This window comes from Procambarus clarkii, chromosome 37, assembly GCF_040958095.1.
Source record: "Procambarus clarkii isolate CNS0578487 chromosome 37, FALCON_Pclarkii_2.0, whole genome shotgun sequence".
Lineage (NCBI taxonomy): Eukaryota > Metazoa > Arthropoda > Malacostraca > Decapoda > Cambaridae > Procambarus > Procambarus clarkii.
The window spans coordinates 8,578,639-8,650,727 of NC_091186.1; the positions used below are offsets into that span (position 1 = coordinate 8,578,639).

The 72,089-nt window shown below is 41.6% G+C and overlaps 1 protein-coding gene and 1 long non-coding RNA gene across 2 annotated transcripts; one reads left to right on the top strand and one right to left on the bottom strand.

Annotated features, from left to right (window-relative positions):
* The first annotated feature begins 27,136 nt into the window (after positions 1 to 27,136).
* On the top strand, positions 27,137 to 44,571 carry LOC123765727 (uncharacterized). Its single transcript, XM_045754434.2, has 6 exons — positions 27,137 to 27,274; positions 27,431 to 27,539; positions 42,092 to 42,279; positions 43,114 to 43,287; positions 43,499 to 43,561; positions 44,286 to 44,571. The coding sequence occupies exons 3-6, from the start codon at positions 42,196 to 42,198 to the stop codon at positions 44,445 to 44,447; spliced, it is 483 nt and encodes a 160-aa protein (XP_045610390.2). The 5' UTR covers positions 27,137 to 27,274; positions 27,431 to 27,539; positions 42,092 to 42,195; the 3' UTR covers positions 44,448 to 44,571.
* Positions 44,572 to 59,360: 14,789 nt separating this feature from the next.
* On the bottom strand, positions 59,361 to 64,945 carry LOC138372013 (uncharacterized). Its single transcript, XR_011230623.1, has 3 exons — positions 64,728 to 64,945; positions 61,419 to 61,621; positions 59,361 to 60,914 (listed from the first exon to the last, which is right to left on the bottom strand). It is a non-coding gene; the product is annotated as an uncharacterized lncRNA (long non-coding RNA).
* Positions 64,946 to 72,089: the final 7,144 nt, after the last annotated feature.

Below are 72,089 nucleotides of genomic sequence, written 5' to 3' on the forward strand. Positions count from 1 at the left end.
CTTGACGGGGGTCAGGTGTGGGTGGTGGTGTTGACGGGGTCAGGTGTTGGTGGTGGTGTTGACGGGGGTCAGGTGTGGGTGGTGGTGTTGACGGGGGGTCAGGTGTGGGTGGTGGTGTTGACGGGGGTCAGGTGTGGGTGGTGGTGTTGACGGGGGTCAGGTGTGGGTGGTGGTGTTGACGGGGGTCAGGTGTGGGTGGTGGTGTTGACGGGGGTCAGGTGTGGGTGGTGGTGTTGACGGGGGTCAGGTGTGGGTGGTGGTGTTGACGGGGGTCAGGTGTGGGTGGTGGTCTTGACGGGGGTCAGGTGTGGGTGGTGGTGTTGACGGGGGTCAGGTGTGGGTGGTGGTGTTGACGGGGGTCAGGTGTGGGTGGTGGTCTTGACGGGGGTCAGGTGTGGGTGGTGGTCTTGACGGGGTCAGGTGTGGGTGGTGGTGTTGACGGGGGTCAGGTGTGGGTGGTGGTGTTGACGGGGGTCAGGTGTGGGTGGTGGTGTTGACGGGGGTCAGGTGTGGGTGGTGGTGTTGACGGGGGGTCAGGTGTAGGTGGTGGTGTTGACGGGGGTCAGGTGTGGGTGGTGGTGTTGACGGGGGGGTCAGGTGTAGGTGGTGGTGTTGACGGGGGTCAGGTGTGGGTGGTGGTGTTGACGGGGGTCAGGTGTGGGTGGTGGTGTTGACGGGGGGTCAGGTGTGGGTGGTGGTGTTGACGGGGGGGTCAGGTGTAGGTGGTGGTCTATACGGTGGTCAGGTGTGGGTGGTGGTGTTGACGGGGGTCAGGTGTGGGTGGTAGTGTTGACGGGGGTCAGGTGTGGGTGGTGGTGTTGACGGGGGGGTCAGGTGTGGGTGGTGGTGTTGACGGGGGGTCAGGTGTGGGTGGTAGTGTTGACTGGGGGTCAGGTGTGGGTGATGTAAGTGAGATACTGTGGTTATGCCCAGTTAATGTAGCATAAAACAATAAAGCCGCGTTTAAACTTCAATGTGAATATGGGGAAACAGGAGTAAAGTAAAAAATGATAAGTTAAAACAAAAGTTAATTTAATTAAACAATAAATTACTTTAACACTCACAATACAACTGTCTTTCTACACATAATGTTTTTTTATTTTATTTTTTTTATATTAAAACTAATTACAACTTCAGAGACCTGACACTGAAAGTAAAGTATGATATGGAAAGAGCTAAAATATATATATTGTACCAACGCCTCAACTCTTACTGAACTGCAGGAACAATTAACAAAGAAAGAGAGGCGTTACTCCAGACAATCGCCAGAGTTGACTGACTTGAGGAAGCTCGCCCAACCTGACACTGACTAGGTTGACTATCTGGAGGGTAGGTGGCGTGATCATAAACTGCTGGCTCGGTTATTATACAGTGAGTCCTCACAAGGGCTAGTGCTGGAATGCCACAAATGAACGAACACACTGTTGTGTTACACAATATGATGCACTTTTATTATACAATATACACATGGGCTATTTACATGAATTCCTGAATGGACGTAGTGTTATTGATGACTGTTTAAGAGAAGCCAGTGCCCGAATATTGAGCGTAATTATGTGACAATATATTGAGTAACACGGTTCTTTATTAAGCAAGGAGTTCCATACGTGGCTTTAATAATGAGTTCTTGAATTTCAGAGTACTTTACTGATGCTGGACAGACGTTCAATACGAGTGTTTTTATCTTCAATAAGGCGCTGGAATCTCTAGACCTGAAAAGGTTAGTGATACTAGATATAGGCATATTTCAAATATATGTAATGCCTCTGTGTGTGTGTGTGTGTGTGTATTCGTTGGACAAAAATGATCGTCTGACGATCATTGATGTGATTACAGCTTGGGGATGATCCTGCAACCCGCAGCCCGTCCTCCAAAGATGGGGAGGTAAATGTACACCGCCTCATAAGTGCAATTATGTACTATGTATGACAGTCAAGAATTGTACTTATTTACACTTAGTACTAAATCGTACTGTCAAATATATTGTGAATATTTGAGTTTACCTAAAAGGCTGAATAGAAACCCACGACCTAACCTCACCATCTTAGTTTGTGAAGATAAGCATTTTATTGCTTCTTAATTACAACTATTACTTAACCTATAGCTATATTGATATTACAGTTTTATAAAACAAATAAATCAAAACTAAAATATTTCGATAAATTGTAAAGTAACTCAGGATATTTTCAAATTTTGTATAAAATCTCTATTGTTTATTAAAAGTGAAAAAGAAATTCTTAATATTTAAAACATGTGTATAGCAATTTAACTTTAAAACTTCACCTTAAAATTTTAAGTGTCCTAACAGAAAACGAGAAGAATTAAATCGGGGGAGGGGGTTGCGTAAATGTAACAGCCCCATAAGTGCAATTATGTACTATGTATAACAGTCAGGAAATGTACTTACATACTTAGTATTAAAACGTACTGTCAAATCAGAGGATGGGTTGGCAACCCGTCCTCGACTCAAGTCCATTAGATCCAGCAGTCGACCCCACAGACTCATTCATAAATTTTTACACGCTGTTCATTGAAAAGAGGAATTTTCTCATATATAATTATTATTATAATATATTAGCATATTATGCATATATAGGCATAGGTTAGGTGTTTAGGGTCTGTTGGCATTTATATGTAGTTGTAGTGCGTGGGAGAAGCATTTATAGCATTATGGTTCGAACAAAATTTGTCAGTGAAGCACTTGTTCTGGAAGTGTTCGAACGAAATCAGGTGTCAGTCGTGTGTAAACCGTCTTTCATTCATAAACAGGGCGTTTGGCAGCTGCATGGAATCACTTTTGGGTCTTTTGAGGACGGGATGGATCCTGGACGGCATAGGTTCGAATCCTGGTTGGGTCATTAGATCTTGTACTGATTAACGGTTCACATATGTAATACAGACTTTGTCATTATATATATATATATATATATATATATATATATATATATATATATATATATATATATATATATATATATATATATATATATATATATATATATATATATATATATATATATATATATATATATATATGATTGAAAAAAAGAATGTAGGTATTCGGCAGTCCTCCCAATGGCTGGTGTCAATGCCAATCACATTTACAAAAAAAAAAAAGTTGGCTGTGTTGCTGTTGCCTCCTGTGGTAAAGTAAGGGAAAAACACGCAAAACAAATCATATAAACAATGAAACTTTAATTAACTTGAAACCAAATATGAACAAAGATAATCCCTTGACTATGTACAGTGCAAATAACAAGATTACAAAGTCAAAAAATAATATAAAATAAAACAGTGGTTACGTTACTCTACAATGAATAAGACAAAAAAATGAATTAAAAGGTGCTGAGAATATTGGCTGGGTGAAAACATACACTATTACACAGAGCGCATATTAGAAAGATGTGTCAGCTTTGAGAGCACAGAATATTCTAAATCCAATGGCTCGTGCACGCTTAGTCATCGGCTATGCAGATGACACTGAAATTGAGTGCAGACGACGATTCACCAATGGGACGCGTGCTGGCTGGAAGTGGTGGTTTGGTGATCGACGAAAGTGGAGTGGCGACAGCGAGGGGGGGGGGGGAGGTGGAGAGCGAGTGTAGGGTACGTATAGGCCTTGTAGAAACGTATTCAACTAAATATGTACTACTTTTGATTGTAGTATCTAGATGTTGTAGATGGACTGAAGTAACATGATGATAGGAAAGAGCAAGCCAAATGTCTCTTGAAGGTGATTATCGTAACAATATATATATATATATATATATATATATATATATATACATATATATATATATATATATATATATATATATATATATATATATATATATATATATATATATATATATATTATTAAATATGACCGAAAAAGTAAGATTAATAATTCTAACACGAATTTTCTCAATCTTTCGTACATTACGCTTCACTGTTGGAGGTAAATCAAAAATCACTTCTCCAAAATTCATTTTTATTTCTAGTCTGACGCGACACGGGCGCGTTTCGTAAAACTTATTACATTTTCAAAGACTTCACAAATACACAACTGATTAGAACGTATCTCTGATTTTATATCTACGTTTGAGTGAGGTGGGAAGGGTGATGTGGCATTAACACAAGACAGAACAGGAGGGGATATTAATAGGGTATTAAAAGTATCAACACAAGACAGAACAGAAACAATGGGTATTGAATAGAAGTGTTTGTAGAAAGCCTATTGGTCCATATTTCTTGATGCTTCTATATTGGAGCGGAGTCTTGAGGTGGGTAGAATATAGTTGTAGAATATATCCCCTCCTGTTCTGTCTTGTGTTAATGCCACATCACCCTTCCCACCTCACTCAAACGTAGATATAAAATCAGAGATACGTTCTAATCAGTTGTGTATTTGTGAAGTCTTTGAAAATGTAATAAGTTTTACGAAACGTGCCCGTGTCGCGTCAGACTAGAAATAAAAATGAATTTTGGAGAAGTGATTTTTGATTTACCTCCAACAGTGAAGCGTAATGTACGAAAGATTGAGAAAATTCGTGTTAGAATTATTAATCTTACTTTTTCGGTCATATTTAATAATATATGTCTACAGGAAAGACTGCTACCAAAATATACTAATATTAAAGTGCACGACCCAGCAGCAAGGAATCAAGCCTTCACGATAAAATATCGCCAGGATCTGATTCGTGATCAGATATACAAGGCAGAGAATGAAATCAAAGACAACAAAACGCAACTACTTCATGCTACAAACGAGTGGAGAAATAGCAACATCGACCATAGTATCCGTACCCGCATTGAACAACACCTCGACATCCTCACAGACCAACATCACCTCAGCACTGAAACAAGGATTATCAAGAAACTAACAACATTATATGGAGGACCTATGGCAATTCCACGACCAAGAGATGGCTTCCTGAACCTTGCAGGAATTAACCTCACTGAGGACCAAGTCACTCTCCTAAATCTGGGCATAAACTGTCATGTTATGTCCAGACCGAGTGAAATGGCCCGGAAAGTAGAGTTGGAAATTCTGTTGGACGACATATTCGACCTCGAGACACAAAAGAAGGTCACTACCAAAGATACCTTACAAGCAGAACTTATTGCAGAAGGAGGAAAGAATCGAGGCAACTACAGAAGCACCATACTGTCCCCCGAGCTTAAAGCGGCAGCTAAAAGCCTTCGTGAGAACAAGGAGATAGTTGTCAGGAGAGGTGACAAGTCGCCAATATATGTCATTCTTAAAAAAGACGAATATCTGGCGAAAATGAACATCATACTCTCTGACCAAACTAAGTTCCAAAGGGTAACGAAGGACACTACAGCCGAATTAAAAGCAAAGGTCAACAAACTGATCGAAACTGTAAACGCCAAGAAATCCGGACTCCACCTGCCAAAGATCATTGGGGAATATAAACCTGGATATGCGTATGGAAATGTCAAGACGCACAAGCCTGGAAACCCACTTCGGCCAATCATTAGCCAGATACCCACACCCACGTACAGACTGGCAAAGCGACTCAACGGCCTGCTGACTCCTTATGTTCCTTGCGCCTTCAGCCTGAAGTCTCCAAAGGAATTTGTGGACTTACTGCGGGGCACACGGGCCACAGGGATAAGAGCCTCGTTGGACGTAGAATCGCTGTTTACCAACGTACCTGTGGACGAGACAATCGGAATGATAGCCGACAGAGTGTATCGTGATCCAGCCTGTACTCCTCTTGACATGCCAGAAAGTATTCTGAGGAAACTACTCCAAGCTTGTACTAAAGAGGCACCCTTCTTGAGCCCGGATGGGCACATGTATAAGCAAGTAGATGGGGTCGCCATGGGTTCTCCCCTAGGTGTCCTGTTTGCAAACTTCTACATGGGTACCATCGAGCAAAAAGTCTTAGTCGACATGAACTTGAAACCGGCCATATACTGCAGGTATGTTGACGACATTTTTACACAGGTACCTGATGTCAGACATCTGCAGAAGCTGAAGGAGGCATTTGAGCAGAGTTCCGTGCTGCGTTTCACTTACGAGACGGAAAAGGATGGGAAGCTGCCTTTTCTAGATGTAAGTCATGGAAAAGGGCGGAGGTTTCCACACTGCAGTCTACACTAACGAAACAAACAGGAATGTGCCTAAATGCCAACAGCGACTGCCCTGACAGGTACAAGAGGAGTGTTGTTAACGCATACGTCGACCGTGCTCTCAGCCACAGCTCAGAATGGAAGCAAGTCGACGAAGAACTCTGTAGGGTAAGGCAGGTCCTAGTCAATAACGGCTTCTCCAATGGTTTCATCGAAGACATCATAAGAAGGAAAGTGAAAAGCCATGCAACCTCTGAAGAGACAACTAACACAACACCTATACCCCCTATTAGACTATTTTACAGGAACTTCTTTTCCACAGCTCATAAAACGGAGGAAAGGGTCCTGAAAGATATTGTTAATAGAAACGTTATCCCTACAGACAAAAATCAGAGGATACAACTGACGATTTACTATAAAACCAGAAAAACGGCCAGCCTACTCATGAGAAACTCTCCAGACACAAAACAGAACGCTTTAAAAGAGACTAATGTCGTCTATGCCTTCAAATGCCCACTTGGGGACTGAAAGCTCCAAAAAACCCAGTATATAGGCAAGACAACAACATCTCTTTCTAGGCGTTTAACGATGCATAAGCAACAGGGCTCCATTAAGGAACATATAATCTCTTCCCATAACCAAACCATCGCCAGAGAAATCCTAGTAAACAACACAGAAATCATCGATAGATACAGCGATAGCAGGCGGCTTGACGTTTGCGAGGCACTACACATCAAGAAGTCAACACCAGCAATCAACAGCCAATTATTGCACAACTATATTCTACCCACCTCAAGACTCCGCTCCAATATAGAAGCATCAAGAAATATGGACCAATAGGCTTTCTACAAACACTTCTATTCAATACCCATTGTTTCTGTTCTGTCTTGTGTTGATACTTTTAATACCCTATTAATATCCCCTCCTGTTCTGTCTTGTGTTAATGCCACATCACCCTTCCCACCTCACTCAAACGTAGATATAAAATCAGAGATACGTTCTAATCAGTTGTGTATTTGTGAAGTCTTTGAAAATGTAATAAGTTTTACGAAACGCGCCCGTGTCGCGTCAGACTAGAAATAAAAATGAATTTTGGAGAAGTGATTTTTGATTTACCTCCAACAGTGAAGCGTAATGTACGAAAGATTGAGAAAATTCGTGTTAGAATTATTAATCTTACTTTTTCGGTCATATTTAATAATATATGTCTACAGGAAAGACTGCTACCAAAATATACTAATATATATATATATATATATATATATATATATATATATATATATATATATATATATATATATATATATATATATATATATATATATATATAAGTCGTACCTAGTAGCCAGAACGCACTTCTCAGCCTACTATGCAAGGCCCGATAAGCCAAGTTTTCATGAATTAATTGTTTTTCGACTACCTAACCTACCTTTTTCGGTTACCTAACCTAACCTAACCTATAAAGATAGGTTAGGTTAGGTTAGGTAAGGTTGGTTAGGTTCGGTCATATATCTACGTTAATTTTAACTCCAATAAAAAAAAGACCTCATACATAATGAAATAGGTAGCTTTATCATTTCATAAGAAAAAAATGTGAGAAAATATATTAAGTCAGGAAAACTTGGCTTATTAGGCAAATCGGGCCTTGCATAGTAGGCCGAGTACGACGTTCTGGCTACATAGTACAACATATATATATATATGTCGTATATGCGGAAAATCCACAGAGAAATATGAAATGAGGTGAACGTTTCGGCTTTGTTAAAGCCTTTGTCAACACCAGACTGACTAAGGAGAAGGGAGAAGGGGGAGGATATATAGGCCGACACCTGACCAACCCATCCCTAGGGTTGGTCAGGTGTAATTAACCAAAAACAGGTATAGCTTAGCTTAGAATGGTCAAAGAGGATTAAGCGGTCAGAGAATAAGGATGAAAGATCTTTCATCCTTATTCTCTGACCGCTGAAAGCTGATGAAAGATCTAGTTGTAGAATATATAATATATATATATATATATAATATATATATATATATATAATATATATATATATTATATATATATGTAGAATAGGATGAAAGATCTTTCATCAGCTTTCAGCGGTCAGAGAATAAGGATGAAAGATCTTTCATCAGCTTTCAGCGGTCAGAGAATAAGGATGAAAGATCTTTCATCCTTATTCTCTGACCGCTGAAAGCTGATGAAAGATCTTTCATCCTTATTCTCTGACCGCTTAATCCTCTTTGACCATTCTAAGCTAAGCTATACCTGTTTTTGGTTAATTACACCTGACCAACCCTAGGGATGGGTTGGTCAGGTGTCGGCCTATATATCCTCCCCTTCTCCCTTCTCCTTAGTCAGTCTGGTGTTGACAAAGGCTTTAACAAAGCCGAAACGTTCACCTCATTTCATATTTCTCTGTGGATTTTCCGCATAAAATGATCAGTGTTTTGTGATCGTCAATTGCATGTCGTATATATATATATATATATATATATATATATATATATATATATATATATATATATATATATATATATATATATATATATATATAATATATAAATATATATATATATATATATATATATATATATATATATATATATATCGATTTATACATATGTCGTACCTAGTAGCCAGAACGCACTTCTCAGCCTATTATGCAAGGCCTGATTTGCCTAATAAGCCAAGTTTTCACGAATTAATTGTTTTTCGACTACCTAAGGGCCTCGTAGCCTGGTGGATAGCGCGCAGGACTCGTAATTCTGTGGCGCGGGTTCGATTCCCGCACGAGGCAGAAACAAATGGGCAAAGTTTCTTTCACCCTGAGTGCCCCTGTTACCTAGCAGTAAATAGGTACCTGGGAGTTAGTCAGCTGTCACGGGCTGCTTCCTGGGGGTGGAGGCCTGGTCGAGGACCGGGCTGCGGGGACACTAAAAGCCCCGAAATCATCTCAAGATATAACCTAACCTACCTAACCTAATCTAACCTAATTTTTTCGGTTACCTAACCTAACCTATAAAGATAGGTTAGGTTAGGTAGGGTTCGTTAGGTTCGGTCATATATCTACGTTAATTTTAACTTCAATAAAAAAATTTACCTCATACATAATGAAATGGGTAGGGTTATCATTTCATAAGAAAAAAATTAGAGAAAATATATTAATGCAGGAAAACTTGGCTTATTAGGCAAATCGGGCCTTGCATAGTAGGCCGAGAAGTGCATTCTGGCTACTAGGTACGACATATGTATAAATCGATATATATATATATATATATATATATATATATATATATATATATATATGGCACAACTCTCCTAAACACGAGAGTTAAGTATACAACTTTAGAACACTTTCCCACCAGGAGACTCGAACCCTAGCCAGCACAGAAGCCTTCCAGCAACTGGCATAACAGGTACGCCTTAACCCTCTGCACCACCGCTCAGACCCTTAAAAGAGATGGTAATTTCGGAGTATTTAAATCCCCCAAAGATCAACACCTCCCAAGAGCACCAGAGCAAGTGAGGGGTCATTTAGACGTTAATTTCATCAAGTCCCTGTTAATATGGGAAGACACAGTGTCTCTGCTTAAGGCACAACTCTCCTAAACACGAGAGTTAAGTATACAACTTTAGAACACTTTCCCACCAGGAGACTCGAACCCTAGCCAGCACAGAAGCCTTCCAGCAACTGGCATAACAGGTACGCCTTAACCCTCTGCACCACCGCTCAGACCCTTAAAAGAGATGGTAATTTCGGAGTATTTAAATCCCCCAAAGATCAACACCTCCCAAGAGCACCAGAGCAAGTGAGGGGTCATTTAGACGTTAATTTCATCAAGTCCCTGTTAATATGGGAAGACACAGTGTCTCTGTTTAAGGCACAACTCTCCTAAACACGAGAGTTAAGTATACAACTTTAGAACACTTTCCCACCAGGAGACTCGAACCCTAGCCAGCACAGAAGCCTTCCAGCAACTGGCATAACAGGTACGCCTTAACCCTCTGCACCACCGCTCAGACCCTTAAAAGAGATGGTAATTTCGGAGTATTTAAATCCCCCAAAGATCAACACCTCCCAAGAGCACCAGAGCAAGTGAGGGGTCATTTAGACGTTAATTTCATCAAGTCCCTGTTAATATGGGAAGACACAGTGTCTCTGTTTAAGGCACAACTCTCCTAAACACGAGAGTTAAGTATACAACTTTAGAACACTTTCCCACCAGGAGACTCGAACCCTAGCCAGCACAGAAGCCTTCCAGCAACTGGCATAACAGGTACGCCTTAACCCTCTGCACCACCGCTCAGACCCTTAAAAGAGATGGTAATTTCGGAGTATTTAAATCCCCCAAAGATCTAAAGTGTTCTAAAGTTGTATACTTAACTCTCGTGTTTAGGAGAGTTGTGCCTTAAGCAGAGACACTGTGTCTTCCCATATTAACAGGGACTTGATGAAATTAACGTCTAAATGACCCCTCACTTGCTCTGGTGCTCTTGGGAGGTGTTGATCTTTGGGGGATTTAAATACTCCGAAATTACCATCTCTTTTAAGGGTCTGAGCGGTGGTGCAGAGGGTTAAGGCGTACCTGTTATGCCAGTTGCTGGAAGGCTTCTGTGCTGGCTAGGGTTCGAGTCTCCTGGTGGGAAAGTGTTCTAAAGTTGTATACTTAACTCTCGTGTTTAGGAGAGTTGTGCCTTAAACAGAGACACTGTGTCTTCCCATATTAACAGGGACTTGATGAAATTAACGTCTAAATGACCCCTCACTTGCTCTGGTGCTCTTGGGAGGTGTTGATCTTTGGGGGATTTAAATACTCCGAAATTACCATCTCTTTTAAGGGTCTGAGCGGTGGTGCAGAGGGTTAAGGCATACCTGTTATGCCAGTTGCTGGAAGGCTTCTGTGCTGGCTAGGGTTCGAGTCTCCTGGTGGGAAAGTGTTCTAAAGTTGTATACTTAACTCTCGTGTTTAGGAGAGTTGTGCCTTAAGCAGAGACACTGTGTCTTCCCATATTAACAGGGACTTGATGAAATTAACGTCTAAATGACCCCTCACTTGCTCTGGTGCTCTTGGGAGGTGTTGATCTTTGGGGGATTTAAATACTCCGAAATTACCATCTCTTTTAAGGGTCTGAGCGGTGGTGCAGAGGGTTAAGGCGTACCTGTTATGCCAGTTGCTGGAAGGCTTCTGTGCTGGCTAGGGTTCGAGTCTCCTGGTGGGAAAGTGTTCTAAAGTTGTATACTTAACTCTCGTGTTTAGGAGAGTTGTGCCTTAAGCAGAGACACTGTGTCTTCCCATATTAACAGGGACTTGATGAAATTAACGTCTAAATGACCCCTCACTTGCTCTGGTGCTCTTGGGAGGTGTTGATCTTTGGGGGATTTAAATACTCCGAAATTACCATCTCTTTTAAGGGTCTGAGCGGTGGTGCAGAGGGTTAAGGCGTACCTGTTATGCCAGTTGCTGGAAGGCTTCTGTGCTGGCTAGGGTTCGAGTCTCCTGGTGGGAAAGTGTTCTAAAGTTGTATACTTAACTCTCGTGTTTAGGAGAGTTGTGCCTTAAGCAGAGACACTGTGTCTTCCCATATTAACAGGGACTTGATGAAATTAACGTCTAAATGACCCCTCACTTGCTCTGGTGCTCTTGGGAGGTGTTGATCTTTGGGGGATTTAAATACTCCGAAATTACCATCTCTTTTAAGGGTCTGAGCGGTGGTGCAGAGGGTTAAGGCGTACCTGTTATGCCAGTTGCTGGAAGGCTTCTGTGCTGGCTAGGGTTCGAGTCTCCTGGTGGGAAAGTGTTCTAAAGTTGTATACTTAACTCTCGTGTTTAGGAGAGTTGTGCCTTAAGCAGAGACACTGTGTCTTCCCATATTAACAGGGACTTGATGAAATTAACGTCTAAATGACCCCTCACTTGCTCTGGTGCTCTTGGGAGGTGTTGATCTTTGGGGGATTTAAATACTCCGAAATTACCATCTCTTTTAAGGGTCTGAGCGGTGGTGCAGAGGGTTAAGGCGTACCTGTTATGCCAGTTGCTGGAAGGCTTCTGTGCTGGCTAGGGTTCGAGTCTCCTGGTGGGAAAGTGTTCTAAAGTTGTATACTTAACTCTCGTGTTTAGGAGAGTTGTGCCTTAAGCAGAGACACTGTGTCTTCCCATATTAACAGGGACTTGATGAAATTAACGTCTAAATGACCCCTCACTTGCTCTGGTGCTCTTGGGAGGTGTTGATCTTTGGGGGATTTAAATACTCCGAAATTACCATCTCTTTTAAGGGTCTGAGCGGTGGTGCAGAGGGTTAAGGCGTACCTGTTATGCCAGTTGCTGGAAGGCTTCTGTGCTGGCTAGGGTTCGAGTCTCCTGGTGGGAAAGTGTTCTAAAGTTGTATACTTAACTCTCGTGTTTAGGAGAGTTGTGCCTTAAGCAGAGACACTGTGTCTTCCCATATTAACAGGGACTTGATGAAATTAACGTCTAAATGACCCCTCACTTGCTCTGGTGCTCTTGGGAGGTGTTGATCTTTGGGGGATTTAAATACTCCGAAATTACCATCTCTTTTAAGGGTCTGAGCGGTGGTGCAGAGGGTTAAGGCGTACCTGTTATGCCAGTTGCTGGAAGGCTTCTGTGCTGGCTAGGGTTCGAGTCTCCTGGTGGGAAAGTGTTCTAAAGTTGTATACTTAACTCTCGTGTTTAGGAGAGTTGTGCCTTAAGCAGAGACACTGTGTCTTCCCATATTAACAGGGACTTGATGAAATTAACGTCTAAATGACCCCTCACTTGCTCTGGTGCTCTTGGGAGGTGTTGATCTTTGGGGGATTTAAATACTCCGAAATTACCATCTCTTTTAAGGGTCTGAGCGGTGGTGCAGAGGGTTAAGGCGTACCTGTTATGCCAGTTGCTGGAAGGCTTCTGTGCTGGCTAGGGTTCGAGTCTCCTGGTGGGAAAGTGTTCTAAAGTTATATATATATATATATATATATATATATATATATATATATATATATATATATATATATATATATATGTCGTACCTAGTAGCCAGAACTCACTTCTCAGCCTACTATGCAAGGCCCAATTTGCCTAATAAGCCAAGTTTTCATGAATTAATGTTTTTTCGTCTACCTAACCTACCTAACCTAACCTAACCTAGCTTTTTTTGGCTACCTAACCTAACCTTACCTATATATATAGGTTAGGTTAGGTTAGGTAGGGTTGGTTAGGTTCGGTCATATATCTACGTTAATTTTAACTCCAATAAAAAAAAATTGACCTCATACATAGTGAAAAGGGTAGCTTTATCATTTCATAAGAAAAAAATTATAGTAAATATATTAATTCAGGAAAACTTGGCTTATTAGGCAAATCGGGCCTTGCATAGTAGGCTGAGAAGTGAGTTCTGGCTACTAGGTACGACATATATATATATATATATATATATATATATATATATATATATATATATATATATATATATATATATATATATATGTCGTACCTAATAGCCAGAACGCACTTCTCAGCCTACTATGCATGACCCGATTTGCCTAATAAGCTAAGTTTTCCTGAATTAATATATTTTCTCTAATTTTTTTATTATGAAATGATAAAGCTACCCATTTCATTATGTTTGAGGTCATTTTTTTTTTATTTGAGTTAAAATTAACGTAGATATATGACCGAACCTAACCAACCCTACCTAACCTAACCTATCTCTGTACGACATTAAATATATATATATATATATATATATATATATATATATATATATATATATATATATATATATATATATATATATATATATATATATATATATATGTCGTACCTAGTAGCCAGAACGCACTTCTGAGCCTACTATGCAAGGCCCGGTTTGCCTAATAAGCCAAGTTTTCATGAATTAATTGTTTTTCGACTACCTAACCTACCTAACCTAACCTAACCTAACTTTTTCGGCTACCTAACCTAACCTAACTTATAAAGATAGGTTAGGTTAGGTTAGGTTAGGTAGGGTTGGTTAGGTTCGGTCATATATCTACGTTAATTTTAACTCCAATAAAAAAAATTACCTCATACATAATAAAATGGGTAGCTTTATCATTTCATAAGAAAAAAGTTAGAGAAAATATATTAATTGAGGAAAACTTGGCTTATTAGGCAAATCGGGCCTTGCATAGTAGGCTGTGAAGTGTGTTCTGGTTACTAGGTACTATATATATATATATATATATATATATATATATATATATATATATATATATATATATATATATATATATATATATATATATATATATTGTGACGGTAACGCGTTGGTGTTCGGCTGTTCAAAGCTAGGGGTATGGCCTCGTCACATAGAATAAAAAAAAATAGAAAATCTGGAACTTCGTCTGTGGTAAGGTAAGGAGAAGACACACAAAACACAAGTAAATTTTAACAATGGAATTTTAATTACGTTAGATAAACAAAACATGAATAAAATGGACATACAAATTCGTATAATAAAATCAATCAATCAAAATAATAAGAATAAGTAAATGACAAAATGAATAGTTACGTTAAGACAAGTGAGCAATAACAAGCTGTGCAATATACAATAAAATGAGAGGTGCAGGAATATTGGCTTTAAGCTATCACCTCTCTTAGTACACGTAAGCCAAAGCTTAGTCTACCAGGAAGAAGTGTTAACCGTATGAAAGCACTGAATATTCTGAGGACTGAGGTCGTGGCGGCCCCAGACATCAAGTAGTATGGTGGGTGGAGTGGAGTTGCAGCCAGACCGGCGGCCAATCAGCGAGGAGCCGGCAACAAGACAGGTAGTTTGGCGGTGTGAGGTGAAGCAGGTGTTCCTGGCTGCATACGTTTTGCTCTCTGGCAAACCTTGGAGATGTTGTTGTCGTTGTTGGACATTTCTTCCATAGTAGTTTTATATAGATGTATCAACGTATTTTTGGAGGGAAGAGCAGGCTCAATCTCTTGAAGGAGATTATCGTCACAACTCTCCCCCGAAGCCTGCGGTTCTGGAAGAAGTACGTCGTTATGTGGTGGAGTAATAGATGGAGTCGCTTCTACTTCATAAACTCTGGAGAGATCATGGGCTAAGATGTTGTCGGAATCTTGGTATAGCGTGTCTCCAGGTTGAATTTCTGCAGTTAGCAAGCCCATAGTAGAAGACGTTGAGATGAGAAGTGGGCGTGCTGCAGGAGGTGTAGGGTGGTGTGGTCCATGTTGATGGTAGACCAAGCACTTTGCAGGTGTGGAGTGAAGTGCTGGAGCTTCAGGATGATGAAGAGTAGTTCCTTGCCAATTGTTCCGTAGTTCCTTGTAGCAGTAGTCGCCGACAGGTGTATTCTCCTCGCCTCGTTGCTGCATCACGACACCACCAACGTCGGTACCACTGGCGTCGACATGGAGGATGAAGGGCTTATCTGACGAGGTGAGAGTGGAATTAGAATATGGCAAAGGAGCACTATTATTATCCTGAAAGTATTTGGGAAGATCATTAAGGATTTCGGAATTAGAAAGCGCTGACTCCTTGTCAGTGCTTTCGGGAGGAGAAGCTGGGAAGGTCTCACTGTGGATGTAGGGTTCTGTGAAGGTGGAATAATTAATTAGGACAGTGGGAGGAGTACCATTATATTGCTTCAGGAGGTTGACGTGGCAATGCTGGGTCTTCCGCCGCCTATCTGGAGTCTCTATGACGTAGTTGTTGTTATTTCTGCACTCTTTGACGCGGTAGGGTCCTGAAAACCTGTTTTGTAAAGGTGAACCTGGGATAGGGAAGTATGCTAGGACGAAGTCTCCTGGCTTAAATTTTCTTACTTTGCTGGTCTGGTCGTAATGAGTCTTCATCCTCTCCTGGGCTTTCAATAGATTATCATGGGCAAAACGGTGGACTCTCTCTAGAATGTGTTGAAGGTTTTGAAGAAACTGGGGCACATTCTGATGCTCACTGAAGGTGGCATCTCTGAGAGAGTCTTTGAAAGCCTTAAGGGGAGTACGGCACTTACGGCCGTAGAGCATCTCATAAGGAGATACTCCTAGGGACTCATTGGGGAGACTTCTGTAAATACACATTATAAGGTCGATTTGCTTATCCCAATCCTTAGAGGTTTCACTACAAAACTTTTACAAGAGTGCTTTGATAGTCTGATGACTACGTTCAAGAGAACCCTGTGAAGCAGGATGATAGGGGCTGGACAATACCTGTTTGATGTTGAACTCCTCCAGTGTCCTTTTGAAGAGATCACTGGTGAAGTTGGTACCACAGTCGCTCTGAATCTCCCTGGGAAATCCGTATTGAGTGAAGATCTTCAATAGATGTTTTACAACCGTAGCAGCCGTGATGTTCTTCACTGGAACTGCTATGGGAAATCTGGTGGTAGGACACAGGATGGTTAAGATATAGGCGTTACCCGAACTGGTCCGAGGTAAAGGACCAACACAGTCTATTATGAGTCTGTGGAAAGGTTCCGCAGGCACCTGTATGGGAATCAGTGGCGCTCTGGGAATGGAGATGTTCGGTTTGCCTGCCATCTGACATGTATGACACTGTTTTACGTACTGTTTGACGCTATTTACCATACCTGGCCAGTAGTAGTCTTGACGAATTCCATGGTAAGTCTTGTTGAAGCCGTAGTGGGAGAGTGCTCCGTGGGCCAGATGTAGAATAGTGGGCCGCAGACTGGTAGGAATCACAAGTTGTTCGATGTTGGCCCAATCGTCCTCCTCCTTCAGTTTACTGGGTCTATATCTGCGGTAGAGCAAGTCGTTCTCTAGGAAGAACCCAGGAATACTGTCGGGTTGAGTCTCAGCCTGGAAAAACAATGGTGTTAAAGTAAGATCTTCCCTCTGCAACTTACGGAACTCCAACTTGGTCAGATGCGGGGGTAGTTTCTGAGGGTCTTGAGGGACAGCGGTAGCAGTAGAGTCAGCTGGCTGTGGACGTGCGGCTTGTGCACGGGTGGTCACGAGAACCGGAGGAGAAACTTCATCACTCTCTTGAACCTCTGCTGGAACATACGCTAGAATAGGGTTACTTGGCACAGAGTTACACACCTGGGGTTTGTCCATGACGATCAGGTTGGTCGGTTGCAGGTCTTCTGCCAAGTCGTTGCCTAGGAGAAGTTGCACTCCAGGCATGGGAAAAGGCTTTTCCCTGACGGCGACTTGGACTTCTCCGTTCACGTAGGGACAATCCAGGTGGACTCTGGCGAGAGGGTATGGAGTGGTAGCAGTGAGGTCAGTGATGAAGACAGTTTCTCCGGTGTAGACGATGTTGGGCACAGCCGACTTCAAGACGATTGATTGAAGAGCCGCTGTGTCCCTCAAGATCTTCAATTTGAAACGTCCCTCCGGATTTGAACCGTTGGCAGAGACAGTTCCAGTATACAGGTGGTTACTGAAAAGAGAAAGATCATTAACATTAACACCAACATTCATCACAGGCTTACCGGACTTAGGAGGAGTTGGTTTGGGTTTCTGTGGGTCAGTGGTTCCCTTGTATTGAGACTTACCACACTTGTCTATGGTATGTCCATAGAGTCTACAATACTTGCAGTACAGTTGCGAACCAGCTTGATCGGGACTCACTTTCTCGTAACTGTACCACGACTTCTTACTGGAGGATGGTTCGGGTGTCAGCCGGTGGATGAGGCTGTAAGTGTCAGCCGACTTAGCACACTTCAGGTAGTCGGTTTCTTCTTTATCTGCTAAGTAGAGACGGACAGGAGGCGGCACACGCCTCAAGAATTCTTCAACTAGCATCAGGTTGACGAGTTCTGTAAAAGTAGAGACATGTGCTGCTTCCAGCCATTTCATGAAATATCTCCGTTTTGTGTTAGCAAACTCGAGGAAGGTAGTGGTACTTGCCTTCAGGTGGTCACGGAATTTCCTTCTATAACTTTCCGTAGAGAGGAGGTAGGCGTCCAACACTGCCTGTTTCAGAGTGTGGTAGTCATTCTCAGACGCCAAAGTACTGAGTGTGACTGCAGCTCTACCTGTAAGATGGACTCTGAGAAGTGTGGCCCATTGGTCGACAGGCCAACTGAGTTGATTAGCAAGGGTTTCAAAGGTGGTAAAAAACACATCAACTTCTGCTTCTACAAAGGATGGCATTAACTTACTTGCATGTGATATATTAAAACTGACGGGAAGATTGGCAGTAGCTTGCTGGCGTTGAGCGAGGTGTGAAGTTTCCAACGTGTATTCTCGTTGACGACACTCTAGAGCCAGAGTCGCTTGTTGCTTGTCATGTTCGCGTTGAATCTCCAACTCGCGTCGTTTGGTTTCAAGCTGTACTCGTTCCCGCTCCTGGAGTAGTGCAACCTCGCGTTCCTGGAGGGCGATTCCACGTTCTTGTTCTTCCCTTCGTATGGCAGCTGCTTCTCTTTGCTGCTCGCGTTCAATCTTGGCCAGCTCTACTTTGAGTTTCAGCGTTGCCAAATCAGTTTTATCTGCAATATAGTAAGTTTCATGAGTTTCAGGGTCTATCTTACCTTGCTCTAAGAAATGATCCAGCAACAGGTTGTGTAGGTCATTTTTGTTGGCTTGGTAGGGAACTTCTAGTTGATACTCATGTGCAAGAGTTTGTAATTCAGTTCTCTTGGCACGACTTAAAGTCCCTATTTCACCTGCTGGATCTGCACGGAAAGCTTGGAGACGAAACATGGTGAAATTAGCAAATAAATGTACACGAATATTCAGTTATAGTGAATGTCAGAAACAGGACAACGTGGCAACTGGTACCTATCCTGTGGGATCTTTAACAATTAAAGTTAAGTACAAGATGTTAAATGATTAATTTAAATCAAGGGCGCAGGAAATCTTGTACCCGGTACTCATGTAAGAGGATAAGGGCAAGAAAGTCCTACTAACAAATGAAACAGAGTTTCGAAAACAAATGAAACAGTTAATTGCCTCAAAAGTAAAATTGGTAGTCCAAGGATGTAGGCATACCTTGCCAAGTCTCTATAGGACATAAAGCAAGTTTTTCCTACTGAATTTAATATGATACTTACAGAATTAGCGAACTTTTGTGCTCTGAAAAAGTAAGCTAATTCCCTACCGTTGTATGTATCATCATCTCTGACTGACGTGTAGGGGTGCGAGGTGTCAACTGGTGACGAGAACTGCTGCTGAGGTCCCAATTCAGCAACTAAAGTTCGAGCTAGAGGAACTATGGCCCTCTTTGTCCTCCTACAGTCAGATTGCAGAAGATTGGGTGCTCTTGACCCGGGGCAGACCACAGTACCAGGGTACCAATATGATGATCTGTCAAAATGAGAAATATCCAAGGGACAAAGATGGTAAACACGAGTAATAACACGGAGGGAGAGATGACCGATGACCAATTAAGAGTATGACTGAGGCCTACAGTCACCACGTAATCCAAAGTTGTCTCACCTTCACCATATGTTACTCTCGTAATGCACAATACACCGCACCATATAAAAAATGAAATTGAATATGAGAAATAGTAAAAGCTACGTTAACAAAGTTAAATACGCTTACCATTAATTACCACTTGGCACCAGTACCTGAGTGAAGCTCCTAGGACAGGCCCCCATATAATATGTGACGGTAACGCGTTGGTGTTCGGCTGTTCAAAGCTAGGGGTATGGCCTCGTCACATAGAATAAAAAAAAAAATAGAAAATCTGGAACTTCGTCTGTGGTAAGGTAAGGAGAAGACACACAAAACACAAGTAAATTTTAACAATGGAATTTTAATTACGTTAGATAAACAAAACATGAATAAAATGGACATACAAATTCGTATAATAAAATCAATCAATCAAAATAATAAGAATAAGTTAATGACAAAATGAAAAGTTACGTTAAGACAAGTGAGCAATAACAAGCTGTGCAATATACAATAAAATGAGAGGTGCAGGAATATTGGCTTTAAGCTATCACCTCTCTTAGTACACGTAAGCCAAAGCTTAGTCTACCAGGAAGAAGTGTTAACCGTATGAAAGCACTGAATATTCTGAGGACTGAGGTCGTGGCGGCCCCAGACATCAAGTAGTATGGTGGGTGGAGTGCAGTTGCAGCCAGACCGGCGGCCAATCAGCGAGGAGCCGGCAACAAGACAGGTAGTTTGGCGGTTTGAGGTGAAGCAGGTGTTCCTGGCTGCATACGTTTTGCTCTCTGGCAAACCTTGGAGATGTTGTTGTCGTTGTTGGACATTTCTTCCATAGTAGTTTTTTATAGATGTATCGACGTATTTTTGGAGGGAAGAGCAGGCTCAATCTCTTGAAGGAGATTATCGTCACAATATATATATATATATATATATATATATATATATATATATATATATATATATATATATATATATATATATGTATATATATATATATATATATATATATATATATATATATATATATATATATATATATATATATGTTGTACATATATTTCTATATACAGAGTTTTCCACACTGCAGTCTACACTAAGGAAACAAACATAGGAATGTGCCTGAATGCCAACTGACTGCCCAGACAGGTACAAGAGGAGTGTTGTTAACGCTTATGTCGACCGTGCTCTCAGCCACAGCTCAGAATGGAAGCAAGTCGACGAAGAACTCTGCAGGGTAAGGCAGGTCCTAGTCAACAACGGCTTCTCCAATGGTTTCGTGGAAGACATCATAAGAAGGAAAGTGAAACACTATGCTACCTCTGAAGAGACAACTAACACAACACCTATACCCCCTATTAGACTATTTTACAGGAACTTCTTTTCCACAGCCCATAAAACGGAGGAAAGGGTCCTGAAAGATATTGTTAGTAGAAACGTTATCCCTACAGACAAAAATCAGAAGATACAACTGGCAATTTACTATAAAACCAAAAAAACGGCCAGCTTACTCATGAGAAACTCTCCAGACACAAAGCAGAACGCTTTAAAAGAGACCAACGTCGTCTATGCCTTCAAATGCCCTCCTGGGGACTGTAAGTCTCAAAAAACTCAGTATATAGGCAAGACAACAACATCTCTTTCCAGGCGTTTAACAATGCATAAGCAACAGGGCTCCATTAAGGAACGTACAGTCTCTTCCCACAAACAAACCATCACCAGAGAAATCTTAGCAAACAACACAGAAATCATCGATAGATACAGCGATAGCAGGCGGCTTGACATCTGCGAGGCACTACACATCAAGATGTCAACACCAGCAATCAACAGCCAATTAATGCACAACTATATTCTACCCACTTTAAGACTCCGTTCCAATATAGAAGCATCAAGAAATATGGGCCAATAAAAATAGGCCTTCTGCAGTTACCTACCTTTTATACCCTTTGTTTCGTGTTCTGTCTTGTGTAAAAAGTTTATTTTCACCTCATCTAAAACTATTGTAACATGTCACCTCACCCAAATGTAGGTATAAAAAACTCGAAGATGTTTAAGCTCTATTCAGTTAAAGTTGTGTGTGTGTGTGTGAACTAAAGTCTTTGAAAATGTAATAAGTTTTACGAAACGCGCTTAAGTGTCGCGTCAGACTAGAAATAAAAATGAATTTTGGAGAATTGATTTTTGAATTACCATCAACAGTGAAAAGAAACGTAAGGAAGATCGAAAAAATTCGTGTTAGAATTATTAACCTTACTTTTTCGGTCATATTTAATAATATATATATATATATATATATATATATATATATATATATATATATATATATATATATATATATATATATATATATATATATATATATATATATATATATATAAATGTTGAATATGACCGAAAGAGTAAGATTATTGATTCTAACACGAATCTTTTCACTTATGCTTTTCTTCGCTGTCGGGGGAAGCTGAAAAATTAACTCTCCAAAGTTCCTTTTCACACTTTTATTTTTGATCTGACATGCCTAGGCATATGTTTTGCAAGGTCACTCCTTACATTCTCAAAGACTAATTTACCATGCTTTTGACCAGACTTATATTCTCTTTGGGTGTGCTGGTACAGAACAAGTGTATGAAACAAGTGGATGAATGGCATAACATAGGGGATATTAATAGGATATTACATGGATCAATATAAGCAGCTTATGTTCTTGTGGCTGCTTATGTTTCTAAGGCAGGCTCACTGGATCTGGCCTGTGCCTTATTTCGTGGTCTTGAAGTCGGTAGGATGTAATTATGTGTTAACTGGTTGTTGATGGCTGGTCTTGACTTTTTGATGAGTAGTGCCTCGCTGATGTCCAGTTTTCTGTTGTTGCTATACCTGTTGATTATGTCAGTGCTGCTTGGTAAGATTGTAATGGGGGGTGGGGGGAAATGGCTCTTTCTTGTCCATTATTCCAACCCCCAGTTAACTAACGAGGCCGGGGGAAACAGCTCTCTCTAGTCCGTTATCCCGTCCTCGGTTAGCTAACTATTCTAGAGCACTTCCAGAGTTCGTACGGCACTTGTAACCTAGGTATTTGACTACCTAGGTGCTACGACTACAAAGCGCCGTAACTTGATCAGTTACCCGAAACTCTAGAGAGAACTCTAGAATACATTTCACTGCCACAAACGTATAAGAGAAACGAAAGGAAAGAGATGAATAATGAGGTAATTAGTGAGGGTTTGGGGTGAGGGAGGTAGAGAGGTGGGAGGAGCGAGGAGGGTCATTAGCTGAAAGGGAGAGTTCGGAGAGGGGTGGAGGGAGAGGAGTAGATAGGTAGAAGTAGAAATGCAGATAGTAGAAGTAGAAGAGTAGATAGTAGAAGTAGAAATAGATAGTAGAAGAAGAAATAGGGAATGCTGCCACCATCCATTCAAGACCATTACATACAAGACAAGGAATGGAACTTGTCTGTATTACAATATTCTGAAAAGATGTTATTACCAAGTATCAACTCCAAACATGTACTCATTAAAATCAAGAACCCAGTAACCACAGAGGCTTTCTCACCTCAACTCAAAACTCTAGGGAACAAAGTTAAAGACCATTTAAATAATAAATTCAATTATATTTCACATGATAAGTATCATAATTTAAGCAATTCAACTTAATGTTCAAGATGCAAAGTGAGTCATCATCCAAGAATTCGAGAACCCTACAACTTGGCTGCCCCTGATCCTCACACAACAGTTGTAAACACGACCAAGTCACCTTAATGTTCAACTCACCAAGTGTCTGCCTATAAGTGGACTGAGAGGGGGGGGGGGGTCTGTAGTTGACAGACACTGTCCCGCCCTGCCGGCTGACAGCCTCCCTGGCTAGGCCGTCTTCTCCTCTGCTTTGCTGGCTCCTCTATGCTCTGCTCTCCGAGCATATATTGGGGAACCTAGTAACTAACTCCGCCCACAAGTAAATAGCCCGAGGCACTCTACCAAGCCACTCCTTAAACGTCGGCATGTTTGAAGGCCAATTATCAGATTAGCAGAAGCAAGGTGGAATTCACATGATCTGACCTCAGGTCACTTGAGGTCATTAACGCTTAGAGGTGTGAGTTTCTGGCCGACAAACTCGCGCCTTCTCAAATCCCTGTCTGTGACTCCTGAATCTCTATGTATTTTAAATACAACTAAACCAAACACCTTTACGGTGTTACAAGATATCTCTGGTGATGGTCTGGTTGTGTGAGGAGATTATATTCTCCTTGGTGGAGCCCTGTTGCTTGTGCATTGTTAATCGCCTAGAGAGAGAGAGAGACGTTGTGGTCATGCCTATACACTGATATCTTTAGGGCTGACAGTCCCCAAGTGGGCATGTGAAGGTATAGACGAGGTTAGTCTCTCTTAATGCATTCTTTTTCGGTATCTGGAGAATTCTTCATAAGTAGGCTGGTGGTCTTCTTGTTTTTGTAATATATTGTTAATTGTATCTTCTGATTGGTGTCTGTGGGAATAACGTTCATATCAATAATATCTTTCAGGACTCTTTCCTCCATTTTTTAACCCGTGGAAAAGTAGTTCCTGTAAAACAGTCTGATAAGGGGGTTACGGGTGTTGTGTTGTTGCTTCTTCAGGGGTTGCATGGCGTGTCATCTTTATTTTAATGATGTCTTCAACGTAACCGTTCGGTAACAGTGACTGCCCCGGGCAGGTACAAGCGGAGTGTTGTCAACGCTTACGTCGACCGAGCTCTCACTCACAGCTTTGTTTGGAAGCAGGTCGACGAGGAACTAGGTAGAGTAAGGCAGATCCTAGTCAATAATGGCTACTCGAATGGTTACGTTGAAGACGTCAGGGGGCGTGCCCCTAGGTACGCCCCCTAGGCGTGCCTAGGGTGACTTCCAGATGCCTTAAGCACAAATTTACTGTCCCCGACAACAGGAATTACATACCTAAGGCTTTAAATATGTCAACACTAAATAGAACAAGGAACAATGCATATAAATTGGATGACTTTAGATTCACGTAAGGCCTGCGTAAATAATGATTTGAAAATGGGGATGGGGATGGTAGATTTTGGAACTAATTACCGGGTAACGTAGTAGACGTTGGATCGCTTGATATGTTTAGACGTAATTTGAAAGTGATGAGTGTGTACCATAGTGGGCCTCCACACCAGGGCCTCCACACCAGGGCCTCCACACCAGGACCTCCACACCAGAGCCTCCACACCAGGACCTCCCTGATCATGAGACGATATTATTAAGGAATTTGTGTAATGAGCTGCTCTAAAGGCACATAAAGTTCTGTACAAATCAAAGCACTAGTATTATTAGCTATGTTCCAAGTTAATTTGATTCAAGCTTGCCCGTGAATGTAAATATATCAAAATTCGTTATAACTAATAAATTATTCTCATTTCTAAAATTGTAAGCATAGCGATGATTTTATTTCGCTGTCAATAGTGGGATGGGATCAAAGTCGGTCCCCCCATACCCCGTTTGAATGGAGTCGGGGTTGAACTCCATGACTCCGAAATCAGTGGAACTGAAATATGATGTGCATAGACCACAGAGTGTTATAATTTCTTCAGTTTATAAAAAAAATCGTGTTTAGTTGATAGATTCGCATTCTGGGTCTCCTAATACCTTAATGGCAAAACATTTTGGGGTCAACCACACATCGGTGTTCAGGGCCATACATTGGGGAAAGGGGGTTCTATAGCCTTGGGTTCTGCACCAAAACCAACGAAATCTTTTTGGGTCACTATTAGTTTTTTCTGTCATTTGGCAGGTGGTCAGGGTTAGCCCCCATTGCCTCCCTTCATGGACCTGATGAAGTCATTCTGGAGAATAAATGCAAAACACCTTTTTGGGATCGACTGGGGCACATCCGGGTACCCCTTCAAGTTCATAAATGACACTTAGACTCCGATCAGAGCATAGATTAAATAACATAAAACGTTAGCAATTATGAACAAACAACATAGCATTGTCCCAATAGCAATTTATAGTCAAAATATATATATATCAAATCCTAATACGTAGTAAACAACTGCGCATATTTCCGAGGTTGATTAAACATGGATCCAAGATGTAGACAGATCATAAATGTGTCTCCAATCCTCGAGGCGCATCACAGTTCTCCTGCGATTGGAGAACTTACGTCTTATGGCATTGGGAGCTGCGGACTGGGACGCGGGCCACACTCTCGCTCCCACAACCATTACATTAACAGGTGGTGACCAAATAAGTGCCAGTCTCAAGCCCTCGTGATGCAGTGTCACGGAGGTGGCACAATAAGTATCAGTTTTCAGCCCTGATAACACATAAAGTGCCAGTTTCCATCCCTGATGACACATAAAGTGTCAATCTCCAACTCTGGCGACTCAAAGTGCCAGTTTACGGCCCTGGTGACACACAAAGTGCCAGTCTCCAGTATCAAGGTCTCTAGCTCTGTTGATCAAGATATATCACGTCCTCCGTGACCTGGGCTGTTGCTCCTCTAGACGTATATAAGCGAGGAGAAGATGCCTTGAGGCAGACACAGGTCCTCCGCCGCGGCGCCAACATCGTCCAGCGTCTGACACCCATCTCCTTGCTGCCTACCTGAGGTGAGACTGAATATACAGTCTGTAATACACGCTTATGTATTAAGACCTTGCAAGCAAAAGGTTGTTAAATATACGGTTGTATTTCTACTTCTTGGCATAACTGAAGCGAGGGCATGTGGTACCCTACGCGTCTGGGTATGTACCCCCTCTGCTTATTCAACCCCATCCCATGATTTACCACTACGTATAAAATCCAACCTCTTCTCCTAACCTGAAATGTGGGAACTCAGGCAACCTTCCTAAGCTATTACTCTACTACATAGAAAACGTAGATACCTGTGGGCTCTTACTTTTCATAGTAGGCTGTATTTGTATCGTTGGTTACCGTAGCGTGCACAAGGACGGGATGAGCCATTGCCACCTAGCGCTTCGTGTTTTTGTCGCTTAGTCATTCGTGTATTTCTCCCCACCAAGTCCTTTATGTATTTGTTACACTGTACTTGCCATCTTGTTCATAATATAGTTGTTATCGTGTCTCCATGTTCTTGTTAGTTTATCCCTCATGCAGTTATCACCTTGTCTCGTATTTGTAGTCTTGTGCCTAACGTATGTTGTCTTCTTCCTCGAGTAATAGCTCTTTGTCGCATAAATTTGCTATCGATTTTGTTCCGTTTTTTTTTGTTAAAATTGTCTACACCGCCGGAAGTGCCACTCAGATTTTAAAATACTTTCTAGTTTCTCGTCAGACATGGCGAGAGAGAGAGAGAGAGAGAGAGAGAGAGAGAGAGAGAGAGAGAGAGAGAGAGAGAGAGAGAGAGAGAGAGAGGGAGAGAGAGAGAGAGAGAGAGAGAGAGAGAGAGAGAGAGAGAGAGAGAGAGAGAGAGAGAGAGAGAGAGAGAGAGAGAGAGAGAGAGAGAGAGAGAGAGAGAGAGAGAGAGAGAGAGAGAGAGAGAGAGAGAGAGAGAGAGAGAGAGAGAGAGAAAGAGAGAGAGAGAGAAAGAGAGAGAGAGATAGATAGATAGAGAGAATTTTGAATAACAAGAAAGCAGGAAGCTTACTGTCTAGCATTTGTGTTTCCTTCTTAATGCAGCAATAGGGAGTGAGAACAATATAGTGGCAGGGGAAAGTATTTACTTGAAGTTCAGAGTGAATTTCCCACCGCAGGTCCGCAGTGCGAGGTCTTCGACGACCCCCACTTCTGGAGTTACGACCGTCACGGGTTCGACTACCACGGAGTCTGCAAATACGCCATCTCCCAGAAAGGGAACAGCCTCAATCCCGATTACGGCATCTTCGCACAGTTCCGGTGAGTTTCTTTGCGAGGCAGTCCTCTCGAGGCATAGTTCAGTATTATATATTTCCTTATACATAGCTACACTAAAACAAAATGCAGAGTGGGTGAAAAATATATGAACGCATTGAAGTGTTGAGAACGATTTACTCAAAGAGTGACCTTCGCCAGGCGCTGCTACAACATGCCCTCTTGCGTCAAAAAGACCACCTTCAAAGACAACCCGGAGCTTCAGATTGAGATAGGAGAATGGGGACTCGCTTCTCCAGGCATTTTCAAGGTGAGTTGACATTTCCAGAGCACGAAACATCTGATTATGTAGAAAGAAGGGCCAGACTCATGGCCGGATATGCAGTGATATGTATGTTTTTATACTAGTGGTTTTACACGTGTGTAAGCAAACATACAAGTAGGACTGTGGATAGATAAATAGATAAATCAATAACAATTAAATCTGTTTTGTAAGTACTAGAAAATAAGAATACAGGAACTTACTGAAGGTCAATAGGCCCATGCGAGGCATCTACTATTAGCATCCATCAACACTTACATATGTCTAACCTACGCTAATAATAATGCAGTGACATCAAGTTCTTTGTCACCTAACAATGTGTTCAGTAATTTAACAACCCTATCTGAAGGCCAGTATTTATCGAGATCTTTTCTAAACGTATCCAGTTTTAATCCATTTTTTACTGTCCTATTTTGTGTTGATATATTTAACCCCGTTTTAATATCTCCCTTGTTATACTCTTTGCTTCATTTACATATTTCTGTCATGTACGTCTTCAATCTTCGCTTATCTGTAGAATGTAAAATTATTTTGTTTATTCTTCCTTGAACTAGAGGCTTTTGTTGCCCGGAATTAACTTTGACATCTTAATCTGTTCGCTTCCTATATAATTAATGTCCATTCTATAGTGCTGTTGGTATAGTATTGATGATAACCTCCCTAACCATGTACCTCTACCTGTACAGGTAGTATTTTGTAAGACAGTTTCAACTACTTTGCTTTAATTTCCGAACATAATATAAAGAGAATTATGTTCTCTTATTATATATAATTATTATGTTCATAATATTATAGACTGTGGGTTGGTTGGTGTTGTCGTCGTCGATCCTTCTCTATGGATAACCCAACCCACAACTCGGCAGAGTGCTTATACTAGGAGATCACCCTTGGCGCTTCTGGCTCTTGGAGAGGGGCTCAACGTCACACGTTCAGGGGATGCGGCTCCAACACTTAGCCTCGTTGTCACGTGCACACACCCACTCGAGCCGCTGTGACTCCCCACTCTCTCCTTATGAGATATGATCTCCTCAATCCCCTATGACTTACTAGTATTACCTCCTACCCTGTCCACAGCAGTGGTTCTTGGTTCTTTCTCTCTCCTTCTTTACTACCTCCTGGGAAGCCTCACTAGGACAAGGGCAAACACCAGCAAATTGTGACACATTTACTTGACAAAGCACATACACGATACATACACACATATAATAATAATGAATCCTATACTCTATAATATCACAATCAGGTTGCACTCCAACACCATCAGAACTCTATTATCAGCTTATCAAGTGGTATCCTATCTCCTGGTTACCACCTGATACTATTAACCTCCTCAAGTTGGTCAAGCCTACATACACTGTTGCACTATCAGCAAGATAATGTATATATACAGAAAATCAGCATTTGAATGCAATAACATATACCAGTATAAATGTTCATTGATACTTCAGTATAAAAAAACTCCTTGACGTAAGAATGCCAACAGTCACTCACCTCTCACTGCGTCTTGCACGCTAATGACAACCAAACACTATCAACTCCCTATAAGTAATCCACCAGAACTTCCCCTTCCACCTCTGGAAGTTCACTACCCTAATATCTTTAGGTTCTGCCGGGCTTCACTACCAGGATCCTCTGCAGCTCCTCCAGGCTGCTATCATGAAGTTTCCTTGAGTAACTACGGTGCTTCACCCTTCTGCTAGGTTCCTCCACAGCTCTCTTGGCTGCTACACCACCTCTACAGAAGCACGTGACACTCCTCTTCACTGCTGCTTCTCCTCACAGCTCGAGGTCCTCTGCTCCACTACCTTGGAGTCTCATCAGCTACATCATCTGCTGGCTTCGAAGTTCTCAGCAACTTCTTCCCCAAAGACAAACCTGCAACCCATCGACGTTCCAATAAAATGTTCCCCTTTAACACATAAACAAAAATAACCACACAATATGCTTGCCTCCAACCTCTATCTGTCCTCTACATACAGTGAGAGTGGACTCCCCCGTTTTGGGCGGGTCCATACTCCACCTCGCCTGGCGGCGGTCCTCACTCGCTGGGAGGGTCTTCCTCCATCCGGAGCCAGGCTCCCTCAGTCGTCCGCCAGCGCTCAGAGAGGACGGACGTCGCTCCGTGTTCCTCCCTCTTCACTCTCCTATTTCAGGCCTTCTGCCTTATTAAAACATGTCTAACTTATAAATAAACATCGCTACTGTCGCTGGGCACACGACCAACTACAATGCAATCACTATGAACTGGCGTATATCGTGCTTACCACAGATTAACTGATCGAGGGCGCTTTTCCTCTGACGGCGTCTGGTCAGGGCGCTCCACACAGCCCACAATAATGCCTCCGGGCGGCTTAATATTCACTAATTATCGTCCACGACTTGAGACCACACGTCCCCAGCTCGATTCCACAGCTGGCACGTCTGCACACTTCTCTTCTCTTAGAGATATATCACTAGGGGTTCCCTTCTGACGGGAGCTCAACGGAGCGCGGCTTCCCCCCGCGATGTCTGGCACTCAAGTGAGGTCAAGGTCCTCCAGAAGCGAGCCTCAAGCCTCCAGCAAAATGTCCACATCTCCTAGCCAGTCCTTTATCTATTTTCTTCTGCATTGCCCATAATCTCAAACTGTTACACATATCCAACCAACTATTTTACATATGGATTATTACCTCAATTTGCTAGACCTTCTAGTTAGGTCAGGCTTGCTGAATAACTCTCAAGAAGGGAGACTCGTTTCTCCTGCAGGCTGAGATCATAACACTCCCCTCCCCTTATTTTTGAGAGTTATTCCAGTGGCAAAGCTCGGGATAATACATCCGCCACCACACTGTCTCGTTCTTCACCCGATATACTCTCTTAGGAGTCTACAATTAGTTCGTTGCTCCTTGCAACATCTGGCTCACCTCTCTCCAGAAACATGATCTTCTCATAAACGATTTGACCTCTGACACCTCTTGGCTAGGCTGTCCTCCTTGGACGCCTGCACTCCATCGGTCCACTCTACTTATTGTTTCCACCTTCCGTTTCCTCGTCTTCCTCTCTTCACGTCCAGAGTCAGACATCTACTGTCTGTACCTCCTCTGTCGTTTTCACACTTCCATCTACTGCCGTTATACTTTCGTCTCCTGTCATCATACTTCACTCCATCGTCTTCACCGACGATTCTCCTTTTCGTCTCCTCATTTATCTGAGACCTCATCCTGTTCGACTCCCACCGAGTCCTCGGCTTTCTTCTACTCCTCCATGCTTGTATCATCATCTTCTTCCTGCACTTCTCACCTCTATACAACTCCATTTCTTCTCCTTCAACTCTTCTTCGTTCCCTAAAAGTTTCTTCAGGCACTGTACTACATCCAACAGCACTCGACCATACATGTCGCTTTGCCTCTCCCAGAGTGCTCGTAAGCATCTCTCCACACATACTGTCTCTTCTTCTTTCATTTTCCCGGCTATTACTCTTCTTCACTATCTTTTCTTCACGTTTCCTGTGGAACATGTCAACTCTTGACATCTCCCACAACTTAACTCTACTACCCAAATGCCTCTGTGCTCGTGGACAACTTGACGCTCTACTCTCGTCCTCTGTATGTCCACATCCTTCCTCATTCCTACTCAGCACAGTTGCATTCACCTTCCGACTCTTAATTTCAGCAGTCTGGGCTTTACTCAGGTCAACTCTCTCCACAGTATTCTTCTTCGGCTGGGCCATCTTCACTTTTGACCTCACCGAGACTTCATTTTCCTGGGCTGGACCTTCATCAAACAGCCATGCTATATCTACGTCGATATCTTCCACCGGTTGAATCGACACTGTCTCACCTTCTCCAGCGTCTTCCTCGTCGGCCACCTCTGCCTTCGTCACTACCGAGACAGGGTTTTCAATGGCTTGGCGGTCTCCTGGCTCATCTTCTCGGATGTCAGTCAGGTTCACACTCTCAGGTGTCCCACACGTGCCGTGGCCTTCTGGGCACTCCTCTGGCACAGTCTCCACTATGACTCTTGGCAACACCTTTGTCCCGCACAAGTCATTCCCCAGGATCACTTGGACTCCTGGAATAGGTATGTCGGGGCACACTCCCAACATCACCTCTGCCGACACATATTCCGACCTTAGCTGGACAGTACAAACGGGCATGTCACTCTCAGACAATAACCCATATACTTTCATCTTCCCACTGCCAGCTAACCGTCGACCATTCCCAATCAGGCTTCTCGCAATCAAGCTCTGATTAGCTCCGGTATCTCTTAAGATACCAACTTCTACCTCAGGTTGGCCTCCTATACTGATCCAACCTTTGCTCATGAACGGTCTATACCTCTCGTTCACTAAGTTCGCTCTCTGTGGTTTGTCTCGGAACACATTAGTATATTTACTTCCGGGGTCACACATGGCCAGGGTCACAACTCTCTTGCCCTGTCTACAATCTCGCATCACGTGACCCAATCCGTTACAATTGTAACATCTCATCTGGGTAAAGTCTCTTCTATATGTACCAGAGTAGCTCTGACTCTGCCCACTCGTATGAGAATTCCTCGGGCCAGGTACACTACTTGCACTCTGTGGGGTTTTACTGGACTCTCGATTTCCAGGATAACGATTAGTTTCTCGTTTAGCTCCTCCATCTTCACTTTCAGACGAAGTGCGCGACCTACTCTTCTGAGTTTTAGGGTACTTACTTTTATCTGCCCATTTATCAAAATTTTTCTCACCCCAGACTCTTCTGGGTCTTTCATAATTTCTTCCTCCCCAGACTCCATTGGGCCTGCCATTGCTGCGTCTCGCCTCGCTTCTCACTCTGTTCTCCCTCAAGCTATTGTATGCTTCAGTAATCATATCCGCCCTATCTGCGGCATCTTTCACCTCCATTATCCCTGCTTCTTGGATCTTGAACTTTGTTTCGGGATGCATCATCTCCAAGAACTTCTCCATGACCATCAGTTGCTTCAGGTCAGCGTAAGATCCAACTCCAGCAGCCTCAATCCACTTCTGGAATCGTCTTTCCAGATCCCTTGCTGTCTCAGCAAACGTACATGCTCCAACTTTGATCATCTCTCTGAAGCGCTTTCTATAAGCTTCTGGGGTTAACTGAAACGAGCGCAATATGCTGCTCTTTACTGTGGCGTAATCCTGGCACTCTTCCAGTGACAATTGGGTGTATGCCTCCCTGGCTGCACCGGTCAATCTTAACTGGACCAGCTGGGCCCATTCCTCCTGTGGCCACTCCTTGATGCTGGCTACTTTTTCAAAGTGCTCGAAAAAGCTCTCTGCCTCTTCGGGAACAAACAAGGGAATGTCCTTCTCCCTAACCCTAACATCTGGTGGGTGTGATACCTGGGTGGTGTTCTCTGGCAACCCATGTTCAATCCTTTGTTCAGCCAAGGTTCTATTCGCTTCTATCTGCATTTGTTTTGTTCTCTCTTTTTCTTTTTCCACCTCTAGCCTTGCTTTCTCTTTTTCTTTCTCCTGTTCCAACTCCAGTTCTCTTACTCTGGTTTTCTCTTTTTCTACTTCCAACCTGGTTTTCTCTTTTTCTACTTCCAGCCTGGTTTTCTCTTTTTCTACTTCCAGCCTGGTTTTCTCTTTTTCCTTCTCGGCTTCATTTTTCATCTGGAGTTCTAATTTCATCTTTTCCAGCTGGAACTGTCTCTCCTTGTCCTCACGCTGCATCTGGAGCTCTAACTGGAATCTCTCCAAGCTCCTATTTCGGCTACTCCTGCTACTGCGGCTACTCTTGCTGCTCCTACTCGATCCCTGGGATCTCACTTCATCCTGCCCATCTTCCTCCTTTCCACTTTCAGCTCCTTTTTGGGCTCCTTGCTCTGCCGCTTCACTTTTGGCTCTTAACTGCCTCAGGATCTCATCCTTCATCCCAGCTACTTTAGATGCTTTCAACCTGATGCCACATTTTCCTGCTATTTGTTTCAATTGATCCCTCGTGCAACCTTCCAAGTCCTCGGGCTTGCCTGACTCCACAAACGTTTGCACCTTATCCATCTTTGTCCTGTGAGTCTTCCCAAGAGAGAGAATATACACCTGCGGTCACACAGTTTATTTCAGCAAGGGTGTACAAATCCACTCTTGGACAGGGTGTGGGTGTGTCAGTTCACTCTCCCGGACACAGGCCCCCAATTTATTATAGACTGTGGGTTGGTTGGTGTTGTCGTCGTCGATCCTTCTCTATGGATAACCCAACCCACAACTCGGCAGAGTGCTTATACTAGGAGATCACCCTTGGCGCTTCTGGCTCTTGGAGAGGGGCTCAACGTCACACGTTCAGGGGATGCGGCTCCAACACTTAGCCTCGTTGTCACGTGCACACACCCACTCGAGCCGCTGTGACTCCCCACTCTCTCCTTATGAGATATGATCTCCTCAATCCCCTATGACTTACTAGTATTACCTCCTACCCTGTCCACAGCAGTGGTTCTTGGTTCTTTCTCTCTCCTTCTTTACTACCTCCTGGGAAGCCTCACTAGGACAAGGGCAAACACCAGCAAATTGTGACACATTTACTTGACAAAGCACATACACGATACATACACACATATAATAATAATGAATCCTATACTCTATAATATCACAATCAGGTTGCACTCCAACACCATCAGAACTCTATTATCAGCTTATCAAGCGGTATCCTATCTCCTGGTTACCACCTGATACTATTAACCTCCTCAAGTTGGTCAAGCCTACATACACTGTTGCACTATCAGCAAGATAATGTATATATACAGAAAATCAGCATTTGAATGCAATAACATATACCAGTATAAATGTTCATTGATACTTCAGTATGAAAAAACTCCTTGACGTAAGAATGCCAACAGTCACTCACCTCTCACTGCGTCTTGCACGCTAATGACAACCAAACACTATCAACTCCCTATAAGTAATCCACCAGAACTTCCCCTTCCACCTCTGGAAGTTCACTACCCTAATATCTTTAGGTTCTGCCGGGCTTCACTACCAGGATCCTCTGCAGCTCCTCCAGGCTGCTATCATGAAGTTTCCTTGAGTAACTACGGTGCTTCACCCTTCTGCTAGGTTCCTCCACAGCTCTCTTGGCTGCTACACCACCTCTACAGAAGCACGTGACACTCCTCTTCACTGCTGCTTCTCCTCACAGCTCGAGGTCCTCTGCTCCACTACCTTGGAGTCTCATCAGCTACATCATCTGCTGGCTTCGAAGTTCTCAGCAACTTCTTCCCCAAAGACAAACCTGCAACCCATCGACGTTCCAATAAAATGTTCCCCTTTAACACATAAACAAAAATAACCACACAATATGCTTGCCTCCAACCTCTATCTGTCCTCTACATACAGTGAGAGTGGACTCCCCCGTTTTGGGCGGGTCCATACTCCACCTCGCCTGGCGGCGGTCCTCACTCGCTGGGAGGGTCTTCCTCCATCCGGAGCCAGGCTCCCTCAGTCGTCCGCCAGCGCTCAGAGAGGACGGACGTCGCTCCGTGTTCCTCCCTCTTCACTCTCCTATTTCAGGCCTTCTGCCTTATTAAAACATGTCTAACTTATAAATAAACATCGCTACTGTCGCTGGGCACACGACCAACTACAATGCAATCACTATGAACTGGCGTATATCGTGCTTACCACAGATTAACTGATCGAGGGCGCTTTTCCTCTGACGGCGTCTGGTCAGGGCGCTCCACACAGCCCACAATAATGCCTCCGGGCGGCTTAATATTCACTAATTATCGTCCACGACTTGAGACCACACGTCCCCAGCTCGATTCCACAGCTGGCACGTCTGCACACTTCTCTTCTCTTAGAGATATATCACTAGGGGTTCCCTTCTGACGGGAGCTCAACGGAGCGCGGCTTCCCCCCGCGATGTCTGGCACTCAAGTGAGGTCAAGGTCCTCCAGAAGCGAGCCTCAAGCCTCCAGCAAAATGTCCACATCTCCTAGCCAGTCCTTTATCTATTTTCTTCTGCATTGCCCATAATCTCAAACTGTTACACATATCCAACCAACTATTTTACATATGGATTATTACCTCAATTTGCTAGACCTTCTAGTTAGGTCAGGCTTGCTGAATAACTCTCAAGAAGGGAGACTCGTTTCTCCTGCAGGCTGAGATCATAACACTCCCCTCCCCTTATTTTTGAGAGTTATTCCAGTGGCAAAGCTCGGGATAATACATCCGCCACCACACTGTCTCGTTCTTCACCCGATATACTCTCTTAGGAGTCTACAATTAGTTCGTTGCTCCTTGCAACATCTGGCTCACCTCTCTCCAGAAACATGATCTTCTCATAAACGATTTGACCTCTGACACCTCTTGGCTAGGCTGTCCTCCTTGGACGCCTGCACTCCATCGGTCCACTCTACTTATTGTTTCCACCTTCCGTTTCCTCGTCTTCCTCTCTTCACGTCCAGAGTCAGACATCTACTGTCTGTACCTCCTCTGTCGTTTTCACACTTCCATCTACTGCCGTTATACTTTCGTCTCCTGTCATCATACTTCACTCCATCGTCTTCACCGACGATTCTCCTTTTCGTCTCCTCATTTATCTGAGACCTCATCCTGTTCGACTCCCACCGAGTCCTCGGCTTTCTTCTACTCCTCCATGCTTGTATCATCATCTTCTTCCTGCACTTCTCACCTCTATACAACTCCATTTCTTCTCCTTCAACTCTTCTTCGTTCCCTAAAAGTTTCTTCAGGCACTGTACTACATCCAACAGCACTCGACCATACATGTCGCTTTGCCTCTCCCAGAGTGCTCGTAAGCATCTCTCCACACATACTGTCTCTTCTTCTTTCATTTTCCCGGCTATTACTCTTCTTCACTATCTTTTCTTCACGTTTCCTGTGGAACATGTCAACTCTTGACATCTCCCACAACTTAACTCTACTACCCAAATGCCTCTGTGCTCGTGGACAACTTGACGCTCTACTCTCGTCCTCTGTATGTCCACATCCTTCTCATTCCTACTCAGCACAGTTGCATTCACCTTCCGACTCTTAATTTCAGCAGTCTGGGCTTTACTCAGGTCAACTCTCTCCACAGTATTCTTCTTCGGCTGGGCCATCTTCACTTTTGACCTCACGAGACTTCATTTTCCTGGGCTGGACCTTCATCAAACAGCCATGCTATATCTACGTCGATATCTTCCACCGGTTGAATCGACACTGTCTCACCTTCTCCAGCGTCTTCCTCGTCGGCCACCTCTGCCTTCGTCACTACCGAGACAGGGTTTTCAATGGCTTGGCGGTCTCCTGGCTCATCTTCTCGGATGTCAGTCAGGTTCACACTCTCAGGTGTCCCACACGTGCCGTGGCCTTCTGGGCACTCCTCTGGCACAGTCTCCACTATGACTCTTGGCAACACCTTTGTCCCGCACAAGTCATTCCCCAGGATCACTTGGACTCCTGGAATAGGTATGTCGGGGCACACTCCCAACATCACCTCTGCCGACACATATTCCGACCTTAGCTGGACAGTACAAACGGGCATGTCACTCTCAGACAATAACCCATATACTTTCATCTTCCCACTGCCAGCTAACCGTCGACCATTCCCAATCAGGCTTCTCGCAATCAAGCTCTGATTAGCTCCGGTATCTCTTAAGATACCAACTTCTACCTCAGGTTGGCCTCCTATACTGATCCAACCTTTGCTCATGAACGGTCTATACCTCTCGTTCACTAAGTTCGCTCTCTGTGGTTTGTCTCGGAACACATTAGTATATTTACTTCCGGGGTCACACATGGCCAGGGTCACAACTCTCTTGCCCTGTCTACAATCTCGCATCACGTGACCCAATCCGTTACAATTGTAACATCTCATCTGGGTAAAGTCTCTTCTATATGTACCAGAGTAGCTCTGACTCTGCCCACTCGTATGAGAATTCCTCGGGCCAGGTACACTACTTGCACTCTGTGGGGTTTTACTGGACTCTCGATTTCCAGGATAACGATTAGTTTCTCGTTTAGCTCCTCCATCTTCACTTTCAGACGAAGTGCGCGACCTACTCTTCTGAGTTTTAGGGTACTTACTTTTATCTGCCCATTTATCAAAATTTTTCTCACCCCAGACTCTTCTGGGTCTTTCATAATTTCTTCCTCCCCAGACTCCATTGGGCCTGCCATTGCTGCGTCTCGCCTCGCTTCTCACTCTGTTCTCCCTCAAGCTATTGTATGCTTCAGTAATCATATCCGCCCTATCTGCGGCATCTTTCACCTCCATTATCCCTGCTTCTTGGATCTTGAACTTTGTTTCGGGATGCATCATCTCCAAGAACTTCTCCATGACCATCAGTTGCTTCAGGTCAGCGTAAGATCCAACTCCAGCAGCCTCAATCCACTTCTGGAATCGTCTTTCCAGATCCCTTGCTGTCTCAGCAAACGTACATGCTCCAACTTTGATCATCTCTCTGAAGCGCTTTCTATAAGCTTCTGGGGTAACTGAAACGAGCGCAATATGCTGCTCTTTACTGTGGCGTAATCCTGGCACTCTTCCAGTGACAATTGGGTGTATGCCTCCCTGGCTGCACCGGTCAATCTTAACTGACCAGCTGGGCCATTCCTCCTGTGGCCACTCCTTGATGCTGGCTACTTTTTCAAAGTGCTCGAAAAAGCTCTCTGCCTCTTCGGAACAAACAATGGGAATGTCCTTCTCCCTAACCCTAACATCTGGTGGGTGTGATACCTGGGTGTGTTCTCTGGCAACCCATGTTCAATCCTTTGTTCAGCCAAGGTTCTATTCGCTTCTATCTGCATTTGTTTTGTTCTCTCTTTTTCTTTTTCCACCTCTAGCCTTGCTTTCTCTTTTTCTTTCTCCTGTTCCAACTCCAGTTCTCTTACTCTGGTTTTCTCTTTTTCTACTTCCAACCTGGTTTTCTCTTTTCTACTTCCAGCCTGGTTTTCTCTTTTTCTACTTCCAGCCTGGTTTTCTCTTTTTCCTTCTCGGCTTCATTTTTCATCTGGAGTTCTAATTTCATCTTTTCCAGCTGGAACTGTCTCTCCTTGTCCTCACGCTGCATCTGGAGCTCTAACTGGAATCTCTCCAAGCTCCTATTTCGGCTACTCCTGCTACTGCGGCTACTCTTGCTGCTCCTACTCGATCCCTGGGATCTCACTTCATCCTGCCCATCTTCCTCCTTTCCACTTTCAGCTCCTTTTTGGGCTCCTTGCTCTGCCGCTTCACTTTTGGCTCTTAACTGCCTCAGGATCTCATCCTTCATCCCAGCTACTTTAGATGCTTTCAACCTGATGCCACATTTTCCTGCTATTTGTTTCAATTGATCCCTCGTGCAACCTTCCAAGTCCTCGGGCTTGCCTGACTCCACAAACGTTTGCACCTTATCCATCTTTGTCCTGTGAGTCTTCCCAAGAGAGAGAATATACACCTGCGGTCACACAGTTTATTTCAGCAAGGGTGTACAAATCCACTCTTGGACAGGGTGTGGGTGTGTCAGTTCACTCTCCCGGACACAGGCCCCCAATTTATTATAGACTGTGGGTTGGTTGGTGTTGTCGTCGTCGATCCTTCTCTATGGATAACCCACCCACAACTCGGCAGAGTGCTTATACTAGGAGATCACCCTTGGCGCTTCTGGCTCTTGGAGAGGGGCTCAACGTCACACGTTCAGGGGATGCGGCTCCAACACTTAGCCTCGTTGTCACGTGCACACACCCACTCGAGCCGCTGTGACTCCCCACTCTCTCCTTATGAGATATGATCTCCTCAATCCCCTATGACTTACTAGTATTACCTCCTACCCTGTCCACAGCAGTGGTTCTTGGTTCTTTCTCTCTCCTTCTTTACTACCTCCTGGAAGCCTCACTAGGACAAGGGCAAACACCAGCAAATTGTGACACATTTACTTGACAAAGCACATACACGATACATACACACATATAATAATAATGAATCCTATACTCTATAATACACAATCAGGTTGCACTCCAACACCATCAGAACTCTATTATCAGCTTATCAAGCGGTATCCTATCTCCTGGTTACCACCTGATACTATTAACCTCCTCAAGTGGTCAAGCCTACATACACTGTTGCACTATCAGCAAGATAATGTATATACAGAAAATCAGCATTTGAATGCAATAACATATACCAGTATAAATGTTCATTGATACTTCAGTATGAAAAACTCCTTGACGTAAGAATGCCAACAGTCACTCACCTCTCACTGCGTCTTGCACGCTAATGACAACCAAACACTATCAACTCCCTATAAGTAATCCACCAGAACTTCCCTTCCACCTCTGGAAGTTCACTACCCTAATATCTTTAGGTTCTGCCGGGCTTCACTACCAGGATCCTCTGCAGCTCCTCCAGGCTGCTATCATGAAGTTTCCTTGAGTAACTACGGTGCTTCACCCTTCTGCTAGGTTCCTCCACAGCTCTCTGGCTGCTACACCACCTCTACAGAAGCACGTGACACTCCTCTTCACTGCTGCTTCTCCTCACAGCTCGAGGTCCTCTGCTCCACTACCTTGAGTCTCATCAGCTACATCAATCTGCTGGCTTCGAAGTTCTCAGCAACTTCTTCCCCAAAGACAAACCTGCAAACCATCGACGTTCCAATAAAATGTCCCTTTAACACATAAACAAAAATAACCACACAATATGCTTGCTCCAACCTCTATCTGTCCTCTACATACAGTGAGAGTGGACTCCCCCGTTTTGGGCGGGTCCCATACTCCACCTCGCCTGGCGGCGGTCCTCACTCGCTGGGAGGGTCTTCCTCCATCCGGAGCCAGGCTCCCTCAGTCGTCCCGCCAGCGCTCAGAGAGGACGGACGTCGCTCCGTGTTCCTCCCTCTTCACTCTCCTATTTCAGGCCTTCTGCCTTATTAAAACATGTCTAACTTATAAATAAACATCGCTACTGTCGCTGGGCACACGACCAACTACAATGCAATCACTATGAACTGGCGTATATCGTGCTTACCACAGATTAACTGATCGAGGGCGCTTTTCCTCTGACGGCGTCTGGTCAGGGCGCTCCACACAGCCCACAATAATGCCTCGGGCGGCTTAATATTCACTAATTATCGTCCACGACTTGAGACCACACGTCCCCAGCTCGATTCCACAGCTGGCACGTCTGCACACTTCTCTTCTCTTAGAGATATATCACTAGGGGTTCCCTTCTGACGGGAGCTCAACGGAGCGCGGCTTCCCCCCGCGATGTCTGGCACTCAAGTGAGGTCAAGGTCCTCCAGAAGCGAGCCTCAAGCCTCCAGCAAAATGTCCACATCTCCTAGCCAGTCCTTATCTATTTTCTTCTGCATTGCCCATAATCTCAAACTGTTACACATATCCAACCAACTATTTTACATATGGATTATTACCTCAATTTGCTAGACCTTCTAGTTAGGTCAGGCTTGCTGAATAACTCTCAAGAAGGGAGACTCGTTTCTCCTGCAGGCTGAGATCATAACAATAAATAGAGAGAATGTACAGATAAACAAATTATCACATGTGCATATGAAATTGTTTTGGTATTTCCAAGAGATCTCTGGACCAATCAAGAGTCTTCTCCACACGGTCATTACATATCACTTCAAATAAAACAAACATATCAATATTAATTCTTTGAAGAAGGTCAACATCAGCTGAAGTTTAAGGGGGTTTCCAAGCCCAATGCGTCTTACATCAATTTCCATTTTTTCCCCATAGAAACTTGTGAGAATTGATTTTTGCTCATAAATCCTTATTAATTACCAGGATTTTACATTACTGCGGTTATTCTTACATAATAAAAAGATAACTCTTGCTATTATACATACAAAAATACTAATTGGAAGAACTTTGGAGATAAGTGGCATCATTGCTTACAAACATATTTATAAAAAGTGTTAAGTACAGAGATGGTCTTCGATTTTTCGATGGTTTACTATATTATATTAACGATTTTGTTCGAAAAATCCCGGAGAAATATTCATGTCTAAATAAAAAAAATAGCTTTCCATGGTGAGTTGTGATTGTATAGTGTCGTAGGGTGGGTGTGAGTTGACCCTCATGCCCTACTTTAGTATAATTGGCTACTATTACGACCACAAACAACTCACATAAAATATGAAATACGGGTTTGATTGTCCGTAGAGTGTTTAACCACATTGTGTTCTGCTGTTGTTGATTTCCTAGATGTATGCCTTCCTAGTCATTTATTGAGGTAGTGTGATTACAAATAGATACAATTATTAGGCCAGGATTATTTTAATATAGTTCAGTCTAAATTGTTTCTGAATGTACCTAATTTTTTTTATTTACTATTTGGCACAATTTTATTTAATTCTCTGAAATTTTTTCCTGTTCTCCCTCCGTAAATAATTTGTGTATTATACAGTGTATTATTATTAGTGTATTATACAGCATACATATTATGTGTAGTAATACGACTTCACTACTAGGAACAACGTGCCGTACAACCCTACGCTCAACGCCCCTGTTGTGTTCGCTGAGTCCTGGAAGGTAATACACAGTGTATTGTGAGCAAATCACGGCTTAGTGTAATATTAGGAGCAGTGAAACAATTTTGTGTTCTGCAGATTCGTGCAAACGGTGAAGAGATTGAGGTGCCAGCGGGTCCCTAAGCCCAGAGGGTGACCGCCGGAGGAGTCAAGCACAATGTCCTTGTCTGGCGCCAGGGAGAATGTCTCAGGATTCTGGGCTCTCAAGGTCTTGTGGAAAGTCTGGCGCCAGGGAGAATGTCTCAGGGGGCTCTCAAGGTCTTTTGGTAAGTCTCGCGCCAGGGAGAATGTCTCAGGGTGCTGGGCTCTCAGAATCGTAATGTGAGCCTGAGGCTAGGCAGAGTGCCTAAAGATGTTGGTGTATGGAGGTTTTATGGTAAGTTTAACGAGAGGGAGAGTGCCTCATGGCGCTGATCTCTGAAGGTCTTGTGGTAAATCCACTTAGGCTGCATTATTTTTAGTTAAATCTAAATTAAAATAATACATTTTTATACAATAATCTTGCTTCTTATCGTACATGTATAGTTTCTTTGTTATTATTTTCTACCCTAGTCAAGGCCACAATTACAACGCTAGCCAGCATATATATGGATTTTCTCTTATCCTCCATGTACAGGGTTAGAGATCTGTTAAACATAGAGTTCAGTGATTTATAGAACAATCAACCCCAGAAGGGTGCTTTTAAAATGCTAATCTAACCTACAAACATAAATTCATAAATACACAGATTTACGTCTGGTCTACATAAACAGTGTTCGCGGTGTCGTCTTCTTATGGCTCCTTCTCATTCTCATGTAATGCTAATGGCCTGGTCGCGTCTTCTGGTTTCAATCTTGACTTGAGTGGTATAATATTTCTTTAAATTGCTGCAAAGTTGTAATATGAAGGTGCTTGCCAAAGATAGCTTTAGACTGTCAGATTGTTATACCAGTCTCCACAACTCTCGCCATGTCTCCATGACTGGTAGATGCACCCGAACCTCTATCTCGATAAGGGTCACATCTATATTTAACAAATGAGAGTAGATTATTACCTAGGGACCCTTTGGGGGATCTTTCCTGCTACCCTTTCACCACCTCTTTTCCCTACTGCCTTTTCAGCTCCAGCACTGCAAGATTCGCTTCGACGTGTGGGCCAACCCTAATATTCATTCTGAGCTTCGCGGCTTGTGTGGTATTCCGGACAAGAACACTGGCAACGACTTCACTACTAGGAACAACGTGCCGTACAACCCTACGCTCAACGCCCCTGTTGTGTTCGCTGAGTCCTGGAAGGTAATACACAGTGTATTGTGAGCAAATCACGGCTTAGTGTAATATTAGGAGCAGTGAGAGGCGGAAAACTGTCCTGCAAAAGTGCCATTTTATACCATAGAGCGCTCCTGAGGGTCGAACCTCACACTGACACATAATAGGGGTGTTGTGTTCAACAGCTGACAGACACTACGGGGGTAGAGCTAAACTAACCGCAATATTATGCCTGCAGACACCGGACCAGACCAACCCCGCCTGCAGAGCCGCCGGGAGACGCAGGAGATCCATCAACACGGTTAGTTAGAATGTTGTCTGCTGAGTGACAACTAAACTGTCGTGGGTTGAATCCTGTTGACCCATCAGTCCTTGTCGTATGGGGATGATGGGTTGGGGGGGGGGAACCTCGATAACCCTATTCGGCTTCTTGTCTCCCAACAATGGTGAGCCATTGTAATGATAACTAGGATTTATATCCTGTCATAAATCAATAGGATAAATGGATATGCTTTAATCCTTAAATTTATTCTTTATAAACTATATACTGCCGATAATTTATACATTTTGGAATTTCTAATCATATGCGGATATTGCAACTAATTAATTTTGAGCATCAAGCATTTATTTGCACTAAAGAAAGATAATAGAAATTAGTTTTCTTCTCTCAGTGTTCCAATAAAGCACTGCAAATGAGAAATTAACCAACACCTTTTATTATATACAAAGTTTTATTGGGAACTATGTTAAAAGAATATTTAATTAGAACTACCGGAATAATAAAATATTTTATTTTTTCTAGTTTGAATACCTTTTGTTGAATATTTATTTAATCCCTTATCATTATATATTCTTCTGTATCCTTAATTAAGCTCAGATTAAACAAAAAATCAGTAATACTATTAAAACTCCACAAACAAATATTACAGGATTGCTGTGGAAGGTCCACTGTCTTTATTATGTTGGAAGTTGCTTCTTTAATAAGTTGTCAAAGAATAACAGGATTTTTTCTATTTTATCTACAGGAGTCTCAAGCAACGTTCAAACAATGCCAGCAGGACAATGTTTCATGGAAGAGAATGTTGGCACTGTGCCAGCAGACTGTTGGTGGGGCAAAATCCAATGGCCAGGGTGCCTCTGGGGAGCTCAGCCAGGTGCTTGTGGGTAAGACTACCACCAGGGAATAGTCAGAGTCCCTCCATGGAGGTCAGCCAGGTGCTTGTGGGTAAGACTATCACCAGGGAATAGTCAGAGTCCCTCCATGGAGGTCAGCCAGGTGCTTGTGGGTAAGACTACCACCAGGGAATAGTCAGAGTCCCTCCATGGAGGTCAGCCAGGTACTTGTGGGCAAAAAATACCATCAGGGGATGACCAGAGTGCCTCCGGGGAGCTCAGCATAACTTGTGGATAAGACTTCCGCAAGGGAAAACAGAATTAAAAGTGAAACATACAAGGGGAATATAGAAACAGAAAGATAAACACAGAAACAGAGTTTAAGGAATAGAAGCTGAAGATGCGATTCGACAGCACTTGATTAAAAATACATTCTCTAGAGAAACAAATAAATACGAATTATATGCCATAAAAATGAATATTCGGTATAGAGACAATATGAGCAGTGACCATAGAGTCCAACACCTCCTTTCTCCTCCCCCTCTCCCGGCAGATTCGTGCGCTTTGACCTGTGCATGATCAGCACAGGCTCTCCAGACCCGGAGAAGGACACTGAGAAGTGGCTGGGTGAGGTGAAGGTCATGGCTCAGGAGCGAGTCTTCATTGAGACTATGGTTGCGGGTGAGTTAAGACACGTGATGGAGCCTTAATACTCAGGGCAAAGTTCATTTGTATAATGAATTATTATTACTTGTTTAAATCATTACTGGAATAGTTTAAATGATAATTATATCGTGCATGATGAATGATAATAATTATACTATTACTAGCACTGATAATAATAATAATGATAATAATTGTATTGCCTTTAGTTCACCGGAACATATATATATAAATCCAAGTGCTTTTTTCGTTAAATATTACTGAGGTAGACACCTGACAACAGAGGTGGACTGATGATGTGTCTTGTGTCAACAAGTATGACCGGGAGAAGGGTCAGTGTGAGGACCTGCCTAAGGAGGTCGTAACGATACCCAACCGTCAGTATAGTGCAACTTATCTTAAGTGTTAATAACATAGCTACTAGGAATATATTTCATTATGTGGTTACTTCTTTATGGATGTTTTATATTGTAGGTTCGTCTTTGCACTTGCTTGAAAAGTCGAGTATGTAATGAATGTGATTTAATTATTCATTCTTACTGGTATCCACTTGTACTTAAATATTTAACTGTTTGGATTATGTATAATATGATATAATAACCAGTCAAACTAACAAACAAATTCAGGTTTCCCTTCCATAACTCTAGGTAAACAACAGATGAATTTAGATTTATCTTATCATAATCAGTGAAACTAACAGGCTAACTCAGGTCTTTCTTGCATAACCAGTCACTTTGGAAGATGAACTCAGATGATACTTAGCATAATCATTCAAAATAGTCCTCTTAGTCGGAATATTATATTAATTAATCAAATTAATATTTTCTTGCAGCCTGTACGAATCCCATCGACTTGATCTTTAATCCGGGATGTTTGGGACTGAAGCCAATTCGGCACTTCCTCCACAATTAAAACCACCACTTCTTCCTGGTGAGGTTCCATGAGTGTCCACGTCTAACTTCGTCATTATTTCACTTTTAAACTGGAAGAATTACCTGTCATGAATTTTTGTTTTCACATTGTCAGCCATATAAGACTTATAAAAACACACCGTCCTTAGTTTTCAATCTCTTAGTGTTGCTTGTAATGTTATTGTTTTCAATTAAAATTACTAACACTATACAAAGGACTAAATTAAGATTGGTTCTTGGAATTCCCAAGATTTGGAATCACTCATTATATTTGCTGACTTTTCATTTACAGTTAAATGCATTGTTAACGTTGCAAAGAGCTTAAATCATACCTGGTTGATGGGGTTCTGGAGTTCTTCTACTCCCCAAGCCCGGCCCGAGGCCAGGCTCGACTTGTGAGAGTTTGGTCCACCAGGCTGTTGCTTGGAGCGGCCCGCAGGCCCACATACCCACCACAGCCCGGTTGGTCCGGCACTCCTTGGAGGAATAAATCTAGTTTCCTCTTGAAGATGTCCACGGTTGTTCCGGCAATATTTCTTATGCTTGCTGGGAGGACGTTGAACAACCGCGGACCTCTGATGTTTATACAGTGTTCTCTGATTGTGCCTATGGCACCTCTGCTCTTCACTGGTTCTATTCTACATTTTCTTCCATGTCGTTCACTCCAGTACGTTGTTATTTTACTGTGTAGATTTGGTACTTGGCCCTCCAGTATCTTCCAGGTGTATATTATTTGATATCTCTCTCGTCTTCTTTCTAGTGAGTACATTTGGAGGGCTTTGAGACGATCCCAATAATTTAGGTGCTTTATTGCGTCTATGCGTGCCGTATATGTTCTCTGTATTCCCTCTATTTCAGCAATCTCTCCTGCTCTGAAGGGGGAAGTGAGTACTGAGCAGTACTCAAGACGGGACAACACAAGTGACTTGAAGAGTACAACCATTGTGATGGGATCCCTGAATTTGAAAGTTCTCGTAATCCATCCTATCATTTTCTGGCTGTCGCAATATTTGCTTGGTTATGCTCCTTAAACGTTAGGTCGTCAGACATTATTATTCCCAAATCCTTTACATGCTGTTTTCCTACTATGGGTACATTTGATTGTGTTTTGCACTCTGTATTATGTTTAAGGTCCTCATTTTTACCGTACCTGAGTACCTGGAATTTATCACTGTTAAACATCATGTTATTTTCTGATGCCCAGTCGAAAACTTTATTAATATCAGCTTGAAGTTTTTCAATGTCCTCAGCCGAGGTAATTTTCATACTGATTTTTGTGTCATCTGCAAAGGATGATACGAAGCTGTGACTTGTATTTTTGTCTATATCTGATATAATAATAAGGAAAAGCAGCGGTGTTCCCGCTCGAAATCCATGTTGGCCTGGGTTGTGAAGGTCATTGGTCTCCATGAAATTGGTGACCTGACTCCTAATCACTCTCTCAAATACTTCTATGATGTGCGATGTTAGTGCAACTGGTCTATAATTTTTTGCCAATGCTTTGCTCCCTCCCTTGTGTAGAGGGGCTATGTCTGCTACTTTAAGTGCATCTGGTATCTCCCCCGTGTCCAAGCTCTTCCTCCACACTATACTGAGTGCCTGTGCTACCGGCACTTTGCATTTCTTTATAAATATTGAATTCCATGAGTCTGGACCTGGGGCCGAGTGCATGGGCATGTTTTGAATTTCTTTTTCAAAATTTAGTGCGCTCGTGTTTATATCAGTTATATTTCAACCCGTTCTCACACAAGACAGCACATATATGACTTAATGCTTAAAGTCAATATGTTGAATATGAATTAGTAAATATGTGATATATTCCCAGTTACTTTTTTTCTAAGGCCCAAACTCTTCCTCACGTACCAATTTACGTCTCACAGTATCCATCCGTCAACCTAGATAGCAGAATAGTCGTGATTGGTTCAATTATAAGGAAAATTGTAGTTTTCAGATCCCACATGGGTTGTAAAATTGACCTACTATTGTCCATGCTCTTAGAATATTACAGATCAGCTACTTCCTATTGAAGGCTCGTAGTTTTGTTTTGAGAAATATTAGTTGTTCTTAGTAAATTATAATAAGCACTAAAAATTATTACATAGAATAACAGTGCTTCACCAATCAATATTATATACCATAGTTTGTGCTTTACAAATTGCTTTTGCCTGTACTGATGTTAAGGACTATCCTGTACTGATGTTAAGGACTATCTTACAGGTAACTATCCACAGTCTCTGTACCTAAAGCCTACTAGTTCCACTGATGTCAATGAAATAATCCTTTCCCTTAAAACCAAGACTAGTGCCCTCGAGGAGATACCAACTTTAATTTACAAAAAAGCCTCCAGATCTCTAGCCCCTGCTATTGCATTGCTCTTCAACAAGTCACTTGAACTCCAAACCTTTCCTGACATTCTAAAAAAAGCAAGAGTAACCCCTGTCTACAAATGTGGTGATCTCACTGATGTTAACAACTACAGACCTATATCAATCCTGCCTAACTTGTCAAAAATATTCGAAAAGCTAATCTACAAGCAGCTTTACTCTTTTCTAGCCAAACACAATATACTTAGCTCTTGTCAATATGGCTTCAGACCCAAAAAAAGCACTAACGATGCACTTATTAGTATGATTAACTTAATTCACGCAGCTCTTGATAAAAAGGAGTTTCCTGTTGGGTTATTTGTGGACCTGCGTAAGGCTTTTGACACTGTCAACCATCAAAACCTTCTTCTTAAATTGCATCATTATGGAGTCAGAGGACACTCCCTGCAATACCTCAAATCTTATCTTACTGACAGGCTCCAGTATGTTTCTGTGAATAATACAATTTCTCCCACCCTACCCATCAACATTGGTGTTCCTCAGGGCAGCATACTTGGCCCTCTCCTCTTTCTCATCTACATTAATGACCTTCCAAATGCCTCCCAACACCTCAAACCAATTCTATTTGCTGACGACACAACCTTCATTTACTCCAGTCCTGACCCCCTTGCTCTAAATGCCACAGTAAATACTGAGCTAGAGAAAGTCCATCTTTGGCTAACTGCCAACAAACTCACCCTTAACATTGACAAAACGTTTTATATTCTGTTTGGCAATAAATCCTCTAATCAGATAAATCTCAAAATAAACAATACCCAAATTTGTAACAAATTAGATGGCAAATTCCTTGGCGTTCTCATCGACCACAAGCTGAATTTCCAGGGTCACATTCTAAATATATCAAAAAAAGTTTCAAAAACTGTTGGCATTCTTTCTAAGATCAGATATTATGTACCCCGCCCTGCCCTGGTTACTCTCTATTACTCCCTCATCTATCCATACCTCAACTATGGTATTTGTGCTTGGGGTTCTACTACCCAAAATCATTTACGTCCTCTCATTACCCAACACAAAGCTGCTATTAGGACAATATCCAACTCTGGCCCCAGACAGCACTCGGTACCCTTACTCAAATCTCTGAATATGTTAGATATTAAGTCACTGCACATTCTCTCTTGTGTATTATACATATATAAAACGCTGAACTGTAATGCCAATCCTGACCTCAAAAGCTTCATTGAAGGTTGTAACAGAACCCATGAGCACCACACCAGGAATAAATACAGTTTTGATATTCCTAGAGTACGACTTAATCAAACTAGAAATGCTCTACAAATCAAGGGACCCAGAATGTGGAATGACCTTCCCAACCATGTTAAAGACTGTACCTCTCTCAACCAGTTTAAGATAAAAACTAAACACTACCTAATAAATTCCCTGTAACCCACCTCACTCCTTTATTGTCAACCCATGTCTGTTATTTTATTATTATTATTATTTTTTTAATCAACACTGTTTGTCAACCTATTGTATTTGTGCTGCTTTTTCAGTCATGTTCCCCCTTTTTTTTATCTTTATTTGTATTTGTTTTCAACACTTTTTATTCTTTATGCTCAATTAGTATTAACTTCTAGATATTAATGTTTTTCTTGCCCGAAACGCATTGCGTAATAGTGGCTTTAGGCATTGTATGTACTAGCTCTATCTTTATATCAATCCATTAATGTAACATCACTTGTATGTATGTACCTTACCTGAATAAACATATTTATTTATTTATTTATAAATCTTTAAAGGATGTTTTGTAGGAACGCTAACAGAAAACGATGTTACGTTGGAATGTCTATGGGGTAAACTACTGCAAACAGGATATTATTGTGTCTACTATACCAACTATAGCTAGGATGGGTATATTGTCCACTACCACCTGTTAGGTGGGTAATGGGTCCAATACCACCCACAGGATGGGTATGAGGGTCACATCCACCCACAGGATGAGTATGGGGACCACATCCATCCACAGGAAGGGTATGGGGTCCAATACCACCCACAGGATGAGTATGGCGTCCACTACAACCCACAGGATGGGTATGGGGCTCCAAATACCCATAGAATGAGTATGGGGCTCCAACCACCCATAGAATGGGTATGGGGTCCAATAACACCCACTGGATGTGCATGGCGTCCATTGTCGCGCATCGAGCTCGAAAACCGCAGCATTCATCTCAGAACCATGCCTATTTCACGCAGATTTCTTCATAAACGTAAGAGTTTTATATGTCACAAGAAAGATAGAAATATAAGCTTCATTCTAAATACCTTACCATGGGTATATTTAAATTTAAAGCGAAGATACGTGTATTTTTATAATAGCCGAGCTCCGACCCCAGACAGATCGATCGACCGAGCAACTCTTTATTTATTTATTTATTTATTTATTTATTTATGCATATACAAGAATGTACATTGGGAATGTGAGGATACATAATATGGTAATTACAGTCTTGTAAAGCCACTAGTACGCGCAGCGTTTCGGGCAGGTCCTTAATCAAAGAAAATTTTAAGAAGGTAAATGCTTGCAAAATTTATAGACAAAAAAATGATAACAGTTACGTGGAATGAAAAAAATAAGATGAGAGAAAATTGTAGGTACAGTATATTAAAGCACATAGGTAGCTAAGATTGATTGCAATGACAGCTTGAATGGTAGTTGACAAAAATTGGTAGGCACAATACAGCAGGAACAATATAAGATTGATTGCAATGACAGCTTGAATGGTAATTGACAAAAATTGGTAGTCACAATCCAGCATATGGCTAGCACATAAAAGAAGACAGCAATGAACACAATGATAAGGTTGTTTGATACTACATAAAAATTAGGAGATTGGGTAACACTAGGTACAGAGCAAATTTAAAGCTCAGTGTAGGAAACTAAGAAGATGAAATTAGGAACTTTTTGGTTTTGCTTTTAAATAAGGCAAAAGTTTTACAGTTTTTCAATTCACTAGGGAGTGAGTTCCATAGACTAGGTCCCTTAATTTGCATAGAGTGTTTACACAGATTAAGTTTGACCCTGGGGATATCAAAGAGATATTTATTTCTGGTGTGGTGATAATGGGTCCTATTACATCTGTCCAGGGAGAGTTTCAGAGCATGGTCTGCATTTAAGAACAGGGTTTTGTAAGTGTAGTTGACACAAGAGAATGTGTGGAGGGAGTTAATATTTCGCAAGTTTAGGGATTTAAACAAGGGAGCTGAGTGTTGTCTGAAAGCAGAGTTAGTTATTATTCTGATAGCAGATTTTTGCTGTGATGATGGTCTTAAGGTGGTTTGCAGTGGTAGACCCCCATGCACAGATACCATAATTAAGATAGGGGTAGATTAGTGCATAATATAGTGAGAGGAGAGCAGAGTTAGGAACATAATACCTGATTTTGGAGAGTATACCAACTGTCTTAGAGACTTTCTTAGTTATGTGTTGAATGTGGGTGCTGTAGTTGAGTCTCTTGTCTAGGAATAGGCCAAGAAACTTGCCATCATTTTTATTACTGATGTTAATGTTGTCTATCTGTAGCTGAATTGCATTTGATGATTTGCTTTCTCTCAGAACAATGTTTATTTCACGTGAATTCGTTAATAAACATATATGTTTTATATGTCTCAAGAAAGGCAGACATATAAGCTTCACTTTAAACACTTTACCATAGACATATTTAAAGTTCTAATGAAGATACATGTATTTTAAAAATTACGGAGCTCCCACCCCGTACAGACTGAACGACAGAGCAACTCTCTCTCAGATCAATGTTTATTTCACTTAAATTCGTTAATAAACACAAATGTTTTATATGTCTTAAGCAAGATAGAAATAAGAGCTTCATTTTAAATACATTACAATAGACATATTTATAGCTCAAGTGAAGATACATATGTTTTTATAGTAGCGCTCAGTAGCTTGTCGGGCATGGAGTGCAGACGCCTACGCACTTGCCGATATATTGTATAATTAACAAAGATACGCTAATAAAGCCTAAAATCTTATATGCCTCCAGAAAGACCGAGATATGAACATTATTATGATTGCACCAAATGAAATATATCATGTTCGAGAACAAAGATATATCAATTTTAAATTAAGTTTCGACTCTTGCTCGGGCGAGAGAGATGGGGCGACTCTCGCCCCATCTATTGGGGATTCTGTCCACTAAAGACCCAATGCTACTCAAACCCTCCTAGCATTATTTAGGTAATGAAGTAATATGGTATATATACTCACTATAATGTGGGTGTTGAATGCAGAACACGAGAAAACATATATTTACTCCAAACTAATATAATTTCATTATGAAATAAGTAAATAAGTAGCATCAAAGGAAGTCGACGGTCCAAGCGTCAATGTTGTGGAGCGACTTATCCAAGATATATCGTTGTTTGGAAAGTGTTTGTTGGCATATCCAGTTGTCGCACTTCTCTGCACAAATTATCACAAATTTAAATTATAATGTTAACAAGTAGAATACATATTTTTAATAAAATCTAACATAACTCGCCAGAAAACATTTAACATTTATTAAAAATATATGTTTGGAAGTTAAATCGACTTCATAGGACAATTTTATAGTTTTGTTATATTACAACAACAAAAAAAAAATATATACTCGTTATTCGTTGACATGCGTTCGTTACCTAAACTACCATGTACTGTACTTATGTAAAATCTCCCATGTCTCTTCGCTCATCTCACCAAACCCTACAGGCTCTGTGATATATTGTTTAATTAATTGAGATTCACAAATAAAGCTTATAATTGTATATGTTATCAAAAAGGCAGAGCTTAGTTTAGTTCATTTATTATGCACCCCATACCCATCCTATGGGCGATAGTGGAGTGTTACAGAGGCACATAATGGGCTCAGGGACTGAGCCCCACAATTCATATAGCCATGCAAGTTATAATCTTGATAAGCTAGTTACAAAAGTCAGTGCACATTGTCACATCAACAATGGGCTCGAGACCGACCACAAGTACAGTTTATAATTTAAGCAACTGACATATATGGAGGGCTAGTGTCACAATTGATATGTTTATCCTACACATAACCTCCTCTCCCCCATCAAATGGGCAGCGGTGGATAGGTTACAATCAAATCGTTTTTTGCATTTTATTCAGAGATTAGATCTTATTGGGTGAGGAAAGATATTCATATTTTAAAGAAGGCTTCTTGGCTGATGCTCTCCATTGATGGAAAATATACAACCTTTTGAAAATCAATGTTAGTTTGATCTAGATATTGTAATTAACGAAATTATTTATGTCATCAGAAAGGTAGAAATATAGGCTACATTTAAAATCCTTTGTCATAAATATAACTGAAGTGAAAACGAAGATATATGCGTTTTGATAGTTACTTGATGGCTAGCTCTGAGAGTGTGAAGCCCTGCACACCAGCCAATAAATTGTATAATTAGTTTCCATATATTTTAATTAATCTTAAAAATCTATATGTCAGAAGAAAGGAAGATGTAGCCGTTAATGTGACAACATTTAAAAATATATATCTCTTAAGTTAAATAAATAATACCACCTTATCGCCTGTGTCTGGACACATGAAAACTACCTAGGTATCAGTATCCAGCCAGGCGGGGATCACAGGCTGCACAATACTGATAAATTATGTAATGCACTACTTGTGGTCCATCTCGAACCCATTTATGATGTGACGACTTATAGTGAATTTTGTAACTAGCTCATCAAGATTGTAACTTGCTTAGCTAAATGAATTGTGGGGTTCGGTCCATTCATTTTCTTTCTTTATTATGCACCCCATAATACCCATTCCGTATGCGGTGATGTAAAGGATTACAGAGGCACATAATCGGTTCAGGAACTGAACCCTCTAGTTCGTTTAGCTAAGCAAATAACAATCTTTTGACGCTAGTTACAAAATTATTAATGTACACATACATGTACATATACATACGTATACATATTTAATCAACCAAACAAATACACACATCAGTAATCTTTTTGTCACAAGTAATTCAACAAAAGGCTCACAACAGTCACTATAAAAGGCACTTTACGTCTATGAGGAGTCGCAGTTACTAGTCTTGCTCCACACCCACCCAACTGGGCGGCAGCTTTACAGTCATTTGCTGCATACTTACCCAACTGGGCGGCAGCTTTACAGTCATGTGCTGCACACATACCCAACTGGGCGGCAGCTTTACAGTCATGTGCTGCACACATACCCAACTGGGTGGCAGCTTTACAGTCATGTGCATGCCTTACCTACAGTAAGCAAATTTTGGATACTTCGCTAAGATTTCGGGCAGCACATCATTATGAATGAAATACTTATACACATTTCATGGACACTATTGATGTTGTTATCTTTAAATTCCGCGATTTTTTCGCATTCCATTATATAATGACGCAAAGTATGCGAATAGTTCTGCTGACAGAGTATACATTTAGTCAAATCTACATCATCAGATGTTACAAATTCCCAGAGGTCCTTGTAGCCGAGCCTAAACCTAGCAGTGGTAACATCTAGAAGTCTGCTAGCATTATTGGATGACCCGTAGACGTGCGATTCATCAAAGTTTATACAATATTGTGAAATTGAGAGTCAGTGTTGTAACATAAATTGGTAAATCATATATATTGTAAGTTAAGAATCTGATGCATGTGTGTGTGTTGGGGGGGGGGGGGTATACCTTTGGTAAGCGAGAGTGAAAAGTAACCTTACACGTTCTGCGGTCAATGTGGGGGGCGAGGGAGGGTGGGAGAGTCAAATCCACCCTCCAACATCTGGGTATAGTACCAGCAGCCTCCACAACACTCCATCAGCCTCCAGCTGATGCTTGTAGATGCCTCATCTAACCTCACCTATGTCACACATTAACCTACAGTTCCTGTGATAATAAAACTCATCACAGTGGCGTCTCACCAATATAAACTGTATTGGATTTTGTCCCGAAATAGCTATATGCTGACTGGACGTGTATGTATGTATGAATGTATGAATGTATGTACGCATGTATGTATGTATGTATGTATGTATGTATGTATGTATGTATGTATGTATGTATGTATGTATGTATGTATGTATGTATGTATGTGTGTATGTATTCCCAATCACGTTAAAGACTCCTCCTCTATCATCCAATTAAAAAGAAAAACAACTGTGTACTAAATAATCAACTCCTTGTAACTTTAATTATGCTGACCTTCCTATCTGCATTCAGACTGTGCCTACCATCATTATAGGTGATTATAACGCTAGGCATAGGAATATTGGTAATTCGCAGTTCAATAATCGTAACGGCAACCAACTGTTGTCACTATTAGGTAGCCACGATGATGCACAGATTGTGGGTGACCTTGAACCGACGAATATCTACGGGGGTATTCTTGATCTATGTCTCGGTTTCCACGTCTCCCACACCGTGTGTGCCTCGTCAATAGTGCCAGATATGGCGTCTGATCATCTGGCCATATTAGCCACTGTAAGCATTGGCAGCTCTATCCTCCCTGGTGGAGTGCTCAAGTGGAATCAACCAGTGCCCATCGATCAACGAGACAATTTTGTTGCCCATGTGTCAGATTGGTGCAGTTCATCTGAGCCTTCATCAGTTGAAGATTTTAACAATGAGCTCACAGGTACTATCGAACAGTTTATAGAAACACTTGATCCATCGTCTAGGCCACGTAACCCAAATTACACTGGTCATAGCACTTATGCTTATTATAATGATTCTAAATTGCATGCACTAAAACGCACTGCCAGAATAATTGGACTAGCTTATAGAAGGACCCGCACTGCTGAAATGCTTCGGCTCTTTCAAGCGGCTCTGGCTAAGGCCAGGGAACGTATGGTGGAGCTGAGGCAGACAGACTGGGGAAACTTTTGTCCGTGGTCTCAATTCTCACACGCCACTAAGTCGAGCATGGAAGGATATCAACAAGATCAAAGGGAAAAATGCTGCAGAGATCTCGTACCCTAATCCTCTGCACAGAGGAAATGAGCTTGTTGATGCTTGGGCCACGACTTCCAGCTTTGACAGTCTTCCTCTACCCTCACAGAATGAATTAAATAATAGATATACTGATAGGGCAAGGTTCCTTGACTTCATGCTTCATCAAGAGGATGACTGTGACATGTTTTTTACTGAATACGAACTAGATTCTGCTCTACATAAAGGCAAAGCTACATCGCCCGGGGAGGATGGAGTTACTTACGGCATACTGCATATGCTTCAGTTAGTTCCAGGGAATCCCTTGCTTCAATTGTATAATATGAGCTATGTAACTGGGGAGCTTCCTAAGTCATGGACCAACAGTGATATTATTCCCATTCCTAAACCTCAGCAGCCGAGTGCTTTTCGCCCAATCTCCCTCACTAGTTGTCTCTATAAAGTGTCTTGAGAGGATGTTCTCAACCGTCTCCTTTACAAAATTAATAATATGTTGTCTCCCCAGATATATGGCTTTACGCATGGAAAAAGTGTACATCACTGTATTACCACATTCCTCACCCTGCATACTGATAGGTCATATACCACTTTCCTAGATCTTAAGTCAGCCTTTGACATTGCTAACCCACACGTCGTTCTGACAGAACTTGCTAAAATGAATGTAGGAGGATGGCTTCTACGGTGGATAAGAGGCTATCTATCCAACAGGAAGTCATCTGTACTGTTCCAAGGGCATAGGCGTGTAACGAGAGATTTTGAACTTGGCACTCCACAGGGAGGTGTCCTCAGTCGTACTCTGTTCAATGTGTTAATCAATGCACTTTTAAACTTAGTAACTAGAAGGTCCAGCGAACACATCATTAGCTATGTGGATGATATACTGATCCACACCAATGGGTATACCAACACCCAAAATGTTCTGAACTCTGTATTGTACACATGTCAGGAACTATGATTAGTCATCTCAGTAGAGAAAACAAAGATCTTGAACCGACACCCACCCAGACGAGGTGGGGCCGTTCGCAAAATGCAGTTGGATGATGGCTCTCTGCTCGACTATGTTACCAGATATAAATACCTTGGTCTTGAGGTTCTACTGTACCGCAATGTTTTAGACAGACTGGGTCGCCAATGTAGAGAAAGGCTCCGTGCTCTCAAGGCTGTGGCAGGCTGTGGCATGCAAACACAACTGTACCGTACAGTGTTATATATTTATTTCAGTTTGAACAATTTTTAACATTAAAGGATAAATCCTTTAATTGGTTGAAATTGGTTTTAACATTCGAAATCTAATTTGTTGATGTTAAATAATATAAGGTTCAAATTTATTAAGATACATACTTTAAAAACTATTTCTATTTGATACCAACAGTATCACGTTAAGAGAAGCGTCTCGCCTTGCTAACCCAAGTATAAAATATATAAAGAAACGGTGCAACTGTACTGGTATCTGCAGTACAAATATATGTCCCTATTTAAAGAAAAAATAAACTGCACCAATCACTGCCACTCCTCACACCAATGTAACAATAAGGAGAGTGATAACAGTGCTTCACATTCGACAATGTTAAATTATTTAACAGATGACGAGATAATGAACATTGGAACAAATGTACAGCTCTCTGACCTTCACATAAAATCTGCATGTGACCTCATCAAACAAACTGTGCCAAGCGTAGAAGGCCTTCATGACCCAGCGTTGTAGCGGGACCTCTCCTGGCCAGTTACAATTGGTGAATTTATTCAATTTATCCAAGTTGATGGTTGTCACTGGGTCACCGTTTCCAACATTGGAGTAACTGGACAAATTAACATATACGACACCAGGCATAAATTACCATCCAAATCTACTGAAGTTATCTTGTATGCTCTTGCTAATTGCCAGGATACCTGGTTGATGGGGTTCTGGGAGTTCTTCTACTCCCCAAGCCCGGCCCGAGGCCAGGCTCGACTTGTGAGAGTTTGGTCCACCAGGCTGTTGCTTGGAGCGGCCCGCAGGCCCACATACCCACCACAGCCCAGTTGGTTCGGCACTCCTTGGAGGAATAAATCTAGTTTCCTCTTGAAAATGTCTTGGATGATAAGCTGATATGCAATGTAATGAATGTCAGCAGACACAGGGACTCAAGTATGAGTGGGGTATATGCTGTGGCGTTTGATGCATCACTTGCAAGTGGTGTAGATCCGGTGAACCTTGTATATGATGTGCAGAATATGAGACAACATCTACAAGAGAACTTTAAAGGAAAGTGTCTCATCTCATTCCCTGCAGCTCTGACACTGAGAAGAAAACGAATCATCCGGTCATGCTCGATGGAAGTGTACTGCATTTGCAGAAAGCCAAATGATTTGAAGCTGAGGGTATGCTGTGACCGTTGCAATATTTGGCACCATGGATCATGTGTAGGTGTTACAGAATGTACAACCCGTTCTCGCAAATTTGTAAAGTCAATATTGACTTATTAACTACGTGCATAGGTGATATACTAAACATAATAGATACCCTTAAAAAGATTCATAGAAAACACCGACCTTACCTAACCTTGTTAGTATCTTAAGATAAGCATCCTATTACTTCGTAATTACAATTATTACTTAACCTATACCTATTATAGGTTAGGTAATAATTGTAATTACGAAGCAATAAGATGCTTATCTTAAGATACTAACAAGGTTAGGTAAGGTCGGTGTTTTCTATGAATCTTTTTTAAGGGTATCTATTATGTTTAGTATATCACCTATGCACGTAGTTAATAAGTCAATATTGACTTTACAAATTTGCGAGAACGGGTTGCATTATTATTATTATTATTATTATTATAACTTTACCAAATGCTTTGCTGAATCAAATAATGTTATTACTTTCAATGTGTTACAATAGCATAATTAAGTGCTGCAAGTGTCAGGTCATTTATATAGTCGGTATTTGTTATTTTTCTGAGGTTGGAAGAAAACGTGCTCAGATTGGGGACTTGTTTATTTTATAATGAATAATAAATTAATATATAAAATTAATATATAATAAATTAATTTATTATATAAATTAATAAATAACAAATTAATAGATAAAATTATTATTATATAAATAATAATAATAACAAATAGTATAATGATAAGCAATTATTTTAATGAATCCAATAGCTAATTTGGATGAATGATAAATAATTATTGACTAGTGCATAACAATAAAGTATTAAGGAATAATTATAATGAATAATCCTTAATGATAAAGTAGAGATCAATTACAATTAATAACTACATCCATAGGTAGTAAATGAAAGTTGCATTAATTAGACTAATTACAATTCATGGGAATATTTCTTAGCTATCTGCAGGCTTATCACTTTGGGGGTTCCGGCGGAGCACCCCCAAAGATACAGCAAATGTTTAGCATGCTAGAGCAAGTGCCCCTTGAGCACATCTGTGGGCCGTCCCTTTCAAAATTAAAACAGGGGATGCAGAGGATCCCGGGAGGAGGGTGGGCGTTATGTAAGAGCAGCTGCTGGCTTGGGGAAAGGGGCCCACGCCGTCTCCGTCCCGGTTTATATAACCTCGGGTCAATGCGCGCGCAGCTTGGGGCGGTTAAAGTCGGCTTCCAGACATACGTTTTCTTCCACTCAGAAAAACCCACCGTTTTTGGGAAACAGTGTTCTTTTTTCTGAGGTTGGAAGAAAACGTGCTCAGATTGGGGACTTGTTTATTTTATAATGAATAATAAATTAATATATAAAATTAATATATAATAAATTAATTTATTATATAAATTAATAAATAACAAATTAATAGATAAAATTATTATTATATAAATAATAATAATAACAAATAGTATAATGATAAGCAATTATTTTAATGAATCCAATAGCTAATTTGGATGAATGATAAATAATTATTGACTAGTGCATAACAATAAAGTATTAAGGAATAATTATAATGAATAATCCTTAATGATAAAGTAGAGATCAATTACAATTAATAACTACATCCATAGGTAGTAAATGAAAGTTGCATTAATTAGACTAATTACAATTCATGGGAATATTTCTTAGCTATCTGCAGGCTTATCACTTTGGGGGTTCCGGCGGAGCACCCCCAATCCCGGGAGGGCCAGCGGGAGAAGGATTAAGGAGAAGGGGTTCCTTACTCTTACTAGCACGTAGACTGGGCAAAGGATTAGCTGCGGACAGCGGGACACTTGGGGACCGGCGCTGCACCCCCACCGCAGGCCAGCTGGCCGGACCCCCCCCCCGAAGGGCGAGGCCCGCTGGTCGCAAGGAGGCCTCAGAATGGCAGTGCAACAACGTCCCGGACGTAGTCAGCTGGGTGTTGCAGCTGGTTGCTGGACCCGCCGTTAACTCCGATGGCTAGCCCGTCAAGAGAGCCGAGTGGCCCTGTCAATTCTAAAGGTAAGAGTGCGTGGTCGGCTGAAGGCGAGCCTATCTCTGCGAGGGCGGCGCGAATTAATCGCCCTGAGGAAGTGTTGCCTGTTCACTGGGCACAGGCCGGGTAGAACTTGCCGGGGGCGCCCGCTGGGCTAGGGTATGCGTGCGCCCTGCACTGCGCTTGTAGGATCCGAAGAGTGTCGATTCCTGACCATGTAAGCGATACCTGGTCCAGTCGGAGCGTGCGTCGATTTTTTGTTGCGTAGATCACCTCCCCCAGGCTGAAAGATATGAGGCAGTAAGGGTGGGCGGAAGCGGCACGCAGTGTTATCGTGACAGGCAAGGGCACAGACGAGAGGGAAACCCTAGCTGAATCAATACGGAGACGTAAAACGGGGGGAGGGAGCCCGGCACAGGAATTAAGAGATTCCTTAATTAACAATCCTGGATGAATAAAGAGTTTTCCGAACAATTATACTGAAGCAATGAAGGGGGCTAACAATCTAAGAATCTTCCAGCAAACAGAAGGGGGAAGTACCTTTGCTAAGAGCAAAGGTGGGAGAAAGCCAGTAGGAGAACAGCAAAGAAGCACAAAGCAACTATAAACAGGGATAATACGAAACACTATAAATCTTGAATATAACAATACATATACCAAGAACGGGTATATACAATAAAGCAATATATACATAAACCATAAAATGGAATAAGAACCAATTCTTAAAGCCAAATCTATAACATGCTTGTGTCCTAAGCGGATGTAGAATGTGAGCGGGGAACATTACCCTTGGTCTCCATCCCATCTCTGCCTCCAGACGGGTGATAGGGCTGGATAGAAGCCAAGGAGTCTGCCTTAAGTGGCCGCTGAGTGTAGTCTTGTGTTGTCAACGAGCGTCTGCAAGCCGCAGCTAGTGCGCCGTGAACTTCGGCTACATCTTTTAGAACAGGAGCAAAGTGAAATCGACGGCAGGGAACCGTCATCCAGTAACTGTAATAAGGAATAATATTAAGAATACAATGTCGTAAATAATCGTACAATGTAAGAATACAATGTAATATCGTAAATAACCGATGACGGCAAGTGCCGCAGAATTGAAGAAAAATAAATTGCTGGGCGCAATGTCGGGTGGAACGCTTCAGCTGGAGGTTCCTGACTGAAGCATCGGCTGCCGGGAAGCCTAAGATGGAACTGGGGTGTTAGCAGCTGTAACATCGTCTGCTGAAACTAGCCGAGTCTGTGAGGGCGCCCGCTGCAACAGCTACGGCCGAGCCACCAGCTGGCCCATCCTCCGCAGGAGCAACACCGGCTGGGACAACGTCGTTGTAAAAGCCTAACAATGTAATAAATTATATTACATGAATAATCTTAAATAAATGGTGTAAATAATAAAATTATAAACCAATTATAACTATAATTAATTATAAATAATTATAAATTGCAAAACAAAGTATGCTCAAAATGAAGCTGGACTATAACTCTCTAGAGAAACGGGATTAACACTGAGCCGAGGTAAATACAACCAAATACAATAACGAAAAGGAGTGAAAAAAGACACGTCAGCTGGAACTTCGCGACCAGCGGCCTAGGAGGCTGCTGTGACGTCCGGGCTACACCGGGCAGACAACACGTCTGGGTAAACCAGCGGCCTGGGAGGCCGCAGTGACATCCGGGCTACACCGGGCAGACAACACGTCTGGGTAAACCAGCGGCCTGGGAGGCCGCAGTGACATCCGGGCTACACCGGGCAGACAACACGTCTGGATAAACCAGCGGCCTGGGAGGCCGCCTAGCTATATGACCAAATGAATAAAACTGAAACATCGCCGGCTTAACTCGTCACAGGAAGGACGTCAGCTGGGAAGCAGCAGTACCTTCCGACTAAATTGAGGAATAAACTGAAAGTTTAATCGCGGCAGAAAAGTTGTATAAAACATGGAGCAAACGCAATGCATAAATTGCAGTAACAAATTGCTGAGGGAAATGGCTCATAAAACAAGTGCAGGAATAATCTAAAGTCAGAGGCTTGCTCCATGCTAAATTGAGGAAGACTTTAATCTTAATACACGTCATGACTGGGAGGCTAAGGATATAACAAGTTATTTTAGTAAGCGTTTGGTTAATGATGGAGGAACGTAAATCACCAAAACAGGAGCGGGCTCCTGTTTACTAAATTGACATGGAAATACGAATTTTTACGAATAGATTTTTTTTTTTTTTTTTTTTTTTTAAGGCAGGAGGTGTAAGCAATGCTATAAATTTCCTAAATTTGCCGCGTAATGAAACTAATCAAGCTGAAAGTCTAAATAAAGGAATGTAATAAAATTGAACAGAATTAATTAAAATTGACCGCAATAATTAGAATTAAATCCATTACTCGTAAACCCTCTTGTATATATGTACCTTACCTAAATAAACATTTGATTTGAAGTAGCTCAAGCGGCAGACCGCACGGCCAGGCGTTATGCTGGACGCTGAAAACTTGGGATGAGGAAGGGGCCCGCGTAACCGGGCACTCCAGGCAGACCAACATCTGGTACACGCGACCAAGGAAAACACGGGAATATTGTGCTACAGCATTCGAACGAAACGTGGTGGAATTGACGTACCGGGCTACACCGGCCAGACGAAAACGTCTGGGTACGAACGTGCCAGCTATACCAGCTGGACGAAACGTCTGGGAACAAATGTACCGGGCTACACCGGCCAGACGAAAACGTCTGGGTACGAACGTGCTGGCTATACCAGCTGGACGAAACGTCTGGGAACAAATGTACCGGGCTACACCGGCCAGACGAAAACGTCTGGGTACGAACGTGCCGGCTATACCAGCCGGACGAAACATCTGGGAACAACTGTACCGGGCTACACCGGCCAGACGAAAACGTCTGGGTCCGAACGTGCTGGCTATACCAGCCGGACGAAAAAACTGGGAACAAATGTACCGGGCTACACCGGACTTACGACAATGTCTGTGACAAACGTGCGGGCTAAACCGGCCCGACGAGACGTCTGGAGACGCCTACAACTAACACATCCTGGTTGACTTTACATAATCACATAAAAGGCAAAGCAGAGGTTAAACAAACATAAATGTAAAACCAGCAAAGGAACACGCAGCTTGACACCGCATAAAAATCATTAATACTGTAAATTAAGGAAACTTATGGAAAAACAAATCCATAAAACAAAGCTAGGGGCCAGAGGCCTGTGACACTGCAGCTAGCCTAACCTAGCTAACTTACCTAATAACTTAAAGGCAATAGCAAAAGTTAAACAAACAAATGTAAAACCAGCTAAAGAAACATGCAGCTTGACACTGCATAAAATTCAATAATAAATTAAGGAAACTTATGGAAAAACAATTCTATGAAAACAAAGCTAGGGGCCAGAGGCCTGTGACACTGCTGCTAGCCTAACCTAGCTAACTTTACCTACTAACTTATAGGCAATGACCAAAAGTTAAAACAAACCAGCTAAAGAAACATGCAGCTTAACACTGCATAAATTTCAGTAGTAAATTAAGGAAACTTGTGGGAAAACAAGTCCATGAAAACAAAGCTAGGGGCCAGAGGCCTGTGACACTGCAGCTAGCCTAACCTAGCTGACTTTCCCTAATAACTTAAAGGCAAAAGCAAAAGTTAAATAAACCTAAATGTACAACCTGCAAAAGAAACATGGGCTTGACACTGCGTTAAATTCATTAATAAGTTAAGGAAACTTATGGAAAAACAAGTCCATGAAACAAAGCTAGTGGCCAGAGGCCTGTGACTCGGCAGCTAGCCTAACCTAGCTAACTTTACCTACTAACTTATAGGCAATGACCAAAAGTTAAAACAAACCTGAATGTAAAGCCTCACGTCGACTGGGTGAGGGTGGGGGTGGCATGTTCAGGCCTCCTCCCGAGTGTGCTCCAAATTACAGCCACCTACTGGAGAAAACCCAGTGCCCCATAACACCGAGGGGCACCACCCCCTCTAGGACCACTGCACCTGCATTTGGTCACCAAGGCTGAACCAGCAGGCGTGCATCAGAGCGCGCACGCCAACACAGAGACAAACACTGGTCCGACGCGCCAACAAAACACAAACACTACCTTAAATGTTGAGAAGGGCAGGACGCCCCTGACGGGACGCTCCTCGTCGGTGTCGAGAGGAACTGGTGTAGGGTCCATGCTGGGAGAACAGTTGAGCGGGCTAAACTTCTGTGTTTACGACTCGCTGAGCAGCAGTGAGTCGTTATGTAAGAGCAGCTGCTGGCTTGGGGAAAGGGGCCCACGCCGTCTCCGTCCCGGTTTATATAACCTCGGGTCAATGCGCGCGCAGCTTGGGGCGGTTAAAGTCGGCTTCCAGACATACGTTTTCTTCCACTCAGAAAAACCCACCGTTTTTGGGAAACAGTGTTCTTATTCTGTACTCTTTTTATGTTATTTAAATTTCAAATAGAAATAGTTTTTAAAGTATGTATCTTAATAAATTTGAACCTTATATTATTTAACATCAACAAATTAGATTTCGAATATTAAAACCAATTTCAACCAATTAAAGGATTTATCCTTTAATGTTAAAAATTGTTCAAACTGAAATAAATATATAACACTGTACGGTACAGTTGTGTTTAATTATGTTTTGTGATTCCTTTGGAAAAGGTATTTGTGCACCAAGTACTACTAGGTCAGTATGAGATATGCTGAATGTTGTCAATATACCATCTGAATACGCCTCACTTTGCGTTAATCATTGGACGTCCTAATGATTAAGGTCCCCAAAAGGACTTAATCAGACCTCAGTGGACATTTTTACTCTCACTCTCTCTCTCTCAGAGCATCCCCTTGTGTGTTGTATGTGGGTGCTGAAGTTCAGTCTCTTCTCTATGTATAGGTGAAGGAACTTTCCATAATTGTTATTGCTAATGTTTACTTGTAATACTGGGTATACATCCGGTGTTCTTACCCTCGACCGCGGAGAGGGTAAGCCGCGGCCGTATGGTCTGAAACCCACAAATATTTACAATGGGGAGGGGGGGGGGGATAACATTTCCTCTTCAAGCACGCGCACACAAATGAACTATGTTACTTAACTGGAAGCACTCGTACAACATAATTTACACGATTTCTCAGGATAATTATACTTCTTACCAGCATATATACAGTATAGTACCTAGGAGGTTCTCTTCAATGATATCTAAGATAATTAAAAGAACCCAAGCAAACTACTGTGGAAATGTGCAGGACAAACATATCAATTGTGACACTAGCCCTCCATATATGTCAGTTGCTTAAATTATAAACTGTACTTGTGGTCGGTCTCGAGCCCATTGTTGATGTGACAATGTGCATTGACTTTTGTAACTAGCTTATCAAGATTATAACTTGCTTGGCTATATGAATTGTGGGGCTCAGTCCCTGAGCCCATTATGTGCCTCTGTAACACTCCACTATCGCCCATAGGATGGGTATGGGGTGCATAATAAATGAACTAAACTAAGCTCTGCCTTTTTGATAACATATACAATTATAAGCTTTATTTGTGAATCTCAATTAATTAAACAAGGCGATGAGTCACAATAACGTGGCTGAAGTATGTTGACCAGACCACACACACTAGAAGTTGAAGGGACGACGACGTTTCGGTCCGTCCTGGACCATTCTCAAGTCGATTGTGAATGGTCCAGGACGGACCGAAACGTCGTCGTCCCTTCAACTTCTAGTGTGTGGTCTGGTCAACTTAATTAAACAATATATCACAGAGCCTGTAGGGTTCGGTGAGATGAGCGAAGAGACATGGGAGATTTTACATAAGTACAGTACATGGTAGTTTAAGTAGCGAACGCATGTCAACGAATAGCGAGTATATATAACAAAACTATTGTCCTACGAAGTCGATTTGAAGTTAGTGATAGACACCAATGTGTAGCCATCAATAATATAACCTCTCCCATTCTACCAATAACCGTTGGAGTGCCACAGGGCAGCATCTTGGGGCCTCTTCTATTTCTTATATACATCAATGGTCTGCCTAATGTGTCTAACATTCTGAAACCTATTTTGTTTGCTGATGATGCTACCCTCATCTACTCCAACCACAACCCACATACACTAAATGATGTTGTTAATAATGAACTAAAAAAAGTCCACTTATGGATGTCAACCAACAAACTAACACTTAACATAGAAAAGACCTACTACATCCTATTTGGAAGCAAATCTACAAATGCAATTCAGCTTCAGATAGACAATGTAAACATTAGCAATAAAAATGATGGAAAGTTTCTTGGCCTATTCCTAGACAAGAGACTCAATTTCAGTACCCACATACAACACATAACTAAGAAAGTCTCTAAAACAGTTGGTATACTCTCCAAAATCAGATATTATGTACCTAACTCTGCTCTCATCTCTCTATATTATGCACTAATCTATCCCTATCTCAACTATGGTATCTGTGCATGGGGTTCAACCACTGCAAACCACCTCAAGTCCATCATCACCCAGCAAAAATCTGCTATCAGAATAATATCAAATTCTGCTTTCAGACAACACACAGCCCCCTTGTTTAACTCCCTAAACATGCTAAACATAATCTCACTCCATAAATTCTCTTGTGTCAACTACATTTACAAAACCCTGTTCTTAAATGCAAATCCTGCTCTGAAACTCTTCCTGGAAAGATGTAATAGGACCCATTATCACCACACCAGAAATAAATATCTCTTTGATATCCCCAGAGTTAAACTTAATCTGTGTAAACACTCTATGCAAATAAAGGTACCCAGTTTATGGAACTCACTCCCTACTGAATTGAAAAGCTGTCCAACTTTTACATCATTCAAAATCAATACTAAAAGGTATCTAATTTCATCTTCATAGTTTTTCACTTTTTGCCTTAAAATTGCACTGTATCTATTGCTACCCAATCTCCCAACCTTTATGTTCCCAATTTGAACATCTTTACCATTGTGATCATTGCTGTCTTCTTATATGTGCTGCCAATCTGCTGTATGGTGTTTATAAATCTTGTTTATCTGTATCTTTTGCTACCCAGTCTCCCAATCTTTATGTACCCAATCTGAACATCTTTACCATTGTGATCATTGCTGTCTTATATGTGCTGTCAATCTGCTGTATGGTGTCTATTAATCTTGTTTAAATTACTAATCAAGCTGTCAATGTAATCAATCAGAGCTTTAATATAACAATGTGCTTTAATATACTTACTAAGCTCTCTCATCTCATTTTTCTCTTGCAATGTATCTTTGTCATTTATCAATTCTGATAGAAATTACCTACTTAAAATTATCTGTTAGATTAAGGACCTGCCCGAAACGCTGCGCGTACTAGTGGCTTTACAAGAGTGTAAATTCTGTACTCTCCAATGTATTCTCACAAACCCAGTGTACCTTCTTGTATATATATAAATAAATAAATAAAATAAATAAATTTAACTTCCAAACATATATTTTTTAATAAATGTTAAATGTTTTCTGACTAGTTATGTTAGATTTTATTAAAAATATGTATTCTACTTGTTAACATTATAATTTAAATTTGTGATAATTTGTGCAGAGAAGTGCGACAACTGGATATGCCAACAAACACTTTCCAAACAACGATATATCTTGGATAAGTCGCTCCACAACATTGACGCTTGGACCGTCGACTTCCTTTGATGCTACTTATTTACTTATTTCATAATGAAATTACATTAGTTTGGAGTAAATATATGTTTTCTCATGTTCTGCATTCAACCCCCACATTATAGTGAGTATATATACCATATTACTTCATTACCTAAATAATGCTAGGAGGGTTTGAGTAGCTTTGGGTCTTTAGTGGACAGAATCCCCAATAGATGGGGCGAGAGTCGCCCCATCTCTCTCGCCCGAGCAAGAGTCGAAACTTAATTTAAAATTGATATATCTTTGTTCTCGAACATGATATATTTCATTTGGTGCAATCATAATAATGTTCATATCTCGGTCTTTCTGGAGGCATATAAGATTTTAGGATTTATTAGCGTATCTTTGTTAATTATACAATATATCGGCAAGTGCGTAGGCGTCTGCACTCCATGCCCGACAAGCTACTGAGCGCTACTATAAAAACATATGTATCTTCACTTGAGCTATAAATATGTCTATTGTAATGTATTTAAAATGAAGCTCTTATTTCTATCTTGCTTAAGACATATAAAACATTTGTGTTTATTAACGAATTTACGTGAAATAAACATTGATCTGAGAGAGAGTTGCTCTGTCGTTCAGTCTGTACGGGGTGGGAGCTCCATAATTTTTAAAATACATGTATCTTCATTAGAAATTTAAATGTCTATGGTAAAGTGTTTAATGTGAAGCTTATATGTCTGCCTTTCTTGAGACATATAAAACACATATGTTTATTAACGAATTCACGTAAAATAAACATTGTTCTGCGAGAGAGTTGCTCGGTCGATCGATCTGTCTGGGGTCGGAGCTCGGCTATTATAAAAATACACGTATCTTCGCTTTAAATTTAAATATACCCATGGTAAGGTATTTAGAATGAAGCTTATATTTCTATCTTTCTTGTGACATATAAAATTCTTACGTTTATTAAGGAATCTGCGTGAAATAGGCATGGTTCTGAGATGAATGCTGCGGTTTTCGAGCTCGACAATGGACGCCATGCACATCCAGTGGGTGTTATTGGACCCCATACCCATTCTATGGGTGGTTGGAGCCCCATGCTCATTCTATGGGTGGTTGGAGCCCCATACCCATCCTGTGGGTTGTAGTGGACGCCATACTCATCCTGTGGGTAGTATTGGACCCCATACCCTTCCTGTGGGTGGATGTGGTCCCCATACTCATCCTGTGGGTGGATGTGACCCTCATACCCATCCTGTGGGTGGTATTGGACCCCTTACCCACCTAACAGGTGGTAGTGGACAATATACCCATCCTAGCTATAGTACTGACTTTAAGCGTCCCGCTGATAATCCATGGCTCAGATTATTGACTCAAATACATGATGACCAAAAGTCTATAATCCGAGAGCAGTCGGACCTGATAATGAAGCTTCAGAGTGATGCTTTGGCAATGCACAAGGCTAACCAAGATCTGTCTGCCAGAGTCGGCCACCTCGAACATGAATTAAGCTCTCTTCGGATCTCGGTTACTAACTTTAAACCAGCAGAAACCTCTAAGAAGCAAGAAGAGATGTTACAAAAGTTAGAGAACCACTTTAACTCCCTACAACAGCAACAAACTGCAACCCAAGACGAATCAGACCAACTTAAGCTCCTTGATTCTGTCATCATCTCATCACAGGATTTTCCCCATGAAACTGACAGAGAAGACTGTACTGCCATCGTGATCCAGGAATTGCGTACTAAGTTGAATTATTCAATCGAAGCAAGAGACATTAAGTCAGCTTATAGAGTGGGTACCAAATCATCTGGTGCAAACAACAGAAGGATACGCGTGAAGTTGGATAGCTGCTCCCGCAAGTCAGACCTTATCACTGCTGCAGTCGCTAGGAAATCCAAGGTTTATGTGAACGAATGTCTTACCAGATTCAGACAAAATCTCTTATATAAACTACGTGGAATTCGCAATAGATCCACTGCTATTAAACATTGTTTTGTGCGCGATGGTAAAATAATAGCTAGGAAGACTGACTCTGGAAAAACTTATGTCATAACCACTGAAGCACACCTCACTTCTTTCCTGGATGACTGTGGGATATCAGCTGAATAACCAGAACATAATTTGTAGTCTCACATACAACCAAAGTGTACTTAAGCTCTGCCTTTCCTTTCCAAAGGTGTTTATTTTTATTTTTATTTTAATTTTTACTTTATTTTTTGTTTGTCATCTTTGCCTGTTTTATACTCTTAATTATTTGTTCTTAGTTAATCCCCTTGTCACTAAACCTAGGGCTTTTTATTACCCTGTTAATTAACCATTACTAAGCTAATTATCTTCAAGATCATTTTTTTATGATTATTATTTTTCTTATTATTTTTTATTTTACATTTATATTGTCAGTCTCTACTGATTTTTTGTGTTTTATTTTATGTAACTTCTGTGTCCTCCCTGGCTATCTATTGGATCTTTATTTTACTTCTAAATTGTTACTATTTTATTGTATCTGCTCTTATTCTTGTGTTTTGCTTTATCGTGTATCTTGTATCGTGATCCCTCTGCATCTCTATGCACACTGATATTGATCCTGATCAAAATCTTCTGTCTCATATCTATACCAACCAGCACATTGATCATCATTATTGTAAGTATTTCACAGCACACCAGGCTAAAAACAAACTCCAAAATAGCACCTATCTATCAGTTTATAACCAAAATGTTAGATCACTTGGTAAACATTTTGACGATTTAAATGCACTACTCACAGCACTAGGTACTAACCTATCGTTCATTATTTTAACAGAAACTTGGCTAAATAAAGACTATACCCAACTCTACAACTTAGCTGGTTATAAAGCCATTCATAACTGTAGGCCTAATAAAAAAGGTGGTGGCACAGCTATATATTACCGAGATACATTTATCTGCAACAGTGTTATTAGTGACAGAGATGACTACTGTGAATATACTTTTGCTCAGTTTACAATTAAATCCCTTAAATCCTCTTTGACTATTGGAGCCATCTATAGATTTCCTAATACTAACATAGCTTCTTTCTCAGACAACCTAAGGAATCTTATTATAAACAACAATCTCAACAAAAACCACATCATTCTGGGAGGAGACTTTAATATTGACCTGGGTCAACAAAACTGCTCTCAAGTTGACTATTTCCTTAACAGCATGAACTCCTGTATGCTAATCCCCACTATCACCAAACCTACCCGAGTCACTCAAACATCAGCCACTACCTTGGACCACATATGGACAAACATAACAGCTCCCCTTGTATCTGGTATAATCTACGACAGAACAACTGACCACTATCCTACCTTTCTCATAGCGAACATGGACATAACACCACCAAAAAGCAAGAAATTTTCATTTAGGCTACACACTGAATCAGCTTTAGACAATCTTACAGAGGCACTTCACAATATTAACTGGGATTCTGAATTCAATAATACCCATGATATAAATTCATTAGCTAACCTCTTCCTCTCCAAAACTCTAAGCCTCTACAACCTTCATTGTCCCCTTCTTACAAAGCAAGTAACTGACAAAAGATTAAACAATCCATGGCTCACAAATGGCATTCTCAACTCAATCAACAAGAAACATGAATATGAAAAGAAAGTTAGGATTGGCCTAGTTTCAAAGGAAGTAGCTAAAAGGTACTCATCAATGCTTACCAGTATCATAAGAAAGGCAAAACTTGCATATTATGTGAATAGATTCAATGAAGCAAAAGGCAACATGAAAAACACTTGGAAAACTATCTCTAGTATCCTAGGAACTAAACAACACTCACATAACCAAATAAAACTCTACAAGG

Excerpts from the sequence above, each read along its gene's own strand:
- LOC123765727 (XM_045754434.2), top strand. The coding sequence starts at position 42,196 with ATGTCTCAGGATTCTGGGCTCTCAAGGTCTTGTGGAAAGTCTGGCGCC. Across the intron at positions 42,280-43,113 it reads GGGGCTCTCAAGGTCTTTTG|CTCCAGCACTGCAAGATTCG; the intron begins GTAAGTCTCGCG and ends CTGCCTTTTCAG. Across the intron at positions 43,562-44,285 it reads GCAGGAGATCCATCAACACG|GAGTCTCAAGCAACGTTCAA; the intron begins GTTAGTTAGAAT and ends TTTTATCTACAG.